The 72,089-nt window shown below is 37.2% G+C and overlaps 3 protein-coding genes across 3 annotated transcripts; all 3 read left to right on the top strand.

Moving 5' to 3' along the window:
* Window positions 1-20,104: 20,104 nt before the first annotated feature.
* TAS2R10 (taste 2 receptor member 10) lies at window positions 20,105-21,079 on the top strand (the record flags this gene model as incomplete). Its single annotated transcript, XM_079141759.1, has 1 exon — window positions 20,105-21,079. One exon carries the CDS (start codon window positions 20,105-20,107, stop codon window positions 21,077-21,079), a length of 975 nt encoding a protein of 324 aa, XP_078997885.1.
* Window positions 21,080-36,250: 15,171 nt separating this feature from the next.
* On the top strand, window positions 36,251-38,694 carry LOC306661212 (box C/D snoRNA protein 1-like). The gene is given in 2 exon segments (XM_079140044.1): window positions 36,251-36,632; window positions 36,636-38,694. Coding segments are annotated over 2 exon segments (1,419 nt in total). The 5' UTR covers window positions 36,251-36,332; the 3' UTR covers window positions 37,755-38,694.
* A 31,545-nt stretch (window positions 38,695-70,239) lies between these two features.
* Window positions 70,240-71,148, top strand: LOC306661223 (taste receptor type 2 member 8-like; the record flags this gene model as incomplete). The annotated part of the gene is made up of 1 exon (XM_079140070.1): window positions 70,240-71,148. One exon carries the CDS (start codon window positions 70,240-70,242, stop codon window positions 71,146-71,148), a length of 909 nt encoding a protein of 302 aa, XP_078996196.1.
* Window positions 71,149-72,089: the final 941 nt, after the last annotated feature.

Here is a 72,089-nt window from a genome sequence, read left to right as displayed (position 1 = left end):
CAGCATACTACAGAGACACAGCCACATCAATGTTCATAGCTGCTCAATTCACAATAGCCAGACTGTGGAACCAACCTAGATGCCCTTCAATTGATGAGTGGATAAAGAAACTGTGGTATATATATACAATGGAATATTACTCAGCCATGAAGAATGATAAAATTATGGCATTTGCAGGCAAATGGATGAAATTGGAGAATATCATGCTAAGTGAGATAAGCCAATCTCAAAAAGCCAAAGGACAAATGATATCGCTAATAAGTGGAGGATGACACATAATGGGGGGGAGGGAAGGGTTAGTGTTAGGGTTAGAGTTAGGGTTAGGGAGGGGGGCAAGTATGGAGGAAGGAAGTACTGTATAGAGGGTAAAGAGGGGTGGGAGGGGTGGGGGGAAGGGAAAAAATAACAGAATGAATCAAACAACATTACTCTGTAAATTTATGATTACACAAATGGTATGCCTTTACGCCATGTACAAACAGAGAAACAACATGTATCCCATTTGTTTACAATAAAAAAAAAATTCAGTTAAATTCAAACAAAACCCAGTAAGTTATGTTTAGAGAACTTTAAATGTTCCTATGAAAGCCGAGATATTTTATATAACAAATTACGGCAAGTCAATTCAATTGTATTTGAAACCAGGAATTTAGCCTAAGTATATTCTCAAGATATCCAATAACATGAAGCTTTTCCCTTTTGAGTCAACATGGCTCAATCTCTGTCAAGCAATGAAGAGCATCCCAGGGGGAACTTGAGGAAAAACACAGGGATACATAGGGCAGATCTGACTTCTAAAGGGAGCTCATCCTCACCCAGAAAGACCATGTTCCTGTAGTACCCCAACATCACAGCCCTGTACAAAGCCCTTTGAGCAAGGGCCAGGCACTTCCGCTCCCTGAATGCCAACAATTGCACGGGCACCACACTGGAATGTGGGAACTTTAAATGCAGTAGGAACCCTCAGGCTCTCGTGGTGTAGAACAGGAACTGAGATGTGGCTTAAACCAGAAAGACTGCAATTCACAGACACTAGGTATGACTTTGTTCCAGGCAGCTATCCCTTGGGGTCTGTAGGAAACTGACCATAACAATTCTTTTGACTTTTCTCACCAAAGAAGCATGTTACCCAGCTGTGCTAAGGAAATCTGAACTGTCTGGAAACCTGCGTATTTCTGCAATTTGCTATACTCCTGTCTGTTGGAACATTTTTGCATTTTGTGGTAACTAAATGATAGCCACAGATTATTAACTTCCCAAAGCAGATTTTAATTATGACGTTTTTTTCAGTTAATAGTGTCAGGTAAGTCTAGAAGTTTAATATTTCCCAGTTTTACTTTTAGATTTTTTTCCAGATGAAATTTATTTTTGTAATTTTTTAATTATTTTTTTAAATTTATTTTTATTGTAAACAAATGGGATACATGTTGTTTCTGTTTGTCATGGAGTAACAGCATATCATTTGCATATTCATACATTTACAAAGGGTAATGACGTTTGATTCATTCTGTTATTTTTTCCTTTCCCCCCATCCCTCCCACCACTCTTTTGCCTCTATACAGTCCCTCCTTCCTCCATTTCTGACCCCCTTGCACCCCCCATTATGTGTCATCATCCGCTTATCAGTGAGATCATTCGTCCTTTGGTGTTTTGAGATTGGCTTATCTCACTTAACATGATATTCTCCAATTTCATCCATTTGCCTGCAAATGCCATGATTTTATTATTCTTTATAGCTGAGTAATATTCCATTGTGTATATATATATATATATATATATATATATATATATATATATCACAGTTTCTTTATCCACTCATCAATTGAAAGGCATCTAGGTTGGTTCCACAGTCTGGCTATTGTGAATTGAGCACCTGTGAACATTGATGTGACTGTATCTCTGTAGTATGCTGATTTTAAGTCCTTTGGGTATAGGCCAAGGGGTGGGATAGCTGGGTCAAATGGTGGTTCCACTCCAAGTTTTCTAAGGAATCTCCACACTGCTTTCCAGAGTGGCTGCACTAATTTGCAGCCCCAGCAGCAATGTATGACTGTACCTTTTTCCCCACATCCTCTCCAACACCTATTGTTGCTTGTATTCTTGATAATAGCCATTCTAATTGGGGTGAGATGGAATCTTAGGGTGGTTTTGATTTGCATTTCTCTTATTACTAAAGATGGTGAACATTTTTTCAAATGTTTGTTGATTGCTTGTAGATCTTCTTCGGTGAAGTGCCTGTTCATATCCTTAGCCCATTTGTTGATTGGGTTATTTGTATTCCTGCTGTAGATTTTTTTGAGTTCTTTATATATTCTGGAAATTAGTGCTTTATCTGAAGTATGAGTGGCAAAGATATTCCCCCACTCTGCAGGCTCTCTCTTTGCATTGCTGATAGTTTCCTTTGCTGAGAGAAAGCTATTTAGTTTGAATCTATCCCACTTATTGATTCTTGCTTTTATTTCTTGTGCTATGGGAGTCCTGTTAAGGAAGTCTGATCCTAAGCTAACAAGTTGAAGATTTGGACCTACTTTTTCTTCTGTAGGATGCAGGGTCCCTGGTCTGATTTCAAGTTCCTTGATCCATTGTGAGTTAGTTTTTGTGCAGGGAGAGAGAGACGGGTTTAGTATCATTCTGTTACATACAGATTTCCGGTTTTCCCGGCACCATTTGTTGAAGAGGCTATCTTTTCTCCATTGCATATTTTTGGCCCCTTTGGCTAGTATGAGAAAATTGTATTTATTTGGGTTTGTGTCCATGTCCTCTGTTCTGTACCATTGATCTACCTGTCTATTTTGGTGTCAATACCATGCTGTTTTTGTTACTGTTGCTTTGTAGTATAGTTGAAGTTCTGGTATTGCGATACACCCTGTTTCATTCTTCCTGCTAAGGATTGCTTTAGCTATTCTGGGTTTCTTATTCTTCCACATGAATTTCATGATTGCTTGCTCTATTTCTGTAAGGTACATCACTGGGATTTTAATTGGAATTACATTGAATCTGTATACCACTTTAGGTAGTATGGCCATTTTGACAATATTAATTCGGCCTATCCAAGAACATGGGAGATCTTTCCATCTTCTAAGGTCTTACTCAATTTCTTTCTTCAATGTTTTGTAGTTTTCATTGCAGAGATCTTTTACCTATTCGGATAGATTGATGCCCAAGTATTTTATTTTTTTTAGGCTATTACAAATGGGGTTGTTTTCCTCATTTCCCTTTCAGCTGTTTTGTCCCTTGCGTATAAAAATGCTGTAGATTTATGCGTGTTGATTTTATAGCCTGCTATTTTGCTGAATTCATTGATGAGGTCTAGAAGTTTTCTGGAGGAGGTTTTTGGATCCTCTAAATATAGAGTCATGTCATCAGCAAATAGTGACAGCTTAAGTTCCTCTTTTCCTATTCATATCCCTTTAATTTCTTTAGTCTGCCTAATTGCTCTGGCTAGAGTTTCAAGGACAATGTTGAATAGAAGTGGTGTTAAAGAGGACATCCCTGTCTTGTTCCTGTTTTTAAAGGGAATGGTTTCAGTTTTTCTCCATTAAGAATGATGTTGGAAAAAAAAAAAAAAAGAATGATGTTGGCCATGGGCTTAGCATAAATAGCCTTTACAATGTTCAGGTATGTTCCTACTATCCCTATTTTTTCTAGTGTTTTGAGCATGAAGGGGTGTTGTGTTTTGTCGAATGCTTTTTCTGTGTCAATTGAAATAACCATATGATTGTTATCCTTAAGTCTATTGACATGATGGATTATGTTTACTGATTTACGAATGTTGAACCATCCTTGCATTCCAGAGATGAACCCCACTTGATCGTGGTGCATGATTTTCTTAATATGTTTTTGGATATGGTTTGCCAATATTTTGTTAAGGATCTTTGCATCTATATTCATCAAGGATATTGGTCTAAAATTTTCTTTCCTTGATGTGTCTTTGCCTGGTTTGAGTATGAGGGTGATATTAGCTTCATAGAATGAGTTTGGTATGGTACCCTCCTTTTCTATTTCATGGAATACTTTGAGAAGTATTGGAATGAATTCTTCTTTGAAGGTATTGTAGAACTTGGCTGAGAATCCCTCTGGTCCTGGGCTTTTTTTGGATGGTAGATTTTTAATGGCTTCTTCTATTTCATTGCTTGTTATTGATCTGTTTAAATTGTGTATGTCCTCCTGGTTCAGTTTGGGAGGAGCATATGTCTCTAGAAATTTGTCAATGTCTTCAGTAGTTTCTATTTTGTTAGAATACAGATTTTCAAAGTAGCTTCTCATTATGTTCTGAATCTCAGTGGTGTCTGTCATATTTCCTTTTACATCATGTATTTTAGTAATTTGAGTCTTCTCTCTCCTTCTTTTTGTTAGTGTGGCTAAGGGTTTGTCTATTTTGTTTACTTTCTCAAAGAACTAACTTTTTGTTTTGTCAATTTTTTGAATTGTTTCTTTTGTTTCAATTTCATTGATTTCAGCTCTGATTTTAATTATTTCCTGTCTTCTACTAGTTTTGCTGTTTTTCTGTTCTTCTTTTTCTAGGGCTTTGAGCTGTAATGTTAGGTCATTTAATTGTTGACTTTTCATTCTTTTCTGGAATGCACTCCATGCAATGAATTTTCCTCTTAGTACTTTCATAGTGTCCCAGAGATTTTGATATGTTGTATCATCATTTTCATTGACCTCTAAGAATTTTTTTATCCCATCCCTGATGTTTTCTGATATCCATGTTTCATTCAATAGCATATTATTTAGTCTCCAGGTGTTGGAGCAATTTCTGTTTTTTATTTTGTCATTGATATCTACTCTCAGTCCATTATGATCTGATAGAACACAAGGCAGTATCTCTATTTTTTTTTTTTCATTTCCTCAGAGCTGCTTTGTGGCATAACATATGGTCTATTTTCGAGAAGGTTCCATGTGCTGCTGAGAAGAAAGTGAAACCACTCGTTGAATGGATGGAATATTCTATATATGTCTATTAAGTCTAGGTTATTGATTGTGTTATTGAATTCTATGGTTTCTTTGGTTGGATTTTGTTTGGAAGATCTATCTAGTAGTGACAGCAGTGCGTTAAAGTCACCCAGAATTATTGTGTTGTGGTCCATAATGTTCCTGAAATTGAGAAGGATTTTTTGATGTATAGAGATGCATCATTGTTTGGGGCATAAATATTTCGTTATGTCTTCCTGATTTATGATTCGCTTAAGCAGTATGAAATGTCCTTCTTTATTCCTTCTAACTTTGGCTTGAAGTCCACTTTCTCTGGTATAAGAATGGAAACCCCTGCTTTTTTACTGAGTCCATGTGCTTGGTAGGTTTTCCCCATCCTTTCACCTTTAGTCTGTGGATGTCTTTTTCTATGAGATGAGTCTCTTGCAGGCAGCATATTGTTGGATCTTTCTTTTTAATCCATTCTGCCAGTCTATGTCTTTTGATTGATGAGTTTAGGACATTAACGTTCAGGGTTATTATTGAGATATGATTTGTATTCCAGTCATTTTGCTTATTTTTGGTTTTTAAGTTGGCTTGGTTTCTCCTTTGAGTGGTTTTTCTCTAAGGTAGTTCCTCTCTTTCCTGACCTCTATTGTTGTTTTTCATTTCCTCCTCATGGAATATTTTGTTGAGAACATTCTACAGTGTAGGTTTTCTATGTGTAAATTCTTTTAACTTTTGTTTATCATGGAAGGATTTTATTTCATCTTCAAATCTGAAGGTTAGTTTTTCTGGGTATAGGATTCTTGGTTGGCAACCATGTTCTTTCACAGCTTGAAATATGTTGTTCCAGGCCCTTCTAGCTTTTAGAGTCTGGGTTGAGAAGTCTGCTGCTATCCGTATTGGTCTCCCCCTATATGTAATCTGATGCTTTTCTCTCGTGGCCTTCAAAATCCTATCTTTATTTTGAATGTTAGGCATTTTCATTATAATGTGCTTGGTGTGGATCTGTTGTGATTCTGTGCATTTAGTGTTCTGTAAGCCTCTTCTATTTGATTTTTCATTTCATTCTTCAGGTTTGGGAAATTTTCTGATATTATTTCATTGAATAGGTTGTTCATTCCTTTGGTTTGTATCTCTGTGCCTTCCTCAATCCCAATAATTCTTAAATTTGGTCTTTTCATGATGTCCCATAGTTCTTGGAGAATCTGTTCATGGTTTCTTACCATCTTCTCTGTTTAGGCAACTTTATTTTCAAGATTCTATATTTTGTCTTCATTGTCTGAGGTTCTGTCTTCCAGGTGGTCTAGTCTTTTGGTGATGCTTTCCATTGAGTTTTTTATTTGGTTTATTGTTTCCTTCATTTAAAGGATTTCCGTTTGGGTTTTTTTTGTTTTTTTTTTTTGTTTTTTTAGAATCTCCATCTCTTTGTTGAAATGATCTTTTGCTTCCTGCAGGTGCTCTTTCAGCTTTTGGTATTATCATTCATTGCCTGCATTTGCTCTCTTATCTCATCCTTTGCTTCATGAATCATCTTAATCATGTATAATCTGAAGTCCTTTTCTGACATTTCTTCTAGCATACTGTCATTGGATTCTATTAATATAGAATCTAGATTTTTTTGAATAATTTTCTTCCCTTGTTTTTTCATGTTGTTCATGTATCTTCCCCTCTAGCAGTGCAGATCTGGGGTATTGCAGATTTCCCCCATAGGCTTATAGTGGCCCTATAGGTTTCCAAAACCCTTTCTTTAAGGGGAGATCAATATTAGCAGTGCCCAAATCAGACACTATGCAATCCTAGACCAAATAGCCCCTATGGGGACAATAACAAAATTGTCATAGTAAATAGAATGAGTTCAAATATTATCTTCAGTAAAACAAACAGGTTTGCAATAAGGTCTGCAGTTTCTAAGGGAGAACAAAGAGGATGCAGAGGGATGTAGAATGTGGCTGTTAATGGGATAAGAAAAGATTATACAGAAGTTCTAGAAAATAGAAAGGGTGAGAGTGTAATCAAAAGAAATTGGATGTTAGCATGCAAAAAAGGGAGAAAGAGTCTCTGAGGGAACAGGTAAACAAAAAGAAAGGAGAGCAAGAAATGTAAAGAAATAAAAACTTAAATTTTTAAAAAGGAGAAAAAGAAAATCTACAGTATGACGCTCATATACTAATGAAACCTCCCAGTGTTCAGTAGCCTGATGCATGAGAGGTACCTGAAAGTGAGCTTCAAGCCTCCAGCAGGTGTTGCAGGATGGGATTTGCCCCACCCAACGATTGGAGCTCTGGCTTCCAGGATTATTCAAGATGGCTGCTCTGGCTTCGAAATGTATTGGCAAATGGGGAGCTGCAGCTCAGGGGTGGACGTGGTCAGCTGGAGGTTCTGGAGGCAGGATGTGGTTGGTCCGGCAGGGTCCTGGAGGTCCGGTGTGTTTGGTGTGGTTGTGGGATCCTGGAGGCCGGGTGCAATCAGTCAGTCTGGGGTCCCAGTGATAGGGCACAGTCAGGTGTTCTGGGGGTCCTGGTGGCAGGGAGCAGTCAGTGAATGTGAGGGCCCCAGTGGCAGGGAGTGATCGGTCAGGCTGAGGTATCCTGGAGACGGGGCTCAGTCAGTCCGGCCAGGGGTCCTACGGGGCCTGGCTGTTGCCTCAAAATGGCGGCAGCCACATGAAATCAAACCTGCAGGTACTGTGACAGTGAACTTCCAGGCAACAGCAGTCAGCTGGTGCTCCACTGGCGGTCAGCAATCAGTTTGGTGACTGTTGTCGGACAATCGGGAGGTGAACCTCGTGCGTTGGGTGATGGATAGTTGTAAGGCAGGCGATGGACAAGCGAGAGACAGGCAAATGGGGGATGATAGACCCTGATAGTGAGCAATCTGCATTCAAAAAAGGCGTCGATATGCTGGCAGACTGTAGGTCATCACAGCAGACAAATGGGTTAAACAGCAGGGAATCGATAAGCAGCAAAATCTGCCTCACCGAGAAACAGATATCCTCTGCTTGAAACCGGAGTTATGGAGCGACAAGGAAAGCAACCTCCCTCTAGTCCGCCATCTTGGATCTTCCTTTTTCAAATGATATTTAAATGTCATTCTATGAAATCCAAGAAGGAAAAACTACATCTTCCAGCACTCCACCGAGGCTCCAGAGGCAGGTTGGCAAGAGAAAGTAGGAAGACACAGTGAGACCTTTCTCTATTTTTAGATTTTTTAAAATCACATATCAGTGAAAGAATGTGCTGCCTTGTTCAACTTATTTGCTCTTAGATCATAGGAGCAATTTCCTCATGCCAAGATTCTGACATGGTCTAACTTTGTAACCCAGAGAGTAATTAGTTGGTGGTTATTTTCTAAGTATATTTCACATAAAGTTTATCTTTGACCGGCTGCCTAACCAAGACACCACAGTGCTTTCCTTTGAGTCTTGCAGAAGTGATCTGAAAATGTGTGGTCTGGTGGAGATTCTGGAGAGGAACTGAAAAATGTCAACTGTCCTTTTTTTCATGGAAGTTAATTCAAGGATGGCAGTGGTGGTGGTATGAGGTTGTCCATTGGTGACAGTAGGGAAGGTAACCTTAAAAAACAATTTGTGGCTACATTTTGACCTATCTTCCCTTCTTGACTATTGATTAGGTCTGCTTTTGAGTGTGTCCATCGATTCTTTGAGTCGCAGGCAGTATCTTTGCTAAATCATTCAACTAATCTGAATACTCTTTCTTATTTCATTGCGATTAAGAAGATTCCAAGACTTCTTGATTGAAATCTTGTTAAAAAAAAAATCTTGATTAATATTGTGAACTATTGAGCAGGAAAGGATGCTAGCTTAAAATCTTAAATTTATTGTCTTCATTTAATAAAAAATTATGGATTGAGCCAGGCGGTTTCAAGATGGCGGCCTAGAGGGTGGCTGCATTTCCTGTTGCTCCAGGACTCAGGATTCAAAAGAGGGGATATAGAGAGACTTGGGACCAACTCAAAGCAGCCGGGAGAGTCTCTCCTGTTGGGGAGGCGTCCCGGATGGGGCGGTAGTCCCGGAACGCAGGGAACTTTGTGAAGTAGAGCTGCCCGGCGAGACAGCCCTCCCCACGCTTGAGCAGTGAACTTGGACAACTGGGAGTATCGGAGAGGAGGCTGCTCAGCACAGCACTGGGACTCGGAGCAACCACTGGGGCTCCGGGCGGCGGCCCAGAGGAAGGGCTGCCTGGAGGAGAAGCGCGGTGGGTCGCTTGTTCTTGAGTGGCCGCACCAGAGCTCCGGGCGGTTACCCAGAGGACGCGTGCAGCGGGTCACGTGGATTCAGAGCATTCAGAGCGACCACTCTTGAACACCCGGGGGGGTTACCAGGAGGAGGAGGAGGAATGGGGAGGGTCACTTCGACTCGGAGTGATTGATTGCCCCGGGCTACGGGTGGTTGGTGGGAGGAGGCACGCAGGGAGTTGCTTGGACTCCTAGTGACCACACCAGAACAGGGCGGCTGTCTGGAAGAAGAGGTGTGTGGCGGGTCTCTGGGACTCAGAGCAATTGTACAGGGCCCGAAGTGGCTGCTCAGAGGAGGGGCCGCATTGCCAGGTGATTAGGTGCAGAGCAGGGTCCCAGGATCTAACAGGCTTCTTGGTGGAAGAGCCCCACAGAGACATGCTTAGGGGTGGAGTGAAGGTTCCAGGCCTGCGGGCAGATTCTCTGAGGAGGGGCACCTAAGGAGATTCATCTGCAAAGGGTGGGGCTCCCAGGCCCAGGAGGTAGGGCCGGGCCCCTGGGAACTTTGCAGAGGAAGGAAGCCCAGCCCAGGAGGTAGCTGTAAATTGAGGGGAACCTCTAGGAGGGAAATGACCAATGAGAACTCCCCACCAGGTGAGTCTTCACTGCTGGGTGAGGTTTCCCCACAAAGACGGTAAAACCAGAGACACAGGCACAAAAAGGCCTTGCCTCAGCCTACAGTCTAGTTCCCCTTTGGATGACCATTGGTCAACAAGTGGAGCCACCTCTGCCCACTAGCAGGGAATATACCCCACCTGAAAGCCACCACTCCTAGAGAGGCAGCTTCCTTGTGGAGCACCACATTGTGAACTTCATCCAAGACTTCAGCCTACTGAAGGCTAAGAGGGGATATATATAGAAATCTTCAGGGACATTGTAAGTCAATAGAGGAAATCTGCAATATATCAGCGGTCCATTGATACCTGAACAATATGAGAAAACAAGGAAAGAAAATACTGCAAACAAATCTAGATGTTAGGACAATAAAACCCAATGACAGCACGGCAGAAGAAATGACAGAAAAGGAGTTCAGAATGTACATAATTAAAATGATCAGGGAAGCAAACGATGAGATGAAAGAGCAAATGCAAGCATTGAATGATCGCACCAATCGACAGTTAAAAGAGCAAATACAGGAAGCAAAAGATCATTTCAATAAAGAGTTAGAGATAATGAAAAAAAACCAAACAGAAATCCTTGACATGAAGGAAACAATAAACCAAATTAAGAACTCCATAGAAAGCATATCCTGTAGGATAGAACCTCAGACATTGAAGACAAAATATTTAACCTTGAAAACAAAGTTGAACAAACAGAGAAGATGGTAAGAAATCATGAACAGAATCTACAAGAACTATGGGATATCATGCAAAGGCCAAATTTAAGAATTATTGGGATTGAGGAAGGCTTAGAGAAACAAACCAAAGGAATGAACAATCTATTCAATGAAATAATATCAGAAAATTTCCCAAATCTGAAGAATGAAATGGAAAACCAAGTACAAGAGGCTTATCAGGCTCCAAATACACAAAATTACAACAGACCCACATCAAGGCACATTATAATGAAAATACTTAACATAAAAATAAAGACAGAATTTTAAAGGCTGTGAGAGAAAAGAACCAAATTACATTCAGGGGGAAATCAATACGGATGGCAGCAGATTTTTCAATCCAGACCCTAAAAGCTAGAAGGGCCTAGAACAACATTTTTCAAGCCCTGAAAGAAAATGGATGGCAACCAAGAATCTTATACCCAGCAAAACTTACCTTCAAATTTGACGATGAAATAAAATCCTTCCATGATAAACAAAAGCGAAAGGAATTTACAAAAAGAAAGCCAGCATTGCAGAACATTCTCAGCAAAATACTTCATGAGGAAGAGATGAAAAACAAAGAAGGAAATCAGCAAAGGGAGGAATTATCCTAAAGGAATTGTCAAATAAAGGAGGAACCAAGTTGTGTTAAACAAATAAATAAATAAAATTTAAAAAGTGAACCAAATGACCGGGAAACCAAATCATATCTCAATAATAACCCTGAACGTTAATGGCCTGAATTCATCAATCAAAAGACATAGACTGGCAGATTGGATTAAAAAGAAAGATCCAACAATATGTTGCCTGCAAGAGACTCACCTCATAGAAAAAGATACACATAGACTAAAGGTGAAAGGATGGGGAAAAACATACCACGCATATGGACTCAGCAAAAAAGCTGGAGTATCCATCCTCATGTCAGACAATGTGGACTTCAAGCCAAAGTTAGTCAGAAGGGATAAAGAAGGTCATTTCATACTGCTTAAGGGAAGCATAAATCAGCAAGATATAACAATCATAAACATCTATGCCCCAACAGTGGCTCATCCATGTATGTCAAACAAATCCTTCTCAATTTCAGAAACCAAATAGACCGTAACACAATAATACTAGGTGATTTTAACACGCCTCTCTCACCACTGGACAGATCTTCCAGACAAAAGTTGAACAAAGAAACCATAGATCTCAATAACACAATCAATAATTTAGACTTAACGGACATTTATAGAATATACCATCCAACCAAGAGCGAATTCACTTTCTTCTCAGCAGCACTTGGATCCTTCTCTAAAATAGACCATATATTATGCCACAAAGCTAATGTTAGCAAATACAAGAAGATAGAGACACTACCATGTATTCTATCAGATCATAATGGTTTGAGGTTAGAAATAAATGAAAGAGTAAAACACAGAAACTATTCCAACACCTGGAGATTAAACAATATGCTATTATATGATGAATGGATAACAGAAGATAGTAGGAAGGAAATTAAAAAATTCTTAGAGGTAAATGAGAACCAAGAAATATCATATCAAAATCTCTGGGACACTATGAAAGCAGTACTTAGAGGGAAATTTATTTCATGGAGCGCATTTAATAAAAGAAGTAAAACTCAACAAATAAATGACCTAACACTACAGCTCAAAGCCCTAGAAAAAGAAGAACAGAACAGCACCAAAAGTAGTAGAAGACAGGAAATAGTTACACTCAGAGCTGAAATCAATGAAATTGAAACAAAAGAAACAATACAAAAAATTGACAAAATAAATAGTTGGTTCTTCGAAAAAATAAACAAAATTGATAAACCTTGAGCCACACTAACAAAGAGAAGACGAGAGAAAACCCAAATCACTAAAATTGGGAATGAACAAGGAAATATCACAACAGACACGAGAGAAATACAAAACATAATTAGAAGCTATTTTGAAAATCTATACTCCAACAAAGTAGAAAATTTCGAAGACATCAACAGGTTTCTAGAGAAATATGAATTGTCTAAACTGAACAAGGAGGACATACACAATTTAAATAGACCAATTTCAAGTACTGAAATAGAAGAAGTCATCAAAAGCCTACCAACAAAGAAAAGTCCGGGACCAGATGGGTTCTCAGCCGAGTTCTACAAAACCTTTAAAGAAGAGCTCATTCCAATACTTCTCAAAGTATTCCATGAAATAGAAGAGGAGGGAACCCTCCCAAACTCATTCTGTGAAGCCAATATCACACTGATACCTAAACCAGACAGAGACTCATCAAGGAAAGAAAATTTCAGACCAATATCCTTAATGAACATCGACGCAAAAATTCTCAACAAAATTTTAGCAAATTGCATACAAAAACATATTAAAAAGATAGTGCACCATGATCAAGTGAGTTTTATCCCAGGGATGCAAGGTTGGTTCAACATCAGGAAATCAATAAATGTAATTCACCATATCAATAGACTTAAAGTCAAGAATCACATGATTATTTCAATAGATGCAGAAAAAGCATTTGATAAAATACAGCACCCCTTCATGCTCAAAACACTAGGAAAAATAGGGATAGTGGGAACATTCCTTAACATTGTAAAGGCCATTTATGCTAAGCCCACGGCTAATATCATTCTAAATGGTGAAAAACTGAAAGCATTCCTCCTAAAAACTGGAACAAGGCAGGGATGCCCTCTTTCACCACTTCTATTCAACATCGTTCTTGAGACTCTAGCCAGAGCAATGAGACAAACCAAAGAAATTAAAGGGATACGAATTCGAAAAGAAGAACTCAAACTATCCCTGTTCGCTAATGACATGATTTAGAGGAACCTGGAAATTCCACCAGAAAACGTTTAGAACTCATAAGTGAATTCAGTAAAGTAGCAGGTTACAAGATCAAGGCTCATAAATCCAATGCATTTTTATACATAAGTGATGAATCCTCTGAAAGAGAAATTAGGAAAACTACCCCATTCACAATAGCATCGAAAAAAATAAAATACTTGGGAATCAATCTCACAAAAGAGGTGAAAGACCTCTACCATGAGAACTACAGAACACTAAAGAAAGAAATTAAAGAACACCTTAGAAGATGGAAAGATCTTCCATATTCTTGGATAGGAAGAATTAATGTTGTCAAAATGGCCATACTACCTAAAGTGCTATACAGATTCAATGCAATTCCAATTGAAATCCCAATGACATACCTTACAGAAATAGAGCAAGCAATTATGAAATTCATCTGGAAGAATAAGAAACCCAGAATAGCTAAAGCAATCCTTAGCAGGAAGAGTGAAACAGGGGGTATTGCAATACCAGATCTTTAACTCTACTACAAAGCAATAGTAACCAAAACGGCATGGTATTGGTACCAAAATAGAAAGGTAGATCAATGGTACAGAACAGAGGACACAGACACAAACCCAAATAAATACAATTTTCTCATACTAGACAAAGGGGCCAAAAATATGCAATGGAGAAAAGATAGCCTCTTCAACAAATGGTGCTGGGAGAATTGGAAATCCATATGTAACAGAATGAAACTAAACCCATATCTCTCACCATGCACGAAACTAAACTCAAAATGGATTAAGGACCTCGGAATCAGACCAGAGACCCTGCAGATTATAGAAGAAAAAGTAGGTCCAGATCTTCAACATGTCGGCTTAGGACCAGACTTCCTTAACAGGACTCCCATAGCACAAGAAATAAAAGCTAGAATCAACCACTGGGATACATTCAAACTAAAAAGCTTTCTCTCAGCAAAGGAAACTATCAGCAATGCGAAGAAAGAGCCTACATAGTGGGAGAATATCTTTGTCAATCATACTTCAGATAGAGCACTAATCTCCAGAATCTATAAAGAACTCAAAAAACTCTACTCCAAGAATTCAAATAATCCAGTTGACAAATGGGCTAAGGAAATGAATAGACACTTCACAGAAGAAGATCTACAAGCAATCAACAAACATATGGAAAAATGTTCAACATCTCTAGTAATAAGAGAAATGCAAATCAAAACCACCCTAAGATTCCATCTCACCCCAATTAGAATGGCGATTATCAAGAATACGAGCAACAACAGGTGTTGGCGAGGATGTGGGGAGAAAGGTACACTCATACATTGCTGGTGGGGCTGCAAATTAGTGCAGCCACTCTGGAAAGCAGTGTGGAGATTCCTTAGAAAACTTGGAATGAACCCTCCATTTGACCCAGCTATCCCACTCCTTGGCCTATACCCAAAGGACTTAAAATCAGCATACTACAGAGACACAGTCACATCAATGTTCATAGCTGCTCAATTCACAATAGCCAGACTGTGGAACCAACCTAGATGCCCTTCAATTGATGAGTGGATAAAGAAACTGTGGTATATATATACAATGGAATATTACTCAGCCATAAAGAATGATAAAATTATGGCATTTGCAGGCAAATAGATGAAATTGGAGAATATCATGCTAAGTGAGATAAGCCAATCTCAAAAAGCCAATGGACGATTGATATCGCTAACAAGTGGAGGATGACACATAATGGGGGGGAGGGAAGGGTTAGTGTTAGGGTTAGAGTTAGGGTTAGGGAGGGGGGCAAGTATGGAGGAAGGAAGCACTGTATAGAGGGAAAACAGGGGTGGGAGGGGTGGGGGCAAGGGAAAAATAACAGAATGAATCAAACAACATTACTCTATGTAAATTTATGATTACACAAATGGTATGCCTTTACGCCATGTACAAACAGAGAAACAACATGTATCCCATTTGTTTACAATAAAATAAAAGAAATTTTAAAAAATTAAAAAATTTTAAAAAAATAAAAATTTATGAAAGAACTAAAAGAAAATAAAGGCATATAGTTAGTCTGAGGAAGAAAATATTTTGAATCCTAGAGGAAAAGTTTGGAAATGAAAGCAAAACAATAGATGTACCTTACTACAAAGATATAGATACATTATATTTTTAAAAAATGAACAAAATTCAAAAGTCACTGAAGACTGAGGGGGAATAATTGCAAAATAAAAACTATTTTCCATAAAATTGGTGAGTTCCTGCAAAATTTTGAGAATAAATATAGAAATATGAGCTATTAATAAGTAACTAAGGAGAACATGAGTAAATAAAATGTCTTCAAACTTGTGGCAATCAGCCAAACAAATTTGTTTATTTATTCATTGGACAAAGCAATTTTAAACTGATTTTCATTTGTAATGATGGAATAGGCCAAATGTTTCTGCAAGGGTTCAGAAAAAAAGATAATTTTCTTCATAATAATCTCATAAGGATGAATATGACTTGTGTAAAAACGATGGATTTGTGGCTGCATCTAGAAGCTCCATAGAACACATAACAAAATTCCCTGATATTTAGAAGTGAAACACTGGGAAAATAATGATAGTCACTCTCCAGAGCTTGGTGTTAGGTTCAGATAATTTCATGAACCTTGTTGCCTGAATCAGTCTTCCTGCTTTATCATCAGTCTTAGAAGGGGAGAAGGACAATTTGCAAGTAATACATAGTCCACTAAAACAGAATGAAATAAGAAAAAGTATTCAGATTAGTTGAATGATTTAGCAAACATACTGCATGCAAGGTAAATATTCAAGTAACAGAGATTTCTTGGATTTCAACAGAAATGCTTTAGAAAACTTTGCAAACATCTTTCCCCATTTCTGAAAGTGACGAGAATTATAAATAGCCAGAAAATCTTTTAAGTAGTAGAATAAGACTATATTCTCTAATTTATTTATTTTGATTAATTGTACACGAATGGGGTGTACAACTGTTGTTTCTCTGGTTGTACACAAAGTAGAGTCGCACCATTTGTGTAGTCATACATGTACATAGGGTAATGATGTTTATCTCATTCTGTTATTTTTCCTTCCCCCCACACCCTGCTCACCCCTCATTTTCCTCTATACAATCCATCTTTCCTCCTTCTTTGCTCCCTCTCACCCCCTATTATGTATCCTCATTCACTCATTCACTTATCAGAGAGATCATTTGGCCTTTGGCTTTTTAGATTGGCTTATCTCACTTAGCATAATACTCTCCAACTGCATCCATTTACCTGCAAGTGCGACAATTTTATTCTTCTTTATTGCTGAGTAATATTTCATTGTGTGTGTGTGTGTGTGTGTGTGTGTGTGTGTGTGTGTGTGTGTATATATATATGTAGGATAGCTGGGTCAAATGGTGGTTCCATTCCAAGTTTTCTAAGGAATCTCCACACTGCTTTCCAGAGTGGCTGCACCAATTTACAACCCCACCAGCAATGTATGAGTGTACTTTTCCACCCACATCCTCGCCAACACCTGTTGTTGGTTATATTCTTGATATTTTTGAGACACTGTATGAATTATAACTAACAAGACCCAAGTAAATATATAGGTATACTATTGGGGATTTAGGATTAAGAATAAGGTAGTACCAATTCTTTCTTTGTTACACTTTTATTGAAACACCATTCAAAATAGATTTAGTTAGGAAATTTACAAAAAAAATTACAGCACATCAACAAATATAAACATGAAATAATTGCAAAGTATTTATTTTGGTTTCCTCCCTCTTTCTTTCCCTCCCCACCCCCACTCCTTCTCTTTCAAGGTGAAAAGCACTTTCATTCCTGAATGTAGAAGTTCTACTGATTCACTACATTTGTAATTGAATGTGGAGATTCACAAAACACCATCACATCTATTCTAAGGATTACACATTTATTGGAAATTATTTTATGAATTAGAGTAAAATCAGTCTCAGTGAATCCTATGTGCACTTGAAAAGAAGGTTTTTCTCTGGAGTTATGCGTTATCTTCTGTGTTGATCAGATCGAGTTGTTTGGCAGCATTCATGGAGTTCTCTACAGCTTTACTGATGTTTTATCTATTTGTTTCATCAATTAGTATGGGTGGGAGTCTTAGTCTGTTTGTACCATAACAAAACACCTTAGCCTGGGTGATCTAAAAGCAACAGAAATTTGTTTCCTCATAGTTCTGGAATCTGGGAAATCCAAAGTCAAGGTATCAAGAGATCTGAGTTGTTGTGAGGACTGTTCTCTGCCTCCAGGATGGCACATTTTGCTGTGACTCTTGTTGTTGCTCCTTTCTGAAATTGCCTCTCTTGTATTCATACACACTTCACGCATGGTTGATATGCCCCACATATTCTCATCTGTCAATTCTTATATGTGCAGTCCATATGAAGACTGAGCTGTCTGTTTCTTCTCTTTTTCTAAATGTCATTCATTGTCGTTCCCCAGCCTGATAGAGTTTCACTGTGGGCTCTTTTCTGTGATTCCGCTCTGGGGAGTCATGCCCGAGTAAGTGCAACAGACTCTTCTCCTCACTATATCTCCCTTTGTTCATTTTTAAAACAAAGATAAAAGTAGTTCCTGTCTTAAAGTCTTGAAGGCTTATTGTGAAACTGAAATGAAAAAAATGATAATGAAGTGTTTAACATAGTTCTGGGAACATAATATGGGCTAAGTACTAGATTTTGCTTTTAACTTCTGGATCAATATATTGGTTTCCTTGAATGTTTTCTGCCTTCTTCATTAGAACACAAACTCCATGAGTCAAAACACCTTAGACAATGATGTGAAGAGAGAGCTACAGAATGGGAGAAAATCTTCCCACATGCACCTCAGATAGAGCTTTAATCTCCAGAATATATAAAGAACTCAAAAAACTTAACACCCAAAAAGCAAATACCCCATTTGATAAATGGGCTAAGGAACTGAACAGACACTTCACAGAAGAAATACAATCAATCAACAAATACATGAACAAATGCTCAACATCTCTAGTAGTTAGAAAAACTGCAAATCAAAACTACTCTAAGATTTCATCTCACTCCAATCAGAATGCCAATTATCAAGAATACAAGCACCAATAAATGTCGGCGATGATGTAGGGGAAAAGGTTCACTCATACATTGCTTGTGGGACAGCAAATGGTGCAACACTATGAAAAACAATATGGAGATTTCTCAGAAAACTTGGAATGTTTGACCCAGCTATCCCTCTCCTTGGCCTATACCCAAAGGACTTAAAATCAGAACACTACAGTGATGCGACCACATCAATGTTTATAGAAACTCAGCTCACAATAACTAAGCTATGGAACCAAACTAAGTGCACCTCAACAGATGAATAGATGAAAAAATGTGGTGTATATACACGATGGAATATTACTCAACCTTAAAAAAAGAATGAAATGATGTAATTTGCTAGTAAATGGATGGAGCTGGAGAATATTATGCTAAGCAAAGTAAGCCAACCCTTAAAAACCAAAGGTTAAATATTTTCTCTGATATGACTTACAATGGTGGTGGCACTAGGGAAGAATAGAGACACTTTGGATTAGGCAGAGGGGAGCAAAGGGAGGTGAGGGGGTCTGGAGGTAGAAAGGATAATACAATGAATGGGACATTATTACCCTATGTACCTATGTGACTACACTACTGGTGTGAATCTATATCATGTAAAACCAGTAAAAGGAGAAGTTATACTCCATTTATGTACGATGTATCAAAATGCATTCTACTGTCATGTATAACTAATGAGAAAAATCTTTTTAAAAATAAGTTAAAAAAAACTTGGAAAGTTCATCTACCTTCAGTGACAAGAAGAGAGTAGAGTGTGCGTGATGTAATTTGACACTCAAGAAGTACTCATTGAATAAATTATGGAATGAATGCCTGCAAAATGAACTATGCTAAATGAGGGAATTATTCATAAAGGTCTTTCATGTCAAAAGTTGTGAACATGATCTTCTGCATTCCTGGATGCAGTTAACTATGCGTATAAAAAACAGCAACAACTCTACAACTCTGTGAGATAATATTTGTGAAACTTACTATGCCAACAGAACAATTTACTTTTTTTTTTTTTTTTTTTTTTTTGGAGCCAGGAATTGAACCCAGGGGCACTTAACCACTAAGCCACATCCCCAATCCTTTTTAAATACTTTATTTAGAGACTGACAGGGTCTTGTTAAGTTGCTTAGGGTCTCGCTAAGTTGCTGAGGCTGGCTTTGAACTTGAGATCCTCCTACCTCAGCCTCCCAGCTGCTGGGATTAGAGGCATGAGCCTCTACACCTGGCTAGAACTTACATTTTAATTAAAAGTTCAATTAATTTTTCAGGATAAGCATCTATGATGGCTCCATTAATTTGTTACTTCTATATGCTAGTTTTTCCTTTATATATTCAAACTGTGATTATGAACAATATAAATGATGGTGATTTGTATTGAAAAAGGTGAAATCTAATTATGTTATGTTTTATATCCTGTAGGTCTAGTTTGGCACTTTTACTCCACAATTCAGTTTATTAAATGCAAAATAGTCACAGAAGGACAAGGAAAATCCATGAAACAGAAGCTCTCATTTGCATATTAACAAATTACAAGTAGGCATTCCGTCTAGGTATATATTCTGTGGACTAGTAAGTTGTATAGAAATAGCTGGAGTGATTCCTATGAAGACGTTCCCAATATCATCACCAGGCATTCCTGGGACCTTGAAGTCTTTATCTAGAGAAAGAGAAGAAAATCACACTTCATCAAGCAGCCAATATATGTTTCCTTCTGGAGCAGGTAATCTAAAACGGATGCAACGGAAGTGCCGTTGGGGATTGAAGATATGCCAAGTGTGATAGAAAACATCCTCTTCTTTGTCACAATTACTCAGTTAGTACTGGGGGTTGTAGGGAATGGATTTATTGGACTTGTAAACTGCATTGACTGTGTCAAGAATAAGAGGTTCTCTATGCTTGGCTGTATTCTCACTGGCTTGGCTATTTCCAGAATTTGTCTGATATGGTTTATAATTTTTGATGGAGTCATAAAGTTTTTCTCTCCAGATATGTACACTTCTAGTGATCTGGTTGAATGTTTTAGCTACCTAGCAGTAATCATCCATCACTTGAATATCTGGTTTGCTACCAGCCTCAGCATCTACTATTTTCTGAAGATAGCAAATTTTTCCCACTACATATTTCTCTGGCTGAAGAGAAGAATCAATAGGGTTTTTACCCTTCTGATTGGATGCTTGTTTATGTCATGGTTACTTACTTTTCCACAAGTTGCAAAGGGGATTAATGATAGTAAAATGAAATATAGAAACACATCATGGCTGCTTCACTTAGGTGGAAGTGAGTTCTTACTTCACCAGATTTTTCTCAATCTGGGAGTCACTTTCTTCTTTACAGTATCCCTAATTGCCTGTTTCCTATTAATCATTTCCCTTTGGAGACACAAGAGTCAGATGCAACTGAACAACACAGCATTCAGAGACCTCAATACAGAAGCTCATGTGAAAGCCATGAAAGTTTTAACATCTTTTCTCATTCTCTTTATCTTGCATGTGATAGGCATCATCATAGAAGTAGCATGTGGTAGTGCACCAGAAAACAAAGTGCTATTCAGTTTTGGTTTCATAATCACAGCCATATATCCCTGGGGTCACTCGTTGATCTTAATTCTAGGAAACAGCAAGCTAAAGCAAGCCTGTTGGAAGGCACTGCAGCAATTAAAGTGCTGTAATAAAGGAAAAACTCTAAGAGCCTCACAGACAGGCTTGCACAGAAATACATGCTCCCAGAGAATAATCCATTGAGAAAATCCTTGAAGACCTTTCTCCCTCTTTTGCATCACATTCTTTGATTAGTTTACAGCTGTGTTACTAAACATCATTAAATTTTTTCATGATATTTTTACTACATCTCAGGGAATCTCTTTCTCTGATGAGAGTTTAATCCCATGTGCAAGTTCCTGACTCTTCAACTTCTTCCCATACTCTTCCAGAGGAACAATGTCAGCCTGGAACGATTCTGGGTAAAGATTACTGTGTTGGGAAGAGACTTCAAAAACAAGCCTCTTTATTGCGCTTCACCTGACTAACCTGAAACACTGACACCATCTTCTTCCTCAGGAAGAGTCAAAGAAAAAGAAACTAAGACAAAAACTGTAACCAATCTTGACATTTAGGATATGGGCTTGAGGAAAAGAAAGAGGTGCTTTTTGTGTGTGTGAAGTTTTAATCATTTAGAAAGTTACTTCTATATCTACTGTTGAAATCCTAATGTGCCTTTTTTTTTTTTTCTTTTTCTAAACTTGGGTATGAGTTTGTTAAAGTTGCAATCGTCATATTGGTGGAAGTGAAAATTAGGAGAGTTCTTCTTGGGGAGAGGGGATCGGGACACAGATGAAATGAGTCTTTAGACTTCTCAGTACGGTGATTTGAGATGAAAAGTCGTAAACCAATTAGAGTTGAGTAAGGATTCTGCTATAACCACAGATCCACAGGACTCAACATGGTCTCTGACCAAGGGACAAAAGATTAACCTAGGAAAAAATCAGAGAAATAAAATGTTCTGGCCCAGGGCTCTACAGGCACATGAGTACAGATGCACACACAGAGTTCCAGGAACTGAAATACCATATAGAGAGATTGTTGAAAAAATTTTAAGAGAAATTCTAATGGAAAGGCGTTTGATAAATTCCTTGCAGAATTGATAGGTACCTTGCAGCAATAGTGAACCAATATTTTAATAGTTAAAAAAATCCATTTATTCCAATCTCAAAATCATTGGAGGTCACTATTTTTAATACTGGTACTTTGATTACAAAAAGATTTTTTTAATTTGTATATATTTGATTACTTACTTTGATTACAAAAAGATTTTTTAATTTGTATGTATTTGATTACTAGTGATTTTTATAGAATTTAAGCTTTTTAGGAATTGTTTATTTTCTCTCTTATTTTTTCAAGTCTTCTGGTTATTCTTCACAATTTTGTGATTTCTTTATACATTAGCACTATTATATGTGTTAGGGTTTTTTTTTTCTCTGAATTTGTTCTTTAGCAAATAATTTGTAGTGTTTGAGAAATGCATTTGTAATTTATGTGAAAAATCAAAATTTACAGTTCTATTTATTATTTTTTCTACTGCTATTTTTGCCAATATTAATTTACTCGTATAGATTATTTTCCCTTTTTCAATAGTTGCATCTTTAACTATAAAATAATATGGTTTTATTGCACCTAAAATTAGAAAGCATAGAAAGGCATGAAGGAGAAATGAATTAAGTATGTTTCCAATATTCAACTAGCCATTGTTAGCATGTTTTAAATAAATTTTAAAATAGGTGAATGGATAATATGTTGTTACTTAGAAATCTGTTTCAATTACATTGATATATAAACTGAATGGATAGGTTCCTTATGCCAGAACAGTAGGATCACAGATGATTTTTATTTTCTTTTTTTGGTCCTCTGTAAATTGCTTGATTTTCTATGAAATAGTTTATGTAATCAGAAAAATATAGTTACATAAAAGACAAAGGATATGAAAAAAGTCTATTTGTTTAAAGTTTTTTAATAAATGAGAGAAAGAGCCAGGCATGATGGGAAGGTGGCACACACCAGGGTGGTAATCCCAGTGATTTGGAAGGTTGAGGCAGGAGGATTGCAAGTTCAAAGCCAGCCTCACCAACTTAGCAAGGCCCTAAGCAATTTAGCCAGACCCTGTCTCAAAATAAAAACTAAAAAAGGGATGGGGATGTGGCTCAGTGGTTAAGTGGCTCTGGGTTCAACTCACAGTATAAATAAATACATACTTATGTACATAAATGAGTGCATTCCCCAGCATTTCCATAAGCTGTGTAAGTACCAACTCCAACATCTGCTGCATGTGTGGGTCTGCTAATTTACTCTGTTTGCACTGACTTTTGATTTCGTTAGCTTGATTTTCTCGTATTTTGTGCTTCTTTTTTCAAACTGAGTTTCATGAGAGCTTCATCTGTGGGAAGTTCTTTGAGGTCTAGTTCACAGTGTGCTCTGCCAGGAAGGATTAGACTTTGTCTCTGAAGGCTGACTAAGGACCCTAACAATCTAGGACTTCTTTAAACTGAATTTTCAGTTTGTAAATTTTTAGGCAAAACAAATTCAAGAGCAAATTCCAGTCCCAAATATACATGTATGAAAGGCTACAATAGAAACTCAAACCAACAAAACTACCCCCCTTCCATTCTGTCTTGGTTGACAGGTAAGCATCCCTGTTTCAACCTTTGGCTGGGTGTCATTGTTATCATGTGCCCTTTACTTTCTTGTCTACCAGAGGTCGAGTCTTATTGATGGCATCTAGACTTACTTCCAGCTTTGGAGAGGCCCATGCCTGGTTTCTTACCCTACATGCACATGATCCTGCAAAACTTGAAACTCTGGTTTAAAGGTGATTAGTGATGCCCCAGGGAAAACTCTTCCAAAACTTTTTCTTTTTTAGGATTTACACTTTTCCACCATTTTTGACACTTGAGGATTTTTTTTTCTTACCTCCTGAGAGCTGGGCCACCCACTTAAAATACTTCTGAAAACACATTTTTCAGTTTATTTGTATATTCTGGACTAGAAACATTTCTGACAATATGTGGTTTACTATATTTTTAAAAGCAAAAGTTGGTCTTCTTTCATTCTTCTTTTGAATCCCATTTTTTTGGTAAATTATTCAAAACTGTATATTTTCTGCCTGGATTTTATGCATTCTACGAATGCATAAATATATGCATTCTACAAATGTTGGTACATGGTTCTTATATTTCAATTACAAAAATTTTGAAATATTCTTTATAATTACTTTTAAATGCAAAGTTTTTCAACACAGTAATTTTCTAGCAATAAGATTTTTTAAAGGTAACTTTTCTGTATTGATATTTTATTGTACTGAAGTTGGGTCAGATAACATGTTCGTGTAATATCTGGCATAGGATCATATTTATTTTTAATAAAAAATAAAGACTTATTTTTATGAATGGTTCATGTTTTCTTCAAGAGTTTTAATAAGGATTTATTTAAATAATCTAATAAAGATTTATTTTTATGAATGGTCCATGTTTTCTTCAAAAGAGTTTTACAGTGACAAAGTAAAATTTATAAGAACCCTATCACTGATATTATCTCTATCTTTGCATATTGTATATCAATTTGGAAAAGTAAAGTTAGTAAACACACACTTTTAATTATTGATTTGTTTGTTTTTGTTCATTATTTTTTGAAGTAATGTGACCTTGAACTTGAAGCAATATTGATAATTGCATTTGCATTCATGAGCAATGCTTTTTTTCACCATGCATTGATCCAACTGAGCCACATCACATCCTCTTCTATTTTTTATTTTGAGACAGGATCTTACTAAATTGCTGAGGCTGGGCTTTGAACTCATGATCCTCCTGCCTCAGCCTCCCAAGCAGCTGGGATTACAGGCATGTGCTATGAGCATTACAGTCTTATAATTATTTTAACTTGTATTGAAACCCTCTGTCAATACTCCAAAACATATGCATGTTTCTGCTTTATATTTTATTTTATCCATGCTAAAATTCACTAATTTTGTTACCTTACTTTGTAACATTTCTTCCATCCATACATTGCTCTTCTTTAAAGTGTCTCATATAGAAAACAAATATTGAGTTTTGATACTTTATTTAATAAGATGTTAAAATTAGTTTTCATTGACTAATCATTTATGCATTCTTTGCAATGTGATTATATTAATTTTTTTCTACTGTCTCATTTGTTTTTCTCTTTTTTATGCTTTTTTCTGTTTTGTTTTGTTTTCTCCTCCTTTCCTGCTTCTATGATACCAAAATTTCATGTGCTGGATTAAACATCAATACTTTATCTTCACTCCAAATAAAGAGTTTAACTTGGTCTTATCTACTTTTAGTCTTTCCCATACTTCAGCTTGTATGTGAATATGGTCTGGAGCTTTATGATCTTCATTTATATATTTATTCAAAAAATTGTGATAAAATATGTATAACAAAATATATCATTCTAACCATTTAAGGGCATAATTCTGTGACGTTTCTTAGATTCACAATGTTGGGCAGCCATTACACTATTTCCAATACATTTTTATCACCCTAAATAGTAATTCTGAGCGCATTAGCAATAATTCCCTCCCCAACCCCATCCTGTTCTAGTCATCTGTAGTACACTTTCTAGTTTTATGAATTAGTGCATTCTACAAATGCCATTTAAATGGAATCCCACAAAATGTGTCATTTGGTGTCTGTATTATCTCACTCAGCATAATGTTTTCAAGATTCACACTCTTATCAGACCTTCATTCTTTTGTATGACTGAATAGCATTCCATTTTATGTATATACTACGTTTTGTTTATGTATTCATCCGTTGGTGGACATGTTGTTTTCTATCTTTTGGTTATTGTGAATTGTGGCTGCCATGATCACTGGCATACAAATGTATGAGTCCTTGTTTTTAATATATGCTTAGGAGTGGAATTACTGGACCATACTGTAACTCCAATGTTTAGTTTTTTGAGGAACCACCAAAGTATTTTCCATAGTAACTGAAACATTTTACCTTCCTTCCAACAATGTTTGAGGGTTCCAGATTTTCCACATCTTCACCCATACTCATTATATTCCGGGTTTTTTATTTGTAGTCATTCTAGTTAATGTGAAGTGGTATCTTTCTATTTTGATTTGCATTCCCTAAAGACTAATGATATGGAACTTTTTGTGTGTGTGTTTATTGGACATTTGTAAATCTTAGAAGGAAATGTCAATATTTTTTCTCTTTTCAAAATTAGGCTATCTTTTTGGGTACTCAATTGTAGCAGTTTTCATATATTTTGAATACTAAACCTTTCTCAGATATAAACTCTGCATATATTTTCTCCCATTCTGTAAATTGTTCAATTTATCAATGCAGAGAGTTTTCATTTTTTGTTGTTGCTTATGCTTTTCATGTCATATTTAATAATTCATTGTCAAATCCCAGGTTCATAGAGATTTACCACTAGATTTTTCCCTTTTAATTTTTATAGCTTTGGCTCTCTTGTTTATGCTGTTGGCTCATAATGGAGTTAAGTTTTGTACACAGTATGACATAGGATCAAACTTTATTCTCATATGTGGATATCCACTTGTCCCAGCACCATTTGTTAAAAAGATTATCTCCAAATAAACTTTTTAGCATCCTTGTCAAAAAAATCCATTGACCATAGGTCTATGAGTTTATTTCAGGACTCAATTCTATACCTTTGGTCTCAATGTCTGTCTTTATGCCAGTACCACATAGTCTTGATTATTATAGCTTTGTAGTAAGTCTTAAAATCATTAAGCATGAATCCTCTTAATTTGTTCTTCTTTTTAAAGTTTGTTTTGGAAGGAAATTTCGGATCTCTGTAATTCCATGAATTTGAGGATCAACTTACATGTTTCTGATAAATGCCTACGAGAATTTTAGTAAGGTATTTCACTGAATCTGTTGATAACATAGTGTAACATTGACATCCTAATAAAAGTGTCTTTTTAACGAACATGGGGTGTCCTTTTATTTATTTGTGCCTTTTTAAATTTCTTTCAGCAATATTTTTTAGTTTTTAGTGTATTAGTATTTTGTTTCCTTAGTGAAATATTTGATTCTTTTGGATGTTATTATAAATAGGATTTTTTTAATTTAAAGATTTTTTCATCACTGGTATGTAGAAAAATGACAGATATTTGTGTGTTGATCTCATACCCTGCAATTTTAGTTTTATTTATACAATATACAGATGTGGGTTTTAAAGATTTTTTTTCAAAAATATTAGACATTATAAACTGCAAAATTCTTTACTAAACTTTACTCCACATATGTTGTATAGGTTTATCTTACCTTATTTCAGCTTTTGCTGATACATCTTCCAAAACTTTGGGGAAAAGGGTCTCTGTGTACCTACATACCTGAAAATATTTAGACTTAAATTGCTCACTCTGAGGTGGGTTGACACATAGAAGTATGTACATCACTGTGCATAAGTTGAAATACTGTTAGAATCATTTTATTTGTGCCACTACAGAGGAAAACAGTCACCTATTAATATTAAAGATACAATGGGCATTAATGTTGAAAGAAGAAAATTTTTAAAAAACTACATAAAAATGGAAAATATTAAGTCCATTGTAAGTTTGTTTATATCTTCAATGAATAATACAAAATAAAAAGTTGAACCAGAACTACTTATTATATGTCCTATTTTATGATTTCATGTAATTATCATTGTCTTAGTCCAGGTATGCTTCTATAATAAAATACCTGATATTAAGAAACTTATAAATAACATATCTTCTTATAGTTCTGGAGGCTGGAAATCCAGGAGTGAGTCCCTGGAAGGATTGGTGTGTTTCTTGAGGGTCTGGACTCTGCTGCCAAGATGGCTGCTCCAAAGCTGTGTCCTCTTGTGCCTGAAGGGATGACAGGATAAGACTTCACTAGGTCCTGATAGCTCTTATGTTAAGTCATTAGTCCCATCCATGAGGTCAGAGAGGCCATAATCACTTCCTAACACTCCACCTCTTGTAAGGCCCCAATGAGTTAACTTAAAAAGTTGCCAGAGCTGCTGATTCTAAAAAGGGGTTAAAAATGAAAAGCTGAAGATGAGCTGAGGTCAGCCTAGCTAGATAACAGGATGAGCCCGGCAGCTAATTTAGGCTGTTGCTAGGGGTAACGACTGTGGTCAAACTGACCTCACCACTGACCTCCTATAGATCAGTGGTTACTATGGTGACTAAAACTTTGCAGCTGAAACTTTTATGGCCTGATATGCAAACAAGGACATAAACCCTCTAATTGTAAAAGAGAAACTGAGTCCCTTTGTCTGAAGTGTATAAAACAGCTTGTAAATCTGTGCTGGGGTATTCGGCATTGACTGCTAAGCTGGTCTGTGTCAAATGCCCGAGCAGCTGCTTGAATAAACTGGTTCTTTCTGCAGTTGTATATGGCTTGGTCTCCCTTGTGGGCTCCTTGGTGGTGGTTCGGGGCTTGGGCAGGACACCTACCCAGAGGTCCAGGCACAACACTGTTAACATTGTTTCCTTAGGGATTAAATTCCAACATGAATTTTAGAGGAAACACAATGAAAATACACTAGAAAAGCAGCTATGAAACAGAGAAAAACCGTGACATGGCGTGTTAAAATGAACTAAAAGGAGTAAAAAAGCGAGGAACATCATAAATGAAGTTATCTTCACACAACAGATAGATAAGATAAAAAGCAAATAGCGATCAAGAAAAAAGAGAGATAATCACCTTAGAAATGAAGAGAGATTTTTAACTTGCTCAAGAGCACAAAACATCAACACAAGATCAACAAAAATACTGTAAAAGCAACCGACAGAAATGAGCAAGAGAAGAAAATGGACAAAATTAAACAGGATAATACTATTAAAGAGAAAGAGACTAATATAGTGATTAGGCTGAGATGAAGAAATAACTGAATCTCTGAAGAGAACAAAACAAAGTATTGAAGCGGAATCCCCAGCTTTAGACTTAGTGGTATGGGAGGAAGAGTAAAGACTTGCTATGTGAAAGGGAATCAGGGAAAGCACACCTTCAAAGAGAGGCAGAATGTCCTTAAAGGATATCAAAATGAAGAGTTGCACGGAGAGAACTGAAAGATCGACAAATGTGCATGGGCACCAAATTACACATTGTTTTGCAATTTATCTTTAACTTAAATCTAGAAATCCTTCCATTTTGAATGTAGATAACAATCAATAAAGTTTGCAGAACCTGTGATTTTCCTGCTCCTGGAAACCACAGATCCCCGTTGTAACAATTACATGATATTATCATTTACTGTCATCACTGCTCTTTCTGCCAGATATTATTATGATGTCAATCAAGAAGCACACAGGTTGCTGCATCACATTAATGTGTATTTTAATCTATTGGAGTACTTAGAAATTCTGCATATTTTATTTCATGTGTTTGAAAATATTATTCTAAGGAGAGCTTAGTAGGCACTAGACTGCCAAAATAGTCCTGCACAAAATAGTTCAAGGCCCCCTGAGTTCAAACACAGAAGGTTTCAATGAATCCAGTGAAAGGTTTGAAATGGAGTAGGAGATACAGGCAGCAACCATACAAAATAAAAGTTATCAGAAAATAGAACCAGTCTGACAGCGTTCTGTTGTTATTGGTGTACAAATATGAAGAACACAGTCATTTGCCTAACTTCACTAGCAATGGAGCAGATGAGACATTATCTTATTACATATATTCTGTTATTGTTTTAGTTCATTTATTAGTAATAGCAATTTTTAGCCTTAGTTTAAATTAAAAATTAAATTTTTGGAAACTATGTCACTGTGTATTTATTTCCATCATTTCCAATATGTCCCATTAGGTTCAATGACATGTTGCAATATGTCACAATAAACCAATACGTATGTTTGTTTCCTGTATGTACCATTATTTATATACTAATATGATAGTATACTATCTACAAAATATATAAGTAAAAAAATTCAAAACAGGCATTCTCATTACTCAGTTCAGATTGAACAACTACATGTCTCTTAGGCTAAAATGTTCCAAAACATCACTTTCTAATTTTTTCTTTTTCTTCCCCACAACCAAGATAAATCTGTTTCCTGTCTCTTAAATTAAAAGAGACCAAGACTTGAGGGCTTTTTCTGTGTAGTGAGGCTACTCTCAGGTACAAAGCAAAGCACTTAAGAAATTTGACTATCTTAACCAGAGATCTCTGACTCCCTTTTGCCAATAGCATTACAATTCAATGTCTGCCTTTTTAAATTTCCTTTTAAAGTTACTTCCTCTCTTTTTCTTTTTATTGACATGTTAACGAAAATTTCTCATTGCTAAAATAAAACTGCATTCACATTTGCTTTCTAAGTGGATTTTAAATCATTGTTTCAGGTTCTTTGCCCTGCCTTGTGTCTTAGGCAAAGTAAATACACGTACAATTTACATTAACAGTGTAAATCAGTGTTTTTTCTCTTTATCACAGAAAGCAGAGCAAATCAAAGAGAAAAAGAAAATGATGTATGAAACCAGAAAACATGTATAATATAGAGACACTAAAATAAACGTGAGAGAGGGCTGGGGACATGGTGCAGTGTTAGAATGCTTGCCTAGCATGCACAAGTCCTGAGGTTCAATCCCCAGTACTGTGAATAAATAAAATAAATAAATAAAATGTGGGAGCTGCCAAAATCAGTTACAATTGGGCAAAATTTATGAAGAAGTAAGTACAAAAAAGGAAAAGAAGAAGCACAGAGATTGATAAGAAGCCGGCAGCCTCAGAGAGCAACAGCCAAAATAATTTATCCTGAGTGTGAGGAATGCATGATGAAATGCAAAAGCTCTAAACCTTATTTGCAACACCAGCTGCAAGAAATAGGTAAGTAGAGCTGATGAGCAAAACTCTACTAATCCTAGTTTGGTTAAAAGTAATGGAGAAGGTGAGGATATAAAAAACATCATTTAAATCAATTCTATTTGTAGGACCCAGGCTGTGCCTGAAGAAACAGAATAAAAACGAGCCTCTGGATAATGAAAACTATACAGAAATCATGTAAATAACTATTCCAAGAGCTTGCATTCCATTCACTTATTGCACTGGCATTCCATATAAGTAAAAATACATATTAAAAGAAGGAAAATTAATATAAATACTATAACATTAACAAGAGTCAAACATGAAAAATACCAGCACAGAGCAGATAAAAACCATGACCAAAATTTGCTACAGATCTTTTTTTAATAATAAAGCAATACTCTCTATGAAGAAATACCAGAAAGCTATTACACTCACCCAAAACTAGTAAAACTCAGGAAGGAAGGAAGGAAGGAAACCATCTCAGAAATAAAAATTATTGTTCAATGAGTTCATACATACAGTGGGAAGTACAGTAAATGACATACAGACTTTAAATAAAACAAGCAAATGGTATGAGGTAAAATTTTTAAAAATAGTTCAAAAGATACAGGTAAAAACACTTGATGTCAAAAATAGGCCAAGGTGGCACAGCATATGAATGGATGGAATTCCAAAAGCAAAAAATAAAAATAATTGAAAATTATATATATGTATATGTATACTTCAATAGATAATTCCTAAAGTAATAAAAACTTGAACAGAATATGTTTTAAGATACCACATTTACCAGGTGTAACATATCCTGAGTAGTCAAATATAGACATATGAATTAAACAATTTTTGATTGGTAAGTCAGAATAAAAAGTTGAGTCATCTAACAAAGAGTTAAAAATATGGCTAAACTCAGATCTTTTTCATAGAAACATATGTTGTAAAAAAGGTTGTTTATTATTATTATTCTACCTTAAGATTTTTTTTACATGTTCAAGAAAATAAAGCATAAGTCAAGAATTTTCTTCCTCCAAACTGTCCTTACAAACTATAAAGTTTTCACACACACACACACACACAAACAAACACACAAAATAAATATTTTAAGAAATGCAAGGACTCAAAAACTTTTCTGAAGGAAACTATTTTGAGCTACATCTCAAGAGAGGATTAGTCATTTATAGTGGAAGAACTAGCATTAACATTTGAAAATATTTGACTATAAAGCTAACACTAAAACAAATAAATTGTATTGTAAAGGCCAAAAGAATGTAATAATGATATAATTGATGAAAATTATAAGAATAGGATAGAAGGAAAGAGGGATTTAGAATAAGTATAGTGGTTATACTGGTTATATAATAATGTGTGTGCACATGTGGCATATTGCATGTGTGTATATGTTTTTTTTATAAGCATAGACCAAAAAAGACAATGTGTTTTGATGAAAATCAGATAGTGGAAGAAAATGAAAGAACAGGAAGGAAGAAGAAATATTATATTTTTTCATTTTTAATAGAAGAGATGTACCACAGTGTAATGGAAGCATAGGGATAATATAAAGTTAAGTTCTTATCCATTAGAACACAAATGTAAGCTGTGTAAAGTATCAGAAGAGCTGCATCCAACAACATAGAAGAAAACAGGCCACACAGAAAATCTCTGGAAGCATGTCCCGACCCGCAGGACTTCAACGGGAACCTGGAGCGGGGAGCAGGGATTGGGAGAGACAAGAGACACGAGAAATGGAGACAAGACAAAAGCCTGATCAAGTCTCTGTTTATTGGGGGAATAAACCCAGTTAATGTAAAGTACAAAAAACAATCAGGGGAAAGCGCATGAAGGCAAGACTAGTCCGCGCGCCAGAGCTCAAATAAGGAAGTGTACTTGGCCAGTCGTGAAGCACCATGCTTCATAGTTCTTCATTTTGAGGTATAAATATCAAAATAAAGTTATAAACATTGACAAGGAAAAATAGCAGCGTTTTCTTATAATAGTACCCCAAGAGCAAGTACAATTTATATTATGGATACAAGAATAAATTAATATTAGGAAATTTATCTGAATAATTGACTACAGTTATGTAAGTCCAAGGGGGAAAAAGCATATTATCATCCCCATAAACTTAGAAAAGATATTTCATAATTGCATCAGTCATTCTTGAAATTAATCATATCTAAAATTTATAGATATTTAATTAATGTATTATTAATGAATATATCATAATATTTCACTATTCCTGCACATTTCAAGTCTCAATAATAGAACAAATGTTGACAATTTTCCAAAGTACAAAATATGGCTTTGCTGTCTATGTGGGGAGGGTTCCTCTTGGAACTTTGACTATATTAACTCTCACTCCATGGTTATAAGAGCTAACATGGGATTTTTTTCCCCTTGGTTTTTAGATATGCCTGTTTCAATTACATTTAGGAAATGTAAAAATGACTACAGACCAGCCCATGAGTTCTAGGTCCCAGTATGATTTCATATCTAACAAATATAAGTCTCCATTTTTATGAGTTACCTATAATGGTGTTTGGGGTCCTCATGAATGAATGTCAACTCAGAGATCATGTCCACTAATCAAGCAAAGCTCTAAGTAGTTTGCAGTCATCCCAATAAATGCAGCAAAGGATGTCTTAGAGGAAAATAGACAGATGGATAGCATATACTTGTGGCAGAGCTACAGGGCCCTTCCTCTGGAGCATCTAGCCTCTTCTGCAGTCAAACAGCACTGAATTTGTATAATGGTTTATGATTGAAAACCAAGTGAAATCCATGTCTTTGTTTTTGGCAATTCAAATCAGCTTTCTGGTTACCAGTGCAGAATGTCTACTGTTTGTAAAGACTAGTATGATTTTAGTAGGCTGCCCATCTCTTTCATTCTACAGACATCATGATCAATTAGATACTATCAAAGATAACTGAGGAACAAAGCATTGTAATCATCACCAAGTTCTTGCTGTTCAGTATAGAATCTGTGCCCACCTTGCCTCTATCGTTTAAAATCTGACACTTGAGGATCCCATCAGTCCACTGAAATTAGGAAAACCATTTCAAGCATCTATAACCATCATACTTTGTATTGAGATATCACAGTATTATTTTCAAGAATACTCGTAATTTGTTCATTCATTTATTTCTCAATGCCTAAGTAAAGAGAGTGTCCTTCAGGCCCTCTCAAGTGATATAATAATGGGGTAAAGGTAAAGGCAATATAAAATAAATTCACCTTAATGGACCTATCTTCCTACACTTTTAGAATTCTTTGCTGTACATTCTATCAGTTTGGGCATTAAAATCTTATTTAAAGTAAATAAGAACTTATTTCAAACTTTGGTCAACCAAACAAGTAAACTGGTAACATGAACTAATGCATTCAATCTAATATCTGTGATGGGGTAACTACATTGCCCAGGAGTCAGTGTTATATTTTCTCCTTGGTCTAAAAGCTATAAAATCCATTTTCTTATGTACTCTTCAAGTACTTTTGGAGTAAAGCGTTAACATTTTTGGTGAGAAATTGTGATTGCTCTCCTCACCCTCCCCAGCTACCCCAGTGCATGGCAACATTCCCAGGAAAGATTACTGTACAATATTGAAGTAAAGTGAGGATGATCCTTCCCAAAAGGGGAGGGAAGATTACTTGCAATAGAAAGAGAGTTCTAGATTCTTAGCTTTATTTTCCAAGTTCACACAGATATACTCTTTCCAAGTTTAATTCTTTTTTATTTCTCTTCATTCTGAGATCCTATTCTTTCTCACTTATTGCCCCAAATTTTATTTGTGAGACTTGGCATGTCTGTGAATATATCTCATGTAGTAATTCTATTGTATACACAATAAACCATTAGGTCTGACTTACAGCTGTAAAAGTAAAGATGATTTTTCAGGGTGATGATGGAAGATTTACGATCTTTATCAGTTAAAAATTTAAAAACTTCAACTCAAGTTCACTTATATAATTATAAATAGTCATGTTACTAGTTCTTGGTGAGCAAATACACAAGTGAAATTATTTAAACAACGTTGGCACCTTAAAGCAAAGGAGAAAGTGGACTACTAAACTGGTATTATAGGAACAAGTGGACATCTGTAACATCTGTGACAGAATAAAGTTAGATACATATGTGACTCTCTATGACTTGGAGGTCTGGTTTTTAGTGTGGTACCATTGAGTTGATGGAAGCTTTAAAAGGTGTGATTTCATGGGAAGGGATAAGCTTATTGAGGGCACTGCCTTCAGAAAAAATTAAGGTAGTGTTTGTGGGATTCTGGTTAGTTCCAACATGACTAAGTTATTATAAAAGAGCAAACCTAACCTGCTCCCTGCTCTATGACTTTCCACCACACTAAATCATGAGATTTCTTCTGCATGCACTTCCACCATTGAGATGTCATCTGCCATGAAGCCTTCTCCAGACCAAATAAACAGGCAGTCTAATCTTCAACTTTCAGTTTCTAAGATTGTGGGCTAAAGAAGCGATTCTCTCTAAAAACTATTTTGAGCATCAGGTATTTTATTATAGCAAAAGAAAACTAAGACACTAAAACAGACAGACACACACACAAACACAAATTTCAATGAAGAATGTATAACTCCAATTCAGAAGGCATAGGGAAAACACTGATAACATTAAAAAAATTGTAAACTTTGGATTAAATTAAAAAGAATAAGAAATATCTAAAGACAAATGACAAACTAGAAAATTACTGTTAATTTTTACCACAGCAAAATTGATCTCCCGCCACACTTACATGCCAACCTCTCACTAATTCATAAAAGAGAGGACCAGACCAGCACCACACACAAACTCAGCTCTGGGCAGCACTCTGCGCCTCCCCATCTACCAATAAGTACAGAAGCCTCTGCTGCCATCTTGGATTATCCCAGAACTTAAAGCCACCATGTTTAGGTGGGGCAGTTCCCATCCTGAGACACCTGCTAGAGATGAGGACCTCATTATCAAATACCTGTCATGCATGAGGCTACTGAAGGCTGAGAAGTTTGAAGAGTATATTACAGTTATATTATAGATTCTTTTTTAATTTTAATTATAATTGTGGAGTCATATATCCCCATTAGTGCAAAATACAAAGCCCTCGGATGATTGGTGGTTCTAGGAGACTAAATGATTGGTGGTTTTGAGAGGTGTGATACGCTGATTGATGCACTGATTGGATAGGTACTCAATAAAAGAAGAAGAAGCTTCTGCAAAAAATGAGTCAGCAGCTCTCGCCTGCTCTTACCTGGCTCCCGGTGTGTGTGGTTATTGCCACTGCACCCTTCACCCCCCCACCCCATTACACGAGCCCCCGTGGTAAACAATATATAATGTTTCTATTTGTTTATTTTTTAAATTTTTCTCACTCTATTTTCCTCTTATTTACCTGTTTCTTCAGAGTTTCCTTCTCCTTTTTCTCATGCTAACGACCAACTTCTTTTGATTCCACTTTCACACTTCCTATGATCCACTACCTCTATATCCTCACTTCTTATTCCATTAACATTACATCCTACACCCCTCCCTATCCTCTTTGTCCATTAGAAATTGTAGACCTCGGTTCTCAGCTTCCGACTTCTTTTCTCCACACGTGTGCTGCTGTCGGTGTTCTGCCCAGCAATTCTCACTGTTGGCGTGGTGCAGCTACATCGAAGGACAGAGTGGCAGCGTTGCTGATGGAGTTTGCTGCTGAAGATGAGGAAACTCCGGGAGGAGTTCTCCAGAGGGTAGCTGAGGGGGTGCGGCTTAGTCCCGAGTCTGGTAGGGAGGGAGTCAGGGACTTAGCAGGGAAGGAGGAGGCTCGTGGTGGAAAGAAGGGGAAAGGATTTACAGGAAGGAAGAAGACAGAGAATGCAGAAGAAGAAAGTGGGCAAAGAGCAGAGGAAATGAGAATGGACCTAACACTTGTGAAGCAAGAAGTCATGGACTGGTCGGATATAGAAGGCGGCACGTTGAATGGCCAGTGGGTAAAGCAGTAGGTGGAGGATGCACCTGAGGTGAAGGATGAGAAAGCTGGCGTATTGGAGGTGAAGCAGGAAGTGGATAGTAGTTTGGTGGTAAAAGAAGAGAAGGTGGATAAACTCGGGGTAAAGGAAGAGAAAGTGAAGGTGAAGGAAGAAGTAATGAACTGGCCAGAAGTGAAGGACGAGAAAGAGGATAACTTGGAGATAAAACAGGAGACGTTTGTCGATCAGGAAATAAAAGAGGAGATGATGAATGGAGCCTGTGTAAAAGAAGAGAAAGATTTTATGAAGAAAGAAATGATGGAAGACACAAAGATGAAAGAAGAGCCTGAGATAAATGCCCCACTGGGCTGCAAGAGGAAACTGGCCATGTCAAGGTGTGAAACTTGTGGTACAGAAGAAGCAAAGTACAGATGTCCACGTTGTATGCGATATTCCTGCAGTTTGCCCTGTGTGAAGAAACACAAAGCAGAACTGACATGTAATGGAGTTCGAGATAAAACTGCTTATATTTCAATACAACAGTTTACTGAAATGAATCTCCTAAGTGATTACCGATTCTTAGAAGATGTGGCAAGAACAGCAGACCATATTTCTAGAGATGTTTTCTTGAAAAGACCAATAAGTAATAAACATATGTACTTTATGAAAAATCGTGCTCGAAGGCAAGGTATTAACTTAAAACTTCTACCCAATGGATTCACCAAGCGGAAAGAGAATTCAACATTTTTTGATAAGAGAAAACAACAGTTTTGTTGGCATGTAAAGCTCCAGTTTCCTCAAAGTCAAGCTGTGTACATAGAAAAACGAGTACCAGATGATAAAACTATTAATGAAATTCTAAAACCTTACACTGATCCTGAAAAATCTGATCCTGTAATTCGTCAAAGGTTGAAAGCCTACATTCGCTCTCAGACTGGGGTCCAAATTTTAATGAAGGTTGAACATACGCAGCAAAACTTAGTAAGGTATTATGAACTGGATCCTTATAAAAGTCTCCTAGACAATTTAAGGAACAAAGTGATCATTGAATACCCAACATTATATGTGGTGTTGAAAGGATCTAGTAATGACATGAAAGTTCTTCACCAAGTGAAAAGTGAATCTACCAAGAACCTTGGCAATGAAAATTGAGAACTTCTTTTGGAAGAAGAAGGTGAAAATTCCAACAGTTGCAAAGAATTATGCATTGATGGGCTGTTGGATAATTGGGATATTATTAATGGCTGTTGGAATTTTTGATTTGTCTGAAAAGTACACAATCTAAACTTTTTCTTTTAATAAATTGACTTTATATAAGGGCCTTTTTTCATGGTATGAACCCCTATTGAGCCTGATCAGTATAGATTTCATTAGACTTCAGTTTTTAATATGCTTACTCCTATAGGCTGGAAACTTTTTTGTTAGTTTGATGCAAGACCATAGCTAAAGACCACCAAAGTCAACAAGTGAATTGAAAGTTGGCATTCTCTGTAGTGGCATCTCACTAAAGAGAACCGTTGTGCCAGGTACCATCTTGTTAAGGAAAACTGATCCTTCTTCAGTTGCCTATTCTTGTCTTTGGAGCATATACGTAATTTATCCCCTCTAGTATAAAAGACAACTTTTATACTAGAGAAGCTCCCAGTATGTTGTATTGTGGAAAGGCTTAATTAAATAAGTACTGTTAACTACTATTTCTTGTATTCAGTTCGTAAAATCAGCAGCTCCACATTGTTTGAACAATCAGTGCTCGGTGCTAATGAACTTGACTACTATTCACACAATGAGCTATGTTTTATGAATTCTGTGCCTCATCCAGACCCAATCTATTCTCACTACCACACAAATGGGTGTTGTGATGACCATGTTGATTCTGTTTTGATACATCTAGCAGTAAAGAAGGGGAAAACCACTTGGAACTCTTCAATGTGCTAGTGAAATGTATATGTTTGTATTTGTATATATACATAGCTTAATTTATACCTTATGGCAGTTCACATATTGAAATTATGGTTTGCTAATTTTATTGGAATTTATATAGTTATGAAACTGCAATGTGGCTATAAAAGAGTAAAGGATTATTATATCTGTATTGCATCTATGTACTTAATGGTTAAAAAACAATGATAGAATTGGACATTAATGGAATTCATTTTTGGTTTACAGTTAGAATAAGTTTTAGACCAGAACAAAACCAGAGGCATTAAAGAGACTTTGAAGGATTAGAAATATGAAAAGATAATGAGTATAGGAAAAATTAGTAGAACACAAATGTCCATATAACCTGGGATAGAAATTGAAGAAGAAAGTTCAAAAACAATAATGCCAGAAAGACTGTTGGTATAAAAGTACCAGTGGAAATAGGTTTCCTACAAATGCACTTTGAGAAAAAAATTCACATTCTAAAGCAATTTCAGAAATCTGATATGGTAAAAGATTTATGTAGAATTGTGTTGTTTATAATATTACTAGATAGACAACTAAAATGAATTTTAAGGAATTCAGATTTTATCTACAAGTGTAATGTGTCTTATTGAAACAGGGAAGAGGTAGGATGAATTGAATCAAATGTGTTATAGAGTTGTTGGGAAAAGTGGAACAAAATACCCTCAAAAAATGTGACTCGAATATCAGGGTGGAAAGGAATTTCCTGATAGTGAAATAGGATGTATTCCCATTTCTAAGAAAAATGTTGAACTCCATCCCTGCTAGAATTTAAATTGAAAACTGGACAAAACTCAAAGAATTTATCATCTATTTTCCTTTGCCCAAGAAGAAAAAGAAAGAAAATCTCCATGCTATAATGCATCTTTGCCATCTCTGTTATCTAGAATTGACTTTTCCAGAAATAGGCTATTTCTTAGGAAAGAATTTAGCTATCAGAGTTCTCCTAAATATAACTCTTATCTCATTTGATTAATACACATTTATTCCCACAGGTTTTATAATAAACATGGTTTTAATGAATAACCATGTCAAAGATTTGGAGGGAGTGAAATTTAAATACTTCACTGAGATTCCTACAACTTTGTAATGTTAAGACCCAATTTCTTTGGAAAGAGGCCTTCTTTTGAATTCTTGACAGATTCTAAAAAGTAAACAAACTCCTTGACCCACATTAAATTCAACATCCTGCATTTTGTTAATCACATTTTAAGATGAGAAAATCTTCACCTGCTCTAATTTATTTTTTAAACATACTTTTCTAAGGGAAAATAGGCTCTTCATAATCATTAATTATTACATATGGGATTAATAGCCATAAATTACGGTAAGTAAATGTTATACCTGTTCCTATAATAAATATAAATTAGAGAGGTACTATAATAGATACTTAAGTATCTAAAGATTCTAAAGCATCATTGAGCCAATAGACCCAATTTGTTTCCCTATTCAAATAGGGGATCCAGGTTTCAAAAGTGTGATAAAATATTAAGCACATAACTGCAATTCCATAAATTTCCTTTGTATATTTTGTTTAATCAGGTTGAAATAAACTATATAGAACTGAATTTCATTATTCAATTTTTATTATCTCACATGTTTTATCCCATTCAATATTACTAAATTTTACATAAAGATTTATTTTTATTTAATTGTACACTACTGCACTAAAATGTGTTGTTTATTTTCAAGAGATATTAATGCACTTTTGGGGCTAAGGGTGATGCTGAGGGTCAAACGAGAGCCTTGCATATGCTAGGCAAGAACTGTACCACTGAGCTATACTCACAACCTGTTAAGGCATCTTTGATTATTAACCCTTCAGTTGTAAGTTATAGAAACTCAAACTATTACTCAAACTCAAATTGTCAGCATAAAGAGCAATTTATTGTCTTATATTTAGGGAAGTACAGGTATGATTATATCCAGGCACCCAAAGAAATCATCTTGCCAGCAAGGCATGGTGGCACACGCCTGTAATCCCAGCAACTCAGGAAGCTGAGGCAGAACAATCACAAGTTCAAAGCCAGCCTCAGCAACTTGGTAAGGCCCTACACAACTTAGTGGGATCCTGTCTCAAACTAAAAAATAAAAAGGGCTGGGGCTGTAGCTCAGTGGTAGAGCACCCCTGGGTTCAATCCTTGGTACCAAAAACAAAAAAAACAAAAAAAAAAAAAGGAAGAAGAAGAAGAAATCATCCTGCCATTCCTCACACTTGACTCTGATTCTGGTTTTGTTGTTTTTTTTTTCTCTAGATTGGTTTTCTCTTCCAGGAAGACTTTGTTTTGGGGGATGTTCTGTTTGGGGTAAGAGATGGTGAGGTGAGGGCAATAGTAATTGACAGTTTCAGCTTTACCTCTTCATGGTAACCAAAGCTTGACAGTAAGCTATGTAAAATTTTGGAGAAGTAAACTTTGATTTTACCTATATTGGACCACATTCTGAGCTGATCAGGAGAGGGAACTTTCCCCAGAGAAAAGTGGAAAATACTAGGAGAAAGGGAGGATGAAAGGAGCAAGTGAAGAAAAATGGTTACTGAAAGTAAAAGTTATAATTCTTCATTACACCCTATTTGAATTTCAGTAGCAAGAGACTTTTGATAAGAAGTAAAATTTAAAATTATGGTTTTCCTTTAAAAATGGGAACAAGACAGGGATGTCCTCTTTCACCACTTCTATTCAACATTGTCCTCGAAACTCTAGCCAGAGCAATTAGGCAGACTAAAGAAATTAAAGGGATACGAATAGGAAAAGAGGAACTTAAGCTGTCACTATTTGCGGATGACATGATTCTATATTTAGAGGATCCAAAAACCTCCTCCAGAAAACTTCTAGACTTCATCAATGAATTCAGCAAAATAGCAGGCTATAAAATCAACACGCATAAATCTAAAGTGTTTTTATACGCAAGCGATGAAACAGCTGAAAGGGAAATGAGGAAAACAACTCCATTTGCAATAGCCTCAAAAAAAGTAAAATACTTGGGAATCAATCTAACTAAAGAGGTAAAATATCTCTGCAATGAAAACTACAAAACATTGAAGAAAGAAATTGAGGAAGACCTTAGAAGATGGAAAAATCTCCCATGTTTTTGGATAAGCAGAATTAATATTGTCAAAATGGCCATACTACCAAAAGTGCTAAACAGATTCAATGCAATTCCAATTAAAATCCCAATGACGTACCTTACAGAAATAGAGCAAGCAATCGTGAAATTCATCTGGAAGAATAAGAAACCCAGAATAGCTAAAGCAATCCTTAGCAGGAAGAATGAAACGGGGGGTATCACAATACCAGAACTTCAACTATACTACAAAGCCATAGTAACAAAAATGGCATGGTACTGGCACCAAAATAGACAGATAGAACAGTGGTACAGAATAGAGGACACAGACACAAACCCAAATAAATATGATTTTCTAATGCTAGACAAAGGTGCCAAAAATATGCAATGGAGAAAAGACAGCCTGTTCAACGAATGGTGCTGGGAAAACTGGAAATCCATATGCAACAGAATGAAACTAAACCCCTATCTCTCACCCTGCACAAAAATCAACTCACAATGGATCAAGGACCTCGGAATCAGACCAGAGACCCTGCATCTTATAGAAGAAAAAGTAGGGCCAAATCTTCAACATGTTGGCTTAGGATCAGACTTCCTTAACAGGACTCCCATAGCACAAGAAATAAAAGCAAGAATCAGCAACTGGGATAGATGCAAACTAAATAGCTTTCTCTCAGCAAAGGAAACTATCAGCAATGCGAAGAGAGAACCTACAGAGTGGGAGAATATCTTTGCCACTCATACTTCAGATAGAGCACTAATTTCCAGAATATATTAAGAACTCAAAAAACTCTACACCAAGAATACAAATAACCCAATCAACAAATGGGCTAAGGAAATGAACAGACACTTCACAGAAGATCTACAAGCAATCAACAAACATATGAAAAAATGTTCAACATCTTTAGTAATAAGAGAAATGCAAATCAAAACTACAGTAAGATTCCATCTCACCCCAATTAGAATGGTGATTGTCAAGAATACAAGCAACAAAACGTGTTGGAGAGGATGTGGGGAAAAGGTACACTCATACCTTGCTGGTGGGGCTGCAAATTAGTGCAGCCACTCTGGAAAGCAGTGTGGAGATTCCTTAGAAAACTTCGAATGGAACCACCATTTGACCCAGCTGTCCCACTCCTCGGCCTATACCCAAAGGACTTAAAATCAGCATACTACAGAGATAAAGCCACATCAATGTTCACAGCTGCTCAATTCACAATAGCCAGATTGTGGAACTAACCTAGATGTCCTTCAATTGATGAATGGATAAAGAAACTGTGGTATATATATACAATGGAATATTACTCAGCTATAAAGAATAATAAAATTATGGCATTTGCAGGCAAATGGATGAAATTGGAGAATATCATGCTAAGTGAGATAAGCCAATCTCAAAAATCCAGAAGACGAATGATCTCACTGATAAGAGGATGATGACACATAATGGGGGGTGGAGAGGGGGGCAAGAATGGAGGAAGGGAGGGACTGTATAGAGGGAAAAGAGGTGGGAGGGGTTGGGGGGAAATAACAGAATGAAACATCATTACCCTATGTAAATGTATGATTACACAAATGGTATGCTGTTACTCCATGTACAAACAAATAACATGTATCCCATTTGTTTACAATTAAATTTTTTTAAAAATTAAAAAAAAAAAAGAAAGAAATTGTAGACCTCATTGCAAACCTATTGATTATACTGTAGATAATAATTAAACTCATCCTTTCTGTTATGACAATACTGTTAACTTCTTAAAAGTGTCTATTTGGTTTAAGGCTGCATATTTTTTGTATTGGATGAGGCTAATATTGATTTCCCCCTTAAAAGTGAGGTATTGGAAGCCTGTAGGGACACTATACACTGATAGTAGGAAACTGTAATACCTCAGATCTGCACTGCTAGAGGGGAAGATACACAAACAACATGAAAAAACAAGGGAAGAAAGTGTTCCAAACAAACCAAGATCCTATATCAATAGAACCCATGGACAGCACAGTAGAAGAAATGTCAGGAAAGGAGGTCAGAATTTGCATAATTAAAATGATCTGTGAAGTAAAGGATGATATAAGAAAGCAAATGGAGGCAACAGATGATCACTTCAAAAAACAGTTAAAAGAGCAAATCAGGAAGCAAAAGATCATTTCAATAAAGAGATAGAGATACCAATTTAAAAAAAAAAAAAAAACAGAAATCCTTGAAAGGAAGGAAACCATAAACTAAGTAGAAAACTCAATAGAAAGCATCACCAACAGACTAGATCACTTGGAAGACAGAACCTCAGACAATGAAGACAAAATATTTAATCTTGAAAAAAAAGTTGACTGCACAGAGAAGATGGTAAGAAATCAAGAGCAGAATCTGCAAGAATTATGGGATAACATGAAAAGACCAAATTTAAGAATTATTGGGATTGAGGAAGGCACAGAGATACAAAACAAAGGAATGAACAATCAATTCAATGACATAATATCAGAAAATTTCCCAAACCTGAAGAATGGAATGGAAAAGCAAATACAAGAGGCTTATAGAACACCAAGTGTACAAAATTACAACAGATTCACACCAAGACACATTGTAATGTGAATGCCCAGCATACAAAATAAGGATTGAATTTAAAGGCCACAAGAGAATAGTATCAGAATACATATAGGGAAAAATCAATACAGATATCAGCAGATTTCTCAGCCCAGACCATAAAAGCTAGAAACAACACATTTCAAGCTCTGAAAAAACATGAATACCAACCATGAATCTTGATTCTTATACCCAGAAAAATTAACTTTCAGATTTGATGACAAAATAAAAATCTTCCATGATAAACCAAAGTTTAAAAAAATTTACAAATAGAAAGACTGTACTACTGAACATTCTCAGCAAACTATTACATGAGAAAGAAAAACAACAATGAAACCAGCAAAGGGAGGAGCTACCTTAAAGGAAAAACCAATCGAAAGAGAAACCAACTCAAGTTAAAAACCAAAAATAAGTCAAAATGACCATGAATACAAATCATATCTCAACAATAACCCTAAATGTTATTGGCCTAAACTCATTAATCAAAAGACATAAACTGGAAGATTGAATTTTTAAAAAAAAAGACCCAACAATATGCTGCCTTCAAGAGACTCATCTCATAGAAAAAGACATCCACAGACTGAAAGTGAAAAGATGGGAAAAAAAGTACCTCGCACATGGACTCAGTTAAAAAGTGGGCGTCTCCATCCTCTTATCAGATTAAGTGAACTTCAGGTCTAAGTTAGTCAGAAAGGATAAAGAAGGACATTTCATACTGCTTAAGGGAACTATAAATCAGGAAGACATAACAATCATAAATATTTATGTCCCAAGCAATGGAGCATCCATGTACATCAAGCAAATCCTTCTCAATTTCAGGAATCAAATAGACCACAACACAATAATTCTGGGTGACTTTAACACACCACTGTCATGACTGGATAAATCTTCCAAACAAAAACTAAACAAAGAGACCATAGAACTCAATAACACAATCAATAATTTAGACTTAACAGACATATATAGAGTATTTCATCCATCATCAGGCAAGTACACTTTCTTTTCAACAGCACATGGATCTTTCTCTAAAATAAACCATATGTTATGCCACAAAACAACTCTTAGTAAATACAAAAAAATGGAGATACTACCTTATATTCTATCAGATCATAATGGAATGAAATTAGAAATCAAAGATAAAATAAAAAGCAGAAACTACTACCACACCTGAAGACTAAATAATATGCTATTCAATGATACATGGATGGCAGAAGACATCAGGAAGAAGATAAAAATTCTTACAGGTAAACAAGAACAAGGACACAACATATCAAAATCTCTGATTTTGAAGGCAGTACAGAGAGAAAAATTCATTGCATGGAGTGTACTCAATAAAAGAATACAAAGTCAACAAATAAATGACCTAACAGTACATCTCAAAGTCCTAGAAAAAGAACAGATCAACACCAAAAGTAGAAGACAGAAAATAATTAAAATCAGAGCTGAAATCAATGAAACTGAGACAAAAGGAATAATTGAAAAAATTGACACAACAAAAGGTTGGTTCTTTGAAAAAATAAATAAAATTCATAAACTCTTAGCCACACTAAAGAAGAGGAGAGAGAAAACTCATATTACTGAAATTTGTGATAAAAAAAAATTAAGCAGACACTACTGAAATACAAAACATAATTAGAAGTTATTTTGAAAATCTATACTTTGACAAAAGAGAAAATCTCAAAGACATTGACAAATTTCTAGAGACATATTGATCCACCCAAACGGAATCAGGAGGACATACACAGTTTAAACAGATCAGTTTCAAGCAATGAAATAGAAGATGCCATCAAAAGCCTACCAACCAAGAAAAGCCCAGGACCAGACAGATTCTCAATTGAGTTCTAAAAGACCTTAGAAAAAGAACTAATTCCTATATTACTCAAAGTATTCCATTACATAGAAAAGGAAGAATCCCTTCCAAACTCATTCTATGAAGCTAGTATTCCCCTGATACCAAGATCAAACAAAGACACATGGAGGAAAGAAAAATTCAGACCAATATCCCTAATGAACATAGATGCAAAAATCCTTAATGAAAGGCTGGCAAATATCATACAAAAACAGATTAAAAAGATAGTGCACCACGATCAAATGGGGTTCATCCCAGGGATGCAAGGTTGGTTCAACATCTGGAAATCAATAAATTTAATGCATCACATCAATAGAATTAAATTAAGAATCATATGATCATTTCAATAGAAGCAGAAAAAGCATTTGATAAAATATGGCACCCCTTAAAACACTAGAAAAAACAGGGAATGTAGGAACACACTTCAGCATTGTAAAAACCATGTATACTAAGCCCACAGCCAACATCATTATAAATGGAGAAAAACTGAAAGCATCCCACTAAAAACTGGAACAAGACAGGGATGCCCTCTTCCACAATGTCTATTCAAAATCGTCCTTGAAACTACCAGAGCAATCATACAGACAAAAGAAATTAAAGGAATACAAATAGGAAAAAAAACTCAAATTATCACTATTTGACAATGACATGATTCTATATTTAGAGGATTCGAAAAACTCCACAATAATGTCTAGAACTAAGAAATGAATTCAGCAAAGTAGCAAGAAATGAAATCAATAGTCATAAACCTAATGCATTTCAATTCATAAGTGATGAATCCTTTGAAAGAGAAATTAGGAAAACTACTCCATTCACAATAACCTCAAAAGAATAAAATACTTGGGATCAATCTAACAAAAGAGGTGAAAGACCTCTAGAATGAGAACTACAGAGCACTAAAGAAAGAAATTAAAGAAAACTTTAGAATATGGAAAGATCTCCTATGTTATTGGATAGGCAGAATTAATATTGTCAAAATGGTAATACTACCAAAAGTGCTATATAGATTCAATTCAATTCCAATTAAAATCCCAATGATGTACCTCATAGAAATAGGAAAAGCAATCATGAAGTTCATCTAGAAGAATAAGAGACCCAGAATAGCCGAAGAAATCCTGAGCAAGAAAAGTGAAGCAGGCGGTATCACAATACCAGACCTTAACTATACTACAGAGCAATAGTAGAAAAACAGCATGGTATTGGCACCAAAATAGGTAGACCAATGGTACAGAATAGAAGACATGGAGACAAAACCACATAAATACAGTTATCTCATACTAGACAAGGGGCCAAAAACATACAATGGAGAAAAGATAGCCTCTTCAACAAATGGTGCCAGCAAAACTGGAAATCCATATGCAATAAAATGAAATTAATCCTCTCTCTCTTCTATCTCTCATCTGCACAAATCTCAAAATGTATCAAGGACCTAGGAATTAGACCTGAGACCCTGCACCAAATAGAAGAAAAAGTAGGCCCGAATGTTCATCATATTGACTTAGGACCAGACTTCCTTAACCACACTCCCAAAGTGCAAGAAATGACAACAAGAAACAATAAATGGGATGGACTCAAACTAAAAAACTTTTTTCTCAGCAAAGGATACAATCAATAATGTGAAAAGAGAGCCTACAGACTGGGAGAAAATCTTTTCCACATGCACTTCAGATAGAGCACTTATCTCCAAAATTTAAAAAGAACTTAAAAAAATTTACACCAAAAATACAAAGAACCAAATAAATAAATGTGCTAAGGAACTGGACAGACACTTGACAGAAGAAGACATACAAGAGATCAACAAATATATGAAAAAGTGTTCAACATCTCTAGTAATTAGAGAAATGCAAATCAAAACTACCCTAAGATTTCATCTCACTCCAATTAGAATGGCTATTGTCAAGAATACAAGCAATAATAGATGTTGGTGAGGATGTGGAGAAAAAGGTACACTCATACATTGCTGGTGGGGCTGCAAATTGGTGCAACCACTATAGAAAGAAGTATGGAGATTCCTCAGAAAACATGGAGTGGAACCACCATTTGACCCAGCTATCCCATGCCTTGGCCTATACCAAAATGACTTAAAATCAGTGTTCTACAGTGACACAGCCACGACAATGTTTATAGAAGCTCAATTCACAATAGCTAGATTGTGGAACCAACCTAGATGCCCTTCAGAAGATGAATGGATAAAGAAACTGTGGTATATATATTCACAAATATATTCACATTGAAATATTATTCAGCCATAAAGAAGAATAAAATTATGCCATTTGCAGATAAATGAATGGAGTTGGAGAATATTACGCTAAGTGAAATATGCCAAACCCCAAAAACCAAAGGCCGAATGTTTTCTCTGGTAAGTGGTTGATGACACATAACGAGCGGCGAGGGGGTAAGGAAAAAATGGAGGAATGTTGGATTGTGTAGAGGGAAATGAGGGGAAGGGTTGAGGTGGGGGAAGGAAAGAGTGGACTGAGACAAATATTACCCTATGCACATGTATGATTACACAAATGGTGTGACTTTACATTGCGTACAACCAGAGAAATGAAAAGTTGTACCCCATTTGTGTACAATGAATCAAAATACAGTCTATAAAAATAAAAAAAAAATAAAAACAAATGATAACTTTTAAGAATTGGATGTTACATTAAAGAACTCTCTCCTAGTTAAAGCCATCACAATTTTAACGGTCCCTGACTGGCAGTTGTCATGATAAATGAGGGTTGTAATTTCACAGGTGACCATGACCTGGTGAGTAATATTTCCCCAGCTGTGGGAATCGTCAAGCAGTCCTTTCATTCTAATGTCTTGCTTGAGTGCTGACTAGAATGTTGTTTCTGCAAGACTTCGGTGCCCAGAACCTTGCACCACACAGACAGCTAGCCAGTGTCCCTTCTGGCAATCCCTGCCTCCTCCTGGTCCCCTCCCTGGTTCATGCCCATATCTTTTGGCTTTGTTTTATGGTTATTGGATTCAGGTTTATTCAGTGGGTTATAAAATCATAAAATGTGAAAAGACAGAAGGTATGACGACCTCCTAGAAATCCATATGAAGGTTTAAAAATAAGCAAAGACTATAGATAGTTCATAAAAAGAGAAATTTTAATAATTCATAAATACATGGAAAGATACTTGAGTTCTCCACCTGAGTGGAGATTTTTGTCTCTAATTTCTATACATAGTTTAGGTTTCTACCAACATTCTCAAAATAAATAGGCAAAATGATACTGGGAATTATTTTGAAGATTACTTCAAACCCTTTCCCTCTAGTAGAGAGCTTCTTTGATTACACTAAAGCCTAAAAGTTTCCAAATTATATGTTACGTTGATGAAATATTGAATTCAATGCCAGAAAATCTTGTTGTTATTTGGTTTACTTTTTAAGGATTAGGTGCTGTGTGCCTTAATCATAAACAAACAAAAAGTAAAGAGGTAGTAAAAATTCAATCAGATGTGTCTTGTTTTTGAAACGAGTGTACATTCTTATAAAGGCCTCTAAAGATTACGTTCATCTTATAACCTATCCTAATCAATTAAATACAAATATGTATAACTGGCACAAATAAAATATCTTGTCTTTCATGTTACAGGATGAAAAAAGACACATCAAATAGCTGTGTCTTAAAAATAACAAAAAAAAATCAAATAGTATGTCTTTTAAAGAAAATGGAAAACTACTATTGTTCTACCTGCATTTTCCTAATTAATGAAACTAATGTGTTATTTTGAGGCTAGAAGTATTAATGTTAACTTTTTGAACTTTAAATTCATAATCACTTCTTAGGCTGCAAAATCTATATTTGTACAATGTAGGCCACAATTTTGGGGTACTGTGCAAGTCATTAGCAATAGTAATGATGCTAAAACAGTTAACGCTATTTTACAATTAGAATCTTTTTTTTTTTATTTTATTGTAAACAAATGGGATACATGTTGTTTCTCTGTTTGTACATGGCATAAAGGCATACCATTTGTGTAATCATAAATTTACATAGAGTAATGTTGTTTGATTCATTCTGTTATTTTTTCCCTTCCCCCACCCCTCCAACCCCTCTTTTCCCTCTATACAGTCCCTGCTTCCTCCATACTTGCCCCGCTCCCTAACCCTAACTCTAACCCTAACACTAACCCTTCCCTCCCCCCATTCTGTGTCATCATCCACTTATTAGCAATATCATTCCTCCTTTAGCTTTCTGAGATTGGCTTATCTCACTTAGCATGATATTCTCCAATTTCATCCATTTGCCTGCAAATGCCATAATTTTATCATTCTTTATGGCTGAGTAATATTCCCTTGTATATATATACCACAGTTTCTTTATCCACTCATCAATTGAAGGGCATCTAGGTTGGTTCCACAGTCTGGCTATTGTGAATTGAGCAGCTATGAACATTGATGTGGCTGTATCTCTGTAGTATGCTCATTTTAAGTCCTTTGGGTATAGGCCTAAGAAAGGAATAGCTGGGTCAAATGGAGGGTCCATTCCAAGTTTTCAAAGGAATCTCCACACTGCTTTCCAGAGTGGCTGCACTAATTTGCAACCCCACCAGCAATGTATGAGTGTACCTTTCTCCCCACATCCTCGCCAACACCTGTTGTTGCTCCTATATTTGATAATCGCCATTCTAATTGGGGTGAGATGGAATCTTAGGGTGGTTTTGATTTGCATTTCTCTTATTACTAGAGATGTTGAACATTTTTCCATGTGCTTGTTGATTGCTTGTAGATCTTCTTCTGTGAAGTGTCTATTCATTTCCTTAGCCCATTTGTCGACTCGATTATTTGAATTCTTGGAGTAGAGTTTTTTGAGGTCTTTATAAATTCTGGAGATTAGTGCTCTATCTGAAGTATGATTGGCAAAGATATTCTCCCACTCTGTAGGCACTTTCTTCCCACTGCTGATAGTTTCCCTTGCTGAGAGAAAGCTTTTTAGTTTGAATCTATCCCAGTGGTTGATTCTTGCTTTTATTTCTTGTGCTATGGGAGTCCTGTTAAGGAAGTCTGGTCCTAAGCCAACATGTTGAAGATCTGGACCTACTTTTTCTTCTATAATCTGCAGGGTCTCTGGTCTGATTCCGAGGTCCTTAATCCATTTTGAGTTGAGTTTCGTGCATGGTGAGAGATATGCGTTTAGCCTCATTCTGTTGCATATGGATTTCCAATTCTCCCAGCACCATTTGCTGAAGAGGCTATCTTTTCTCCATTGTATATTTTTGGCCCCTTTGTCTAGTATGAGAAAATTGTATTTATTTGGGTTTGTGTCCGTGTCCTCTATTCTGTACCATTGATCTACCTTTCTATTTTGGTACCAATACCATGCCGTTTTGGTTACTATTGCTTTGTAGTAGAGTTGAAGATCTGGTATTGCGATACCCCCTGTTTCACTCTTCCTGCTAAGGATTGCTTTAGCTCTTCTGGGTTTTTTATTCTTCCAGATGAATTTCATCATTGCTTGCTCTATTTCTCTAAGGTACGTCATTGGGATTTTAATTGGAATTGCATTGAATTTGTATAGCACTTTAGGTAGTATGGCCATTTTGACAATATTAATTCTTCCTATCCAAGAACATGGAAGATCTTTCCATCTGCTAAGGTGTTCTTTAATTTCTTTCTTTAGTGTTGTATAGTTCTCATTGCAGAGGTCTTTCACCTCTTTTGTGAGATTGATTCCCAAGTACTTTATTTTTCTCGAGGCTATTGTGAATGGGGTAGTTTTCCTAATTTCTCTTTCTGAAGATTCATCACTTATGTATAAAAATGCATTGGATTTATGAGCCTTGATCTTGTAACCTGCTACTTTACTGAATTCACTTATGAGTTCTAAACGTTTTCTGGTGGAATTTCCAGGTTCCTCTAAATATATAATCATGTCATCAGCGAACAGGGATAGTTTGAGTTCTTCTTTTCCAATCCATATCCCTTTAATTTTTTTGGTTTGTCTAATTGCTCTGGCTAGAGTCTCAAGAACGATGTTGAATAGAAGTGGTGAAAGAGGGCATCCCTGCCTTGTTCCAGTTTTTAGGGGGAATGCTTTCAGTTTTTCACCATTTAGAATGATATTAGCCATGGGCTTTGCATAAATGGCCTTTACAATGTTAAGGAATGTTCCCACTATCCCTATTTTTTCTAGTGTTTTGAGCATGAAGGGGTGCTGTATTTTATCAAATGCTTTTTCTGCATCTATTGAAATAATCATGTGATTCTTGAGTTTAAGTCTATTAACATGGTGAATTACATTTATTGATTTCCTGATGTTGAACCAACCTTACATCCCTGGAATGAAACCCACTTGATCATGGTGCACTATCTTTTTAATATGTTTTGTATGTGATTTGCTAAAATTTTGTTGAGAATTTTTGCGTTGATGTTCATTAAGGATATTGGTCTGAAATTTTCTTTCCTTGATGAGTCTCTGTCTGGTTTAGGTATCAGTGTGATATTGGCTTCATAGAATGAGTTTGGGAGGGTTCCCTCCTCTTCTATTTTATGGAATACTTTGAGAAGTATTGGAATGAGCTCTTCTTTAAAGGTTTTGTAGAACTCGGCTGAGAACCCATCTGGTCTCAGACTTTTCTTTGTTAGTAGGCTTTTGATGACTTCTTCTATTTCAGTACTTGAAATTGATCTATTTAAATTGTGTATGTCCTCCTCGTTCAGTTTAGGCAATTCATATGTCTCTAGAAACCTGTTGATGTCTTTGAAATTTTCTATTTTGTTGGAGTATAGATTTTCAAAATAGCTTCTAATTATGTTTTGTATTTCACTCATGTCTGTTGTGATATTTCCTTGTTCATTCCGAATTTTAGTGATTTGGGTTTTCTCTCATCTTCTCTTTATTAGTGTGGCTCAAGGTTTATCAATTTTGTTTATTTTTTCGAAGTACCAGCTATTTATTTTGTCAATTTTTTGTATTGTTTCTTTTGTTTCAATTTCATTGATTTCAGCTCTGAGTTTTACTATTTCCTGTCTTCTACTACTTTTGATGCTGTTCTGTTCTTCTTTTTCTAGGGCTTTGAGCTGTAGTGTTAGGTTGTTTATTTGTTGAGTTTTACTTCTTTTATTAAATGCGCTCCATGAAATAAATTTCCCTCAACGTACTGCTTTCCCATAGTGTCCCAGAGATTTTGATATGATGTTTCTTGGTTCTCATTTACCTCTAAGAATTTTTTAATTTCCTTCCTAATATCTTCTTTTATCCATTCATCATATAATAGCATATTGTTTAATCTCCAGATGTTGGAATAGTTTCTGTGTTTTACTCTTTCATTTATTTCTAACTTCAATCCTTTATGATCTGATAGAATACATGGTAGTGTCTCTATCTTCTTGTATTTGCTAACATTAGCTTTGTGGCATAATATATGGTCTATTTTAGAGAAGGATCCATGTGCTGCTGAGAAGAAAGTGTATTCACTCTTGGTTGGATGGTATAGTCTATAAATGTCCGTTAAGTCTAAATTATTGATTGTGTTATTGAGATCTATGGTGTCTTTGTTCAATTTTTGTCTGGAAGATCTGTCCAGTGGTGAGAGAGGCGGGTTAAAATCACCTAGTATTATTGTGTTATGGTCTATTTGGTTTCTGAAATTGAGAAGGATTTGTTTGACATACATGGATGAGCCACTGTTGGGGCATAGATGTTTATGATTGTTATATCTTGCTGATTTATGCTTCCCTGAAGCAGTATGAAATGTCCTTCTTTATCCCTTTCGTCTAACTTTGGCTTGAAGTCCACATTATCTGAAATGAGGATGGATACTCCAGCTTTTTTGCTGAGTCCATGTGCATGGTATGTTTTTCCCCATCCTTTCACCTTTAGTCTATGGGTATCTTTTTCTATGAGGTGATTCTCTTGTAGGCAACGTATTGTTGGATCTTTCTTTTTAATCCAATCTGCCAGTCTATGTCTTTTGATTGATGAATTCAGGCCGTTAACATTCAGGGTTATTATTGAGATATGATTTGGTTTCCCGGTCATTTGGTTCATTTTTTAAATTTTATTTATTTATTGGTTTGACACAGCTTGGTTCCACATTTGTTTGACAATTCCTTTAGGATAATTCCTCCCTTTGCTGATATGCTTCTTTGTTTTTCATCTCTTCCTCATGGAATATTTTGCTGAGAATGTTCTGTAATGCTGGCTTTCTTTTTGTAAATTCTTTTAGCTTTTGTTTATCATGGAAGGATTTTATTTCGTTGTCAAATTTGACAGTAAGTTTTGCTGGGTATACGATTCTTGGTTGGCATCCATTTTCTTTCAGGGCTTGAAAAATGTTGTTCCGGGCCCTTCTAGCTTTTAGGATCTGGATTGAAAAATCTGCTGATATCCGTATTGGTTTCTCCCTGATTGTAATTTGGTTCTTTTCTCTCACAGCCTTTAAAATTCTGTCTTTACATTGTATGTTAAGTATTTTCATTATAATGTGCCTTGGTGTGGGTCTGTTGTAATTTTGTGTATTTGGAGTCCTATTAGCCTCTTGAACTTGATTTTCCATTTCATTCTTCGGATTTGGGAAATTTTCTGATATTATTTCATTGAATAGATTGTTCATTCCTTTGGTTTGTTTCTCTAAGCCTTCCTCAATCCCAATAATTCTTAAATTTGGCCTTTTCATGATATCCCATAGTTCTTGTAGATTCTGTTCATGATTTCTTACCATCTTCTCTGTTTGTTCAACTTTGTTTTCAAGGTTAAACATTTTGTCTACAATGTCTGAGGTTCTGTCTTCCAGGTGTTCTATCCTACTGGATATGCTTTCTATGGAGTTCTTAATTTAGTTTATTGTTTCCTTCATGTCAAGGATTTCTGTTTGGTTTTTTTTCAATATCTCTAACTGTTTATTAAAATGATCTTTTGCTTCCTGTATTTGGTCTTTTAGCTGTCGATTGGTATGATCATTCAATGCCTGCATTTGCTCTTTCATCTCATCATTCAGTGCATGCATTTGCTCTTTCATCTCATCGTTTGCTTCCCTGATCATTTTAATTATGTACATTCTGAACTCCTTTTCTGTCATTTCTTCTGCCATGCTGTCATTGGGTTTTATTGATGTAACATCTAGATTTGTTTGCAGCATTTTCTTTCCTTGTTTTCTTATATTGTTCAGGTATCAGTGGATCGCTGAGATATTGCAGATTTCCTCTATTGACTTACAATGTCCCTGAAGATTTCTATATATATCCCCTCTTAGCCTTCAGTAGGCTGAAGTCTTGGAGGAAGTTGATAATGCGGTGCTCCACAAGGAAGCTGCCCCTCTAGGAGTGGTGGCCTTCAGGTGGGGTGTATTCCCTGCTAGTGGGCAGAGGTGCCTCCACTTGTTGACCAATGGTCATCCAAAGGGGAACTAGGCTGCGGGCTGAGGCAAGGCCTGTTTGGGCCTGTGTCTCTGGTTTTACCGTCCAAGTGGGGAAACCACACCCGGCAGGGAAGACTCACGCGGTGGGGAGGTCTCGCTGGTCAGTTCCCTCCTAGAGGTTCCCCTCAATTTACAGCTACTGCCTGGGCTGGGCTGCCTTCCTCAGTAAAGTTCACAGGGGCCCGGCCCTACCTCCTGGGCCTGGGAGCCTCACCCTTTGCAGATGAATCTCCTTAGGCTGCCCCTCCTCAGAGAATCTGCCTGCGGTCCTGGAACCTTCGCTCCGCCCCTAAGCGTGTCTCTGTGTGGCTCTTCCACCAAGAAGCCTCCTAGATCCTTGGACCCTGCTCTGCACCTAATTGCCTGGCTATGAGGCCCCTCCTCTGAGCAGCCACCTCGGGCCCCATACAATCGTTCTGAGTCCCAGAGACCCGCTACACGCCTCTTCTTCCAGACAGCCGCCCAGTATTCCGGTGCGGTCACGAGGAGTCCAGGAACCTCACTGCGTGCCTCCTCCTCCCACCAACCACCCGTAGCCCTGGGCAATCAATCACTCTGAGTCTAAATGACCCTCCCCCTTCCTCCTCCTCCTCTAGGTAACCCCCTGGGTGTTCAGGAGCAGTCACTCTGAGTGGCTCTGAATCCACGTTACCCGCTGCAGGCCTTCTCTGGGCAGCCGCCCGGAGCCCTGGTGTGGCCACTGGAGACCTAGCGACCCTCCGCACTTCTCCTCCAGGCAGTCCCCCTGTGTTCAGGAGCGATCGCTTTATGTCCAAACAACTCACCAATCGCTTCCTCCTGTGAGCAGCCACCTGGAGCTCTAATGCATTTACTGCGAGTCCAAACGACCCACCTCGGTCCTCCTCCTCTTCCTCCTCCTACTCCTCCGGGCAGGCCCCGGTGTTCAGAAGTGGTCTGAGTCCAAACAGCTCGCCACGCAGCCCCTCCTCTGGCAACCGCCTGTTGCTCTGGTATAGCCACTCCGAATCCAAGCAGCCATACTCCTTCTCCTCCTCCTCAGGGCAGGCCCCGGTGTTCTGAGTCCACACAGCTCTCCTCGCCGCTCCTCCCCTGGGCAGCCCCCGGAGCCCCAGTGGTTGCTCCGAGTCCCAGCACTGTTCTGAGCGGCCTCCTCTCCGATGCTCCCAGTTGTCCGAGTTCACTGCTCCAGCGGGGGGAGGGGCGTCTCACCGGCAGCTCTACTTCACAAAGTTCCCTTCGTTCCGGGACCACCGTCCCATCCGGGACGCCTCCCCAATGGGAGAGACTCACCCAGCTGCTTTGAGTTGGTCCCAAGTCTCTCAACATCTCCTCTTTTGATATATAACTGACCAATTAGTATAATAAAAAATTAAATATAGAACTGTGATATGATTCAGTAATATCAAAAAATGCCATTTACAAGGCTGAGCAAAATATGTAAGAAAAAATACAGGGAGGTAAAGATCTTTACACTAAAAACTATAAAACATTGCTGGAAGAAATGGAAGAGGGCCCAAATAAGTGGAAAGATATCCTGAGTTCATGGATAGGAAAAATAATTATTGTTCAAGTCCATACTGCTGGGATCTATCCAAAAGAACTGGAATCACTACATTAAAAATATTAATGCACACCCAAGTTTATAGCACCATTATGTACTACCCAAGATGTGGTATGCATGCAAAGTGCAATAGCATTAATTCATAAAGAGAAGGGAATACTGTCATTTGTGATAACATGGGATGAACCAGGAGGACATTGATGTTAGGTCAATTTAGTCAGGCACAGAAAGAAATCGTGCATGATCCTACTTAAGGTGAAATCTAAGAAGGTTGATCTCATACAGTAGAGAATAGAAGGATGGTTACAGAAGTGGAGGGAGTTGGGGGAGGTTTGATTATGGAGTTATTGATCAATGAATACAAAATTACACTGCAATAAGAGGAATAATTCAAGAGAGCTATCAGACAGCATAACTACAGCTAATGATAGTATATCATGACCTTGAAAATACTGAGTGGATGCTAAATATTCTCACCACAAAAGCAATAACTATCTGAACTTATTCAGACATTAAATAGTAGGCCAATCCCTACACAATCTATATAGAATTCAAAACTTCATGTTGCACACAAAAATATATATAATTCTCTCCGTCAATTAGGGACAAAACCAAGATTTATAATTTGAAAACAAGCAACAAGATGCAAAGAGCTTAACATGAGAAAGAATGTGCAAATCCAAGAAATGAGATCCATTCTCATTTGCATCTTAGAGCCTTGCAATCACCACTATTTAAACAGGAAGTTACTGGCCTCAGGCAGGAAAGTCTTCAGGCAGTTCTAGCCCACAGCAGAGCTGGCAATCTTCTTGGCCTGAATCACAGCTGACAACAGGGACAAATAAAGACAACTACAGCAGGACATAAGCAGCAGCCATCTACAATTCATCATCGGCAAGTTCCAAATCAGAACTCTCTGCTGACATATCAAGTGCAATAGAGATGATATCTCTGACTGCTTGCTGGTGAACTGTCTAAAGGGATTGGAGGAAATGGATTCATCATCCTGATTAACTGCATTGCTTGGCTCAAGAGGATTCACTGAGATGACATCTTCTCAACCGCCTTGGCTGTCTCCAGAATATACTTGTGTGAATGTCTCTGAATGGCTTTGTTAGGCTACTTTCCCCAGACAAGTAGGACAGAGAGATGCTAGCAAGCCACCTGGATGTTGTCTGGACTCCAGCCAATAATTAAAGTGCCTGGTTTACTTTTGGTCTCAGCAACTTCTGTGGCCTTGAGATAGCCTATGCATCTCACTCACTTTTCCTCTGGATCAAGCTAAAGATCAGCAGCATCATCTTTGGGATTTGGGGGCTCATTCTCATGATGATACAGGGTGTCACGTCATCAAGGCCAATCTTGAAAAGAACATAACTTGTGAATTCAAGGTGAATGAAATCCCAAATGCTTTGAAACCGATTTCTATGAACCAGGGTGTAATAGTTCCATGAATTTTTTTGCTGACTTCATTTTTCTTGGACTCTTCTCCGTATTTAGAAACGCCAGGGTTTTCAAGATGGCGGCCTAGAGGGTAGCTGCATTTCATGTTGCTCCAGGACTCAGGATTCAAAAGAGGAGATATTGAGAGACTTGGGACCAACTCAAAGCAGCCAGGTGAATCTCTCCCGTTGGGTAGGCATCCCGGATGGGACGGTAGTCCCGGAACGGAACGCAGGGAACTTTGTGAACTAGAGCTGCCTGGCGAGACGCCCCTCCCCCCGCTGGAGCAGTGAACTAGGACAACTGGGAGCGTCGTAGAGGAGGCTGCTCAGCACAGCGCTAGGACTCAGAGCAACCACTGGGGCTCTGGTGGCTGCCCAGGGGAGTAGCGGTGAGGAGACCTGTGTGGACTCAGAACACCAGGGCCTGCCCTGAGGAGGAGGAGGAGGAGCGTGGCCGCTTGGATTTGGAGTGACTATAACAGAGCTACAGGCAGTTGCCAGAGGAGAAGCGGCGCGGCGAGCTGTTTGAACTCAGAGCGACTGCTTCTGAACACCAGGGCCTGCCCTGAGGAGGAGGAGGAGGAGGAAGAGCGCGGCGGGTCGCTTGGACTCGCAGTGACTGCATTAGAGCTCCAGGCGGCTGCTCAGAGGAGAAGGCGAGTGGTGAGTTGTTTGGACTTAAAGTGACATCTCCTGAACACAGGGGTGCTGCCTGGAGGAGAAGTGCGGTGGGTCCCTTGGTCTTGAGTGGCCACACCGGAACTCCGGGTGGCTGCCCAGAGGAGGTATGCAGAGGGTCACGTGGATTCAGAGCCACTCAGAGTGACTGCTCCTGAACACCCAGGGAATTACCTGGAGGAGAAGGAGGAATGGGGCGGGTCACTTGGACTCGGAGTGATTGATTGCCCTGGGCTATGGGTGGTTGGTGGGAGGAGGAGGCACGCAGTGAGTTGCTTGGATTCCTAGTGACTGCACGGGAATACTGGGCGGCTGTCTGGAGGAAGAGGCATGTGGCAGGTCTCTGGGACTAAGAGTGATTGTACGGTGCCCCACGTGGCTGCTCAGAGGAGGGGCCTCATAGCCAGGAGAATAGGTGCCAAGCAGGGTCCCAGGATCTAGGAGGCTTCTTGGTAGAAAAGCCCCACAGAGACATGCTGAGGGGCGGAGCTAAGGTTCCAGGGCTGCGGGCAGATTCTCTGAGGAGGGGCAGCCTAAGGAGATTCATCTGCAAAGGGTGAGGCTCCCAGGCCCAGGAGGTAGGGCCGGGCCCCTGTGAACATTGCTGAGGAAGGCAACCCAGCCCAGGCGGTAGCTGTAAATTGAGGGGAACCTCTAGGAGGGAACTGACCAGCGAGACCTCCCCACCGCGTGAGTCTTCCCTGCCGGGTGTGGTTTCCCCACAAGGACAGTAAAAACAGAGACACAGGCCCAAACAGGCCTTTCCTCAGCCCGCAGCCTAGTTCCCCTTTGGATGCCCACTGGTCAACAAGTGGAGGCACCTCTGCCCACTAGTAGGGAATATACCCCACCTGAAGGCCACCACTCCTAGAGGGGCAGCTTCCTTGTGGAGCACTGCATTATCAACTTCCTCCAAGACTTCAGCCTTCTTCCTACTGAAGGCTAAGAGGGGATATATATAGAAATCTTCAAGGACATTGTAAGTCAATAGAGGAAATCTGCAATATCTCAGCGGTCCACTGATACCTGAACAATATGAGAAAACAAGGAAAGAAAATGCTGCAAACAAATCTAGATGTTACATCAATAAAACCTAATGACAGCATGGCAGAAGAAATGACAGAAAAGGAGTTCAGAATGTACATAATTAAATGATCAGTGAAGCAAATGAAGAGATGAAAGAGCAAATGCAAGCATTGAATGATCGCACCAATCGACAGCTAAAAGACCAAATACAGGAAGCAAAAGATCATTTCAATAAAGAGTTAGAGATATTGAAAAAAAAAAAACAAACAGAAATCCTTGAAATGAAGGAAACAATAAACCAAATTAAGAACTACATAGAATGTGTATAGATGGCAGAACTTTTGAGGTGCAATGTTCAGCTGTTAAAATAGTAGCCATGACATCAGTCAACCCCAAGCTGGTGCATAATACAGGTACAGAAGAATTTATGTATTTTTTTGGAATTTTGTAGTATTTAGTAAGAGTATATGAAAGGATTGCTACTGTATCAGAAATACTTTCAGTTTAGTCTATCCTAGATACGTACTGAAAGATACCATCACCAGAGAAGGGCGCCTTCCACAGAAAGTCACTACAAATCCTGCTGTTCTTTATAGACAGATTTTTAGTTTTGCCTGAAATCATTCATCCTTCATACAGATTGGATCATCTGACGCTATGCGGAAGGTGCAAGTTTAGAGGGAGGACTGGTATTCTCAAGGTCGCCAGCATTTTGTTCTTAGGAGGGAAACCAGTGGACGCCTGATACTCTGTGTTGTTAGTCCTGTGTTTCGCCCAGTGCCATTCATTTGGAACAGAATCAGCTGCAGTTTAAAAAGCTCCTTTAGGTAACCATACACCCTGCTGTTTGTAGATTTTTTTTGAGCAACACTACATACCCTGACACTTAGTTGACTTAGCTCTTGCAGTGCAATGATTAACGATGTAAAAATTAATGAGTCCAGAAATAAGTCTAAAGAATGTGAGTGGGTTTGTCAAAATATCAAGTATATTTTGTTTCTAAAGCATATTTAATGTGGATTAAATCTGGAGAGCGCATTATCTGTTCTGTTTTGAAAACTAAAAAGCATACCTTACCAACTCTCATGCCGCCCGATTACTGTTGGACTTCGCACAGAGGGTGCAAAGACAGATTGCATCGACAGATCGCAGTGTTAGGGTGAGTGCACGTTCACCCGACTGGCCTGATCTTGGTCTCTGTGCTTCCTTGAGTTAAATTTTTCTGCAGCCGCATTGATTGAGGAATAGCACTCTACTATGTGCTTTTGACTTTTGTTATTTAAGTTGAGGTCCTCAATTAAAAGTTATTTGTGCTCTAACAAAGAACAATGAACTTGGTGAACGTGGAACAAATGTTTGCTATGTGTTTTATTTATTCAAAAAACAAAACCAAGATGGACTTTCTTAGTACTGCTCCAAAGACTGTGGTTATAATAACATTTTTATACCTAACTTGTTTAAGAAGTGCTATTTCTCATAGGCGTTTCTTTCCTTTTTATTTGCTTTAAGAATTTTAAGAATATTGCTTTAAGATGGCAATGTTTTCTCCCCTTTGATATGCTAACATTTAGTAAGCACTGGCTTTGTGGACGCAGCCTGACTTTTATAAGCACACTGCATTTTTAACCTCAGTAATTAGCTTAGTATAGGAAGATAAGGAAAAGCTCCGGATGGCATCTGTGTGGTCAGGGAGATTCCTTGGCCTTGCCTTTTGTAGAACTGTTGCTGATCAGATTTTAAGCCCCTGTCTTTTTGTAACTGAGGGTTGGATGGTTTACTTGGTTCCAGAAGGAAGCACCTCCTGGCACCCATCGAGAGCTGAGCTGAGCTGCGGTTGGCTGTGGGGAGCAGTGTCCCGTGCCCCCGGGGCGCAGCAGGTCTCTGCACCCCGCAGTCTTCACATTTTAAACAGGACAGTTTGGCCTCCGGGTGATACTGAACCACACCTACTAGCTTAAAGCTGAGGGAGATTTGAGAGAAGGGGCTGCTGTCCTTTAGAGAATGGAGGGCCAGGTGACAGAGTGGGAGCTCCTGGAGAAAGTGCTGCCCTGCCCAAGAGGAGCCGGTGGTCAGCCCACCGGAAAGAGTGCCCTGCCGGGCTGCGTTCCCTCGTTTTTATTTACCGGTGACTACACTTGGCCATCTCTCTGAATGTCCAAGGAAGGCAAGTCTTTATGGTTTTGATGAAGGCAGAATTATTTTTCTCTGTAGAAAGACAGATTTTTTTTCTATCAAGGAATTAGTCAAACATGATTTAGATTGGCAACTGCTTAAAGGCTAGTAAAGAGACAGGTCCTGCACCCAGCTTTTACCCCACTGTGTGTCTGTGGGAGGCCCTGAGCTTACAGGCTTGAGAGAGGGACATAAAAATGCTTGTGGCAATTCAAATAGTATTGGACTTGACATAAGGAAATCATCTGATTTTATTTCCTCAGCTAAAAAATAATTCCCCTTCATTTCATTATACTTCTTTAAAGAGATTGCAGTCTGAATGGAAAGAAAGTTTCATCATTTTCCAAGGGACGCTGAGAAATTACAGTTGGAAAGTCTGTATTATTCCAGTTGATATCATTTCCTTTTTTAAAAAATTAGATTTCAGTAAAATTCAGATAAGTTTTATTTCTTGGTAACTTTGGCTCTCACAACTCTAACCCTTTAAACAGTCTATATACAATTAAGAGATTTCTGACATTTATTCTTACTGCTTGGATCAGTTCTAGAATTTAGGCATTTTTACTTCTGTTGAGTTTTGAATCTCTCCCGAGTGGCATGCAGATAGTTTTGTATTTCTGTGCGTTAATGAAAAACCCACTTAGAAAAGTATCTACAAAGTAAAAAGGAGAGGAAATAGAAATTATTTTTTCATGAACATTTTGATACACATTTCATCAAACTAATTGGTTCACGAATTTCTTACACTGGTTATAATCAATATTTAATTCAAAGAGAGGGAAGCATTCATTATTGATATTTATAGGCTTTTAAAATTCCATCCTTTACAGATTATCAAGGTTGGGGCAACCAAAATTATATTTTTATCTTGGGATAAAACAAAACTCCCCAAGTCATAATGTTAAACAGAATTGGAGTATTTTCTTTAGAATTTCTTGAATAGGCAAATGAAAGCTTACTATAGAATGCTTATATTTTCTTTTCTCTCTCTGGAACATCAACACCAGTATATTGCTGGCAGCTATTATATTAAAAAATAAAATATATTTTCACTATCACAAAAAAAAAAACAAAAAACAAAAAACAAAAAAAAAAAAAAAAAAAAGAACTACATAGAAAGCGTATCCAGTAGGATAGAACACCTGGAAGACAGAACCTCAGACATTGAAGACAAAATATTTTTAACCTTGAAAACAAAGTTGAACAAACAGAGAAGATGGTAAGAAATCATGAACAGCATCTACAAGAACTATGGGATATCATGAAACGGCCAAATTTAAGAATTATTGTATTGAGGAAGGCCTAGAGAAACAAACCAAAGGAATGAACAATCTATTCAATGAAATAATATCAAAAAATTTCCCAAATCTGAAGAATGAAATGGAAAACCAAGTACAAGAGGCTTATACGACTCCAAATACACAAAATTACAACAGACCCACACCAAGGCACATTATAATGAAAATACCTAACATACAAAATAAAGACAGAATTTTAAAGGCTGTGAGAGAAAAGAACCAAATTACATTCAGGGGGAAACCAATACAGATATCAGCAGATTTTTCAATCCAGACCCTAAAAGCTAGAAGGGCCTAGAACAACATTTTTCAAGCCCTGAAAGAAAATGGATGCCAACCAAGAATCTTATACTCAGCAAAACTTACCTTCAAATTTGACGATGAAATAAAATCCTTCCATGATAAACAAAAGCTAAAAGAATTTACAAAAAGAAAGCCAGCATTACAGAACGTTCTCACCAAAATATTCCATGAGGAAGAGATGAAAAACAAAGAAGCATATCAGCAAAGGGAGGAATTATCCTAAAGAAATTGTCAAACAAAGGAGGAAACAAGTTGTATCAAACAAATAAATAAATAAAATTTAAAAAATGAACCAAATGACCGGGAAACCAAATCATATCTCAATAATAACCCTGAATGTTAACGGCCTGAATTCATCAATCAAAAGACATAGACTGGCAGATTGGATTAAAAAGAAATATCCAACAATACATTGCCTACAAGAGAATCACCTCATAGAAAAAGATACCCATAGACTAAAGGTGAAAGGATGGGGAAAAACATACCATGCACATGGACTCAGCAAAAAAGCTGGAGTATCCATCCTCATTTCAGATAATGTGGACTTCAAGCCAAAGTTAGACGAAAGGGATAAAGAAGGACATTTCATACTGCTTCAGGGAAGCATAAATCAGCAAGATATAACAATCATAAACATCTATGCCCCAACAGTGGCTCATCCATGTATGTCAAACAAATCCTTCTCAATTTCAGAAACCAAATAGACCATAACACAATAATACTAGGTGATTTTAACCCGCCTCTCTCACCACTGGACAGATCTTCCAGACAAAAATTGAACAAAGACACCATAGATCTCAATAACACAATCAATAATTTAGAATTAACGGACATTTATAGAATATACCATCCAACCAAGAGCGAATACACTTTCTTCTCAGCAGCACATGGATCCTTCTCTAAAATAGACCATATATTATGCCACAAAGCTAATGTTAGCAAATACAAGAAGATAGAGACACTACCATGTATTCTATCAGATCATAAAGGATTGAAGTTAGAAATAAATGAAAGAGTAAAACACAGAAACTATTCCAACATCTGGAGATTAAACAATATGCTATTATATGATGAATGGATAAAAGAAGATATTAGGAAGGAAATTAAAAAATTCTTAGAGGTAAATGAGAACCAAGAAACATCATATCAAAATCTCTGGGACACTATGAAAGCAATACTTAGAGGGAAATTTATTTCATGGAGCGCATTTAATAAAAGAAGTAAAACTCAACAAATAAATGACTTAACACTACAGCTCAAAGCCCTAGAAAAAGAAGAACAGAACAGCACCAAAAGTAGTAGAAGACAGGAAATAGTTAAACTCAGAGCTGAAATCAATGAAATTGAAACAAAAGAAACAATACAAAAAATTGACAAAATAAATAGTTGGTTCTTCGAAAAAATAAACAAAATTAATAAACCTTTAGCCACGCTAACAAAGAGAAGACGAGAGAAAACCCAAATCACTAAAATTCGGAATGAACAAGGAAATATCACAACAGACAGGATTGAAATACAAAACATAATAAGAAGCTATTTTGAAAATCTATACTCCAACAAAATAGAAAATTTCGAAGACATCAACAGGTTTCTGGAGAAATATGAATTGCCTAAACTGAACGAGGAGGACATACACAATTTAAATAGACCAATTTCAAGTACTGAAATAGAATAAGTCATCAAAAGCCTACCAACAAAGAAAAGTCTGGGACCAGATGGGTTCTCAGCCGAGTTCTACAAAACCTTTAAAGAAGAGCTCATTCCAATACTTCTCAAAGTATTCCATAAAATAGAAGAGGAGGGAACCCTCCCAAACTCATTCTATGAAGCCAATATCACACTGATACCTAAACCAGACAGAGACTCATCAAGGAAAGAAAATTTCAGACCAATATCCTTAATGAACATCAACGCAAAAATTCTCAACAAAATTTTAGCAAATCACATACAAAACATATTAAAAAGATAGTGCACCACGATCAAGTGGGTTTCATCCCAGGGATACAAAGTTGGTTCAACATCAGGAAATCAATAAATGTAATTCACCATATCAATAGACTTAAACTCAAGAATCACATGATTATTTCAATAGATGCAGAAAAAGCATTTGATAAAATACAGCACCCCTTCATGCTCAAAACACTAGAAAAAATAGGGATAGCGGGAACATTCCGTAACATTGTAAAGGCCATTTATGCGAAGCCCATGGCTAATATCATTCTAAATGGTGAAAAACTGAAAGCATTCCCCCTAAAAACTGGAACAAGGCAGGGATGCCCTCTTTCACCACTTCTATTCAACATCGTTCTTGAGACTCTAACCAGAGCAATTAGACAAACCAAAAAAATTAAAGGGATATGGATTGGAAAAGAAGAACTCAAACTATCCCTGTTCGCTGATGACATGATTATATATTTAGAGGAACCTGGAAATTCCACCAGAAAACTCTTAGATCTCATAAGTGAATTCAGTAAAGTAGCAGGTTACAAGATCAATGCTCATAAATCCAATGCATTTTTATACATAAGTGATGAATCTTCAGAAAGAGAAATTAGGAAAACTACCCCATTCACAATAGCCTCGAAAAAAATAAAATACTTGGGAATCAATCTCACAAAAGAGGTGAAAGATCTCTACAATGAGAACTATACAACACTAAAGAAAGAAATTAAAGAACACCTTAGAAGATGGAAAGATCTTCCATGTTCTTGGATAGGAAGAATTAATGTTGTCAAAATGGCCATACTACCTAAAGTGCTATACAAATTCAATGCAATTCCAATTAAAATCCCAATGACATACCTTACAGAAATAGGGCAAGCAATTATGAAATTCATCTGGAAGAATAAGAAACCCAGAAGAGCTAAAGCAATCCTTAGCAGGAAGAGTGAAACAGGGGGTATTGGAATACCAGATCTTCAACTCTACTACAAAACAATAGTAACCAAAACGGCATGGTATTGGTACCAAAATAGAAAGGTAAATCAATGGTACAGAATAGAGGACACGGACACAAACCCAAATAAATACAATTTTCTCATACTAGACAAAGGTGCCAAAAATATGCAATGGAGAAAAGATAGCCTCTTCAACAAATGGTGCTGGGAGAATTGGAAATCCATATGCAACAGAATGAAACTAAAACCATATCTCTCACCATTCCCGAAACTCAACTCAAAATGGATTCAGGACATCAGAATCAGACCAGAGACCCTGCAGATTATACAAGAAAAAGTAGGTCCAGATCTTCAACATGTTGTCTTAGGACCAGACTTCCTTAACAAGACTCCCATAGCACAAGGAATAAAAGCAAGAATCAATAACTGGGATAGATTCAAATGAAAAGGCTTTCTCTCAGCAAAGGAAACTATCAGCAATGCGAAGAAAGAGCCTACAGAGTGGGAGAATATCTTTGCCAATCATACTTCAGATAGAGCACTAATCTCCAGAATCTATAAAGAACTCAAAAAACTCTACTCCAAGAATTCAGATAATCCAGTCGACAAATGGGCTAAGGAAATGAATAGACACTTCACAGAAGAAGATCTACAAGCAATCAACAAGCACATGGAAAAATTTTCAACATCTCTAGTAATAAGAGAAATGCAAATCAAAACCACCTTAAGATTCCATCTCGCCCCAATTAGAATGGCGATTATCAAGAATAGGAGCAACAACAGGTGTTGGCGAGGATGTGGGGAGAAAGGTACACTCATACATTGCTGGTGGGGCTACAAATTAGTGCAGCCACTCTGGAAAGCAGTGTGGAGATTCCTTAGAAAACTTGGAATGGACCCTCCATTTGACCCAGCTATCCCACTCCTCGCCCTATACCCAAAGGACTTAAGATCAGCACACTACAGAGATACAGCCACATCAATATTCATAGCAGCTCAATTCACAATAGCCAGAGTGTGGAACCAACCTAGATGCCCTTTAATTGATGAGTGGATAAAGAAACTGTGGTATATATATACAATGGAATATTACTCAGCCATAAAGAATGATAAAATTACGGCATTTGTAGGCAAATGGATGTAATTGGAGAATATCATGCTAAGTGAGATAAGCCAATCTCAAAAAGCTAAAGGACAAATGATATCGCTAATAAGTGGATGAAGACACATAATGGTGGGGGGGGGAAGGGTTAGTGTTAGGGTTAGAGTTAGGGTTAGGGAGGGGGGCAAGTATGGAGGAAGGAAGCACTGTATAGAGGGAAAAGAGGGGTGGGAGGGGTGGGGGAAGGGAAAAAATAACAGAATGAATCAAACAACATAGCTCTATGTAAATTTATGATTACACAAATGGTATGCCTTTATGCCATGTACAAACAGAGAAACAACATGTATCCCATTTGTTTACAATAAAAAAATAAAAAAGAAACACCAAGCAGATGAAACACCATGCCACAGGGTCCAGAAACCCTAGCAAGAGGAGCACACGGGGGTCACGAAAGCAGCAATCATCTCAACACTCCTGACTCTACATCTGGTGATAACCTCTGGCTCTCTGATTCCTCAGGGGAAAGTTAGTGCTGACCCAATCACACTGTCATTTCCCATCGCCCATGCATTCATCTTGGAAAGGGGAACAAACTAAGGGAAGTCATTCTGAAAGTGTTAAGATTCCTGGATGGTTTCTAAAAGAAAAGAAGCCCTCTATTCCCTAGAGAGCCCTAGAGAAATATCTTCAATACAAGGAAAAAAGAGATCAATGAAAGAATTTCTCCCATCTAAGTGTTTGCATTCATGTCCTCTTACATACTACTGAAAAATGCTAACATCTCACATTATTCTAAAGATTCTCTTTATGTTCCTTTGTGTTTCTCCCTGATTTTGTTTTGAATCTAATGCTGTCATTGAACCACATTTTCTTTGTCTTCACAGGAAAAGGAACACGAATCCCACAATAATGTGTCATGTCACTGACTAAATTAAAAAAAGATTCCACTTCTTCCTGCCATGTGCTGGCAAAGGGCTTCAACTCAGTAAGTAGAAGAACTTCAGTCACACAGGCTCTGGGGTTGAGATTTAGAACTTATAAATCCTTCCTATAAAGTCAATTGGTGAAAACCTGCCTACTTCAAACTGAAAGACAGGCCAGGTGCAGTGCTCAATGACTGTAATCCCAATGACTCCTGAGGCAGGAGGTTTGCAAGTTCAAGGCCACCCTCAGCACTGCAGCCAGGCTCTAAGCACTGAGCCAGTCCTGCCCCAGATAAAAAGGGCTGGGGATGTAGTTTATCCCCAGTCCCCCTGACCCCGGGGGAAAAAAAAAGTACTGATCAGGACAATCCTGATATTCCAAGAAGAACCCTGGTTTATTGTGATTTGTATCACCCACATTCAAGTCATGTTTCTCAAAAAGAGAATTAATCTAATTTAATGATAGATTTACTCCTACTCTCTGGAAATGCTACTTCATTCAAAGAAAATTACATTTTTATGTGATTGCCCTCTCTAGTGACATGACTATAATGTGTGCTATGAGATGCTAAGTCAAATCAAAAGAAATGTATTGGACTAGAAAAAAGTGCAAATTTCTTTAATTTGGAGGGCAATGATTAATGTACAAAAGAGAATGTTTCAAGATGTGAATCAACTTTGTGTGCACTCCTCACATTGAATAAAACTATAAACAACAAATCTGTGTCAGGCAGATTTTACTTCTAATAAACAACTGCACAGGGAAAATTCTTAGTAACTATTGCCACATGACTGTCTGAATTATAACAATTTCTCATTTATAACAAGAGTTGTGTCATTACTTTCCCTAATTGATCATTAGGAAGACAAAATTTATTATCCTCTATTATTTCTGCATGACCTTGTTACACTTATATTTTCTGAATCAAAATCCCATTTCCAGTAGAGACATGACTTATGGCTAATTTGTAACTATAATGTTGAAAATGAAGCTTCATTTACACATTTTTATTCTTAGTAAACACTTATGGGTTTTGTTATTTTTAATGACTCTACCTCAAAATTTAACCTGACAGGTTCAAATATGCAGAACCTATTACAAGAAGCCTATTGCAAATTCATGAAATAAAGTCTGAATTTGTGTGAGAGTAGTTTCAATTAAATTCTTCAGGTATCACTCACTAAAAGTAATAATTATAATCTTCCCAGGCTACAGAAAACTACACAAGACATTTGTTTGGAGTGGTCTATTGGTTTAGTCTTCATGAATGTAAAAATCATCCTATTTCAGGTTAGATCTCGGAGCTCCAGGAAGAATACCAAAGTCAGAATAATGACAGATGAAAACATTACAAGACATGCTTTGAAGGATTTATTAATCATGTTCTAACTCATCATCTGTAAATTATTCCATTTGCAGTGATATTGGAGATCAGGGTGTTCTCTCTACAAACATGTTCAGTAACAAAGATATCTTTACAATTGTGATCACTGCAGAATGCATAATAGGAATGTTGGGCAATGGATACATTGGACTAGTCAACTGGATTGACTGGATTAAGAAGAAGAAGATCTCCTCAATTGACTATGTCCTCACCAGTTTAGCTATCTCGAGAATGTGTTTGATCGCTACTGTAGTACTACATGGGATTTTGATAACACTATACCCAGATGTGTTTGAAAATCTGAAAATACAAACAGCTGTGCGTATCTTCTGGATATTCTTTAACCACTTAAGCATGTGGTTTGCCACCTGCCTGAATGTCTTCTATTGCCTCAAGATAGCCAATTTCTCCCACCCACTTTTTCTCTGGCTGAAGTGGAGAACTGATAGAGTGGTTCACTGGATCCTGCTAGGATGCTTTGCCATCTCCTTTTTGGTTGGCATTATACTAGCACCAATAGTGAGTTATGGTTATAGGTTTCATAATCTTATCAAAGATTCAAAAAACATCACTGAAATGTTCCATGTGAGTAAAATTCAATACTTTGAGCCAATGACTTTATTTAACCTGTTTGCTATGGTACCATTTATTTTTTCACTAATCTCATTTTTCATCTTAATAATATCCCTGAGGAGACATATTAATCAAATGAAACTGAATTCTAATGGTGGTAGAGACCCCAACACACAGGCTCATGTGAAAGCCATGAAAATTGTAACTTCATTTCTCTTCTTCTTTTTTATTTACTGTGTGTTTTGTCTTTTAGTGACCTTTAGCTATCTTATAGCAGAACAAAAGTTAGCTATGATGGTTGGAGAGATTGTAGCAATTCTCTATCCATCAGGACACTCAGTTATTTTAATTTTTGGAAATAATAAACTGAGGAAGCCCTCTTTCAGGATGCCAACTTGTAGGTAGCCTGCATGATGGGATATTTTAGATTTATAAATGGATTTTAAAAGCAGATCTTAGAAAACTTTCTCTCAGCAAAGGAAACTATCAGCAATGTGAAGAGAGAGCCTACAGAGTGGGAGAATATCTTTGCCAATCATACTTCAGATAGAGCACTAATTTCCAGAATATATAAAGAACTCGAAAAGCTCTACACCAGAAATACAAATAATCCAATCAACAAATGGGCTAAGGAAATGAACAGACACTTCACAGAAGAAGATCTACAAGCAATCAACAGATATATGAGAAAATGTTCAACATCTCTAGTAATAAGAGAAATGCAAATCAAAACTACCCTAAGATTCCATCTCACCCCAATTAGAATGGCGATTATCAAGAATACAAGCAACAATAGGTGTTGGCGAGTATGTGGGGGAAAAGGGACATATACATTGCTGGTGGGGTTGCAAATTAGTGCAGCCACTCCAGAAAGCAGTATGGAGATTCCTCAGAAAACTTGGAATGGAACCACCATTTGACCCAGCTATCCCACTCCTTGGCCTATACCCAAACAACTTAAAATCAGCATACTACAGAGATACAGCCACATCAATGTTCATAACTGCTCAATTCACCATAGCCAGATTGTGGAACCAACCTAGATGTACTTCAATTGATGAATGGATAAAGAAACTGTGGCATATATATGCAATGGAATATTACTCAGCCACAAAGAATAATAAAATTATGGCATTTGCATGCAAATGGATGCAAATGGAGAATATCATGCTAAGTGAGATAAGCCAATCTCAAAAAACCAAAAGACAAATGATCTCGCTGATAAGAGGATGATGATACATAATGGTGGGTGGCAAGGAGGCAAGAATGGAGGAAGGAGGGACTGTATAGAGGGAAAGAGGAGTGCGAGGGGTGGAGGGAAGGAAAAAGTAACAGAATGAATAAAA

The sequence above is a fragment of the Sciurus vulgaris genome (genome assembly GCF_902686455.1).
Source record: "Sciurus vulgaris genome assembly, chromosome: 5".
NCBI lineage: Eukaryota > Metazoa > Chordata > Mammalia > Rodentia > Sciuridae > Sciurus > Sciurus vulgaris.
Note: the sequence above shows the minus strand (reverse complement) of the source record. Positions and strands in the feature narration are given on the sequence as shown.